The 72089-nt window shown below is 34.4% G+C and overlaps 5 protein-coding genes across 6 annotated transcripts; 3 read left to right on the top strand and 2 right to left on the bottom strand.

Moving 5' to 3' along the window:
• Positions 1–12621: 12621 nt before the first annotated feature.
• Positions 12622–19887, top strand: LOC110712885 (lycopene epsilon cyclase, chloroplastic-like). 2 transcript variants are annotated; one of them, XM_021891340.1, is made up of 12 exons: positions 12622–13151; positions 13566–13737; positions 13940–14075; positions 14185–14295; positions 14370–14472; positions 14725–14868; positions 14945–15052; positions 16880–16976; positions 17122–17250; positions 17753–17885; positions 19031–19256; positions 19427–19887. In XM_021891340.1, exons 1-11 carry the CDS (start codon positions 12798–12800, stop codon positions 19194–19196), a joined length of 1653 nt encoding a protein of 550 aa, XP_021747032.1. In that variant the 5' UTR covers positions 12622–12797; the 3' UTR covers positions 19197–19256; positions 19427–19887. The 2 variants fall into 2 exon arrangements, with proteins under 2 accessions (XP_021747032.1, XP_021747031.1); XM_021891339.1 differs by having other exon boundaries at positions 19340–19887.
• A 98-nt stretch (positions 19888–19985) lies between these two features.
• On the bottom strand, positions 19986–22178 carry LOC110712969 (BTB/POZ domain-containing protein At5g17580-like). Its single transcript, XM_021891428.1, has 3 exons — positions 22141–22178; positions 21886–21946; positions 19986–21794 (listed from the first exon to the last, which is right to left on the bottom strand). Exons 1-3 carry the CDS (start codon positions 22176–22178, stop codon positions 20253–20255), a joined length of 1641 nt encoding a protein of 546 aa, XP_021747120.1. The 3' UTR covers positions 19986–20252.
• Positions 22179–33823: 11645 nt separating this feature from the next.
• On the top strand, positions 33824–38700 carry LOC110712958 (U-box domain-containing protein 34-like). Its single transcript, XM_021891418.1, has 9 exons — positions 33824–34161; positions 35053–35174; positions 35293–35414; positions 35586–35707; positions 35814–36076; positions 36201–36302; positions 36461–36889; positions 37122–37871; positions 38182–38700. Exons 1-9 carry the CDS (start codon positions 34005–34007, stop codon positions 38374–38376), a joined length of 2262 nt encoding a protein of 753 aa, XP_021747110.1. The 5' UTR covers positions 33824–34004; the 3' UTR covers positions 38377–38700.
• Positions 38701–39132: 432 nt separating this feature from the next.
• Positions 39133–52855, bottom strand: LOC110712900. Its single transcript, XM_021891360.1, has 4 exons — positions 52668–52855; positions 52451–52501; positions 40282–40638; positions 39133–40169 (listed from the first exon to the last, which is right to left on the bottom strand). Exons 3-4 carry the CDS (start codon positions 40636–40638, stop codon positions 39456–39458), a joined length of 1071 nt encoding a protein of 356 aa, XP_021747052.1. The 5' UTR covers positions 52451–52501; positions 52668–52855; the 3' UTR covers positions 39133–39455.
• A 6638-nt stretch (positions 52856–59493) lies between these two features.
• LOC110712968 (protein ALP1-like) lies at positions 59494–61005 on the top strand. Its single transcript, XM_021891427.1, has 2 exons — positions 59494–59676; positions 59824–61005. The coding sequence occupies exons 1-2, from the start codon at positions 59494–59496 to the stop codon at positions 61003–61005; spliced, it is 1365 nt and encodes a 454-aa protein (XP_021747119.1).
• The last annotated feature ends 11084 nt before the right edge of the window (positions 61006–72089 follow it).

The raw sequence follows: 72089 nt of genomic DNA, 5'->3' as shown, positions 1-72089 counted from the left end.
TACAGAGAATGGTTGCTCATCAACAATAACCATTTTAGCCGCCAATGCAAGTCTACATGAATTTTGATCAAATCCCCAATTAGAGACTACTGTAGTATCGGATGGAGAAGCTCTAAAAACATAAATGAGTTTTTGCTTCTTGTCTATATTAGCAGGGAACTTTGGACATGAATTAAGGTGCTTTTTTAGTGATGAAGTGCCATTATTAGTATTACCTGTTAAAAGTTTCTCACAATACTTGCATTTGACTTGAACAATTTTATTTGTTTCCGAATCTCTAATGTCCCAATAATGGTTCCATAGCTCCGACTTCCTTTTGTCACCAACCTTTGGTTATTTGTTTGTTGCATTTCCATTTCCACCGACATCACTTTCATTATCCATAGGGCCTCGTTCAGATTCAGATTCGCTCATTACTAGTTTGAAAAATTATAGTTAGTAACAAAACTATACAATTTTAGTAAGGTTTCCACTAGTATGAATATTCAGATTCCAAAACCTTACTCTGGCCGACAATAACTATTATAATTATAACAAGCCATAAAGTATAATTCATAAATTAGAAAATAAAATGTAGGAAAATTGTATTAGTGGACATGAAAAGTTGAAAACACTTGACTAAACCTACGCACAAAGAAAATTCGTATATACTAGGCAAAATTTCTCAACTCAAATCACAAACACATTCATCTAATCTCGTATACTATAATAATTATAAAAAAAATTTATCTTAAATTTGTTCATTTAATCTCATATACTAAGAAAAATCGTATGATATTCACCTCAAATCATCAACAACAAATTTTGTTACAAATTACAACAAACATTATTAAACGGACAAAGGTGAACAACTAAATATAAAAAAAAAAAAAAAAAATCAATTTCATATGAACATTTTCGCACAAAGATTAGATGAACAAATTTAAACGAAAATAACTTGATAAACATAAAAAAATTCAAGTAAAACGAACATAATTAAACAAAAATTACCACGAATTCGCTTAGATAACCATGGAAGAGTGTATGACGCCGATGAACAAAGATTAAACTTGAGATTTTGAGATATCTAAGGATTAAATTTTGAAATTTGAAAGAGCTAGAGAGAGGAGAGAGTGTGAAATGAAGTGATGGTCGCTGAGAAATGAACTAGGGTTTTTCCTCATATTGGACTTTTTAATAAATGGGCCAAATTTATCTAGATTCTGGGTAAATGGGTATAAAAAATCCAGTACTAGTAACCGGGTACCCGTTATTGTTGGATCCAGTACCGGGTACCCGGTATCGGAATTTGTTTAACCGGGTACCCAGTGGGTACTGGGTCCAAAAAAATTTAACCCGGAATTGGAACCGGTTGCTATCGGTTCCTAAATATTGGAACCGGAACCGGTGGTACCGGGTCCTAACCGGTTCCAGTTCCAGTTCCAAGACCGGGTACTTGGAATTTGTGCTCACTCCTAGTAATGATGACCTTGCAATACCCCTAACATTCCAACACACAACATGAGATTCAGTGGGGATAGGGACACATGGGGAGTTGACAAGATATTTGTCTCTCTGACCCTGAAAAGGTGTGAGGTGAACTTTATGATATCCAGGGATGAAATGGGCATTTGTGTCAAAGGACACGACTATATGAAGAATATGATGAAAACTGGGTACTTTTAGCACCTGGAAGCCATCGATGTATGTGCCCATGCAGAGCGTGAGGGGAACATGGTCAAGCTCCCAAATAAGGTCATCAATGTTAATGAATGGCTTCAGATCAATTAAATGCAAGGCTGGCTGGAGGGACAGGGGTTGAAAATTATCAAGATATGTTCCAAGGCACCAACTCAAGAATATGTGAAACTCTCACTTAAAGGGGTATGTATCATACACATGTGGTAGATGGGCTTGTTTAGGATCACCTTAAGAGTCTACTTCTTTCATCACAATATTATTAATCTGGCCTAGACTAGGGCTATCAGGGTTAAGTATGAGGAATACTAAAGTGTCGGGAGTTAGAGATGTTAGAGATTCGGTGGATGGGTCTCTAAAAAAATACTCGAACCGAGTAAAATCCATCTTGGGGGTTAGTCCTTATGGGGGAGTGAAATACATGAGAGCCAAACAACCGGCTTGAGTTCGTGCCCTTCGCGGCATTTTCGAAGTAACTTAAAATGCCTTCAAAACTGATTTTTGGAGGGAAGATGGAAGGGAGGTGTGGAGGATTTTGTAAGGTGGAATTCGGTATTTATACTACTAATAGGTACTAACCCCAACAATTATGGGAGACGTGGGTATACTTGAGCCGTTAAAGTTTGGAATAAAATCTCATGACAGACATTCTCAATTATTCCCAAACAATTTACTACATTAAGAGCTCACACGTGCAACATGTGTGTGTTGTTGAAATATCAATAAAAAAAACAATAATTAACAATGATAATTTCTATTATTTACTCATTATGTAATAATAAATACTAGTAATTACATTAAGTCATTAATATGACACAATATGATGGCCGTCAAAATTGGTAATTCTAAGAGGGATTAATGGTATTCCAAATGCGCATTATAATGGAGGTGTGTTGCTTAACAACTAACTAACTTAAAGAAGATTATAACACAACCAATCCCGAATCTACTTGCAAGACACACCTCCTACGTAATTAATAACAGAAGATACTGGAATTTTTATAGAAATGGTATTATGTTGAACAACCTCGTTCCCTATTCGCAAAGGAATTCGTACTAACTATGATTTGTATTATACTAACTATCGTACAAGGGGAAGTTGCTAGTGAAATCACTTTTAAGGGATAGACGTTGCAACGAACTATAATAATTTAAAAAGGGCTTCAGGATACTCGTTACTATAAATTCTAAAAATATAATGTAATCATTAGTTTTTGCTATGGGATAGTAATTACTACAATCACCCCCAATCTCGCAATGACTTCCTATTTCCAACACAAAACCCTAGTAACAAGGGCTTCAAAGAGTATTAAAACTCTTGTTATATGTATTGTGAATCGGATTCTAATTAATATATTTTATCCCAATCATGATTAAAATGACTAAACTCTCAATGTGCAACATGTTGTAGTTTTCTAAACAACGAAATACGTTTTGGCATGTCAACTATAGTAACTATTAATGATCACATGTGACATTGGTGTGGTATTATAACCAAACCAAACTTCGTTGGAAAAAGTGATTTAATGTACTCATATTCATCAAAATGTGCGTTATTTTGTTTTCATACTCATAAACGTTACAATATATTGGCGATCGTTGGAATTTAGGAATTCCCTATTCACAAGACCCAAGACAAATGATTCTTCGACCCGTAGATAAAGGTGGAGACCCATGTTTGAAAACCAATACTACTTTGTTGTTCATCATTAAAGACAAATTAAAGACAAAATAGTAGGTGTAGTTACTTGACTTACTTTTTAGTTGATGCTATGAGATAGTACTTACTTTAATCACACCCAAACTCTAAATAACTCCCATTTTCAAAGACGAAACAATATCAAGATACTCTATTAAAAAGGGTTCAAAAAGTATTAAATCAATTATTTTATATATTTATGGAATCGGATTCTAGTACCTACGATTTTTTCCCGACCATGATTAAAATGACTTAACTCTCAATGTGCAACATGTTGAAGTTTTCTAAACAACGAAATACGTATTGGCATATCAACTATAGTAACTATTAATGATCACATGTGACATTGAACATCATTACAATTAGTGATTAAATGTACTCTTAAACATCCAAATGTGCCGTAATTTGATTTAATACTAATACACCTACAACATATTGGCGCTCATTGGATTTTTCATATTACCCTATTCACTGAATTCTTTATCAAAGTCAAAGGGTTGACTAAAGATTCTTCGACCCTTAAACTTTGGCGGAGCCCCATGTTTAAAAACCAATAATATTTGGATGTTGATCCAATAAGACAAATGAGTACGTGTGGCCTTGTGGGCACATCAACCATTTTAAAAAATTAAATAAACACAATTATTTAATTCCTCGCCATACACAGCCTTTTCCCTACAAATTCTTCCAACTCATCTACCCGACCATTTCGATGGACCAAATTCATACAATCCACCTAGTCGTTTGGTCAGCCCAATTTAATTTGTGGCCCAGTAAAGTAATATATCTATAACCATACACATTGTACTACACATTATGGCCCAATGTACACAATTACATTTTAAATTTTTGAGCCAATATCTAAGCACCTTCTCACAACCTATATCAGACGACCCTTGCATTCATCTCATTCACTTATCACAATAACGGATTCCTGGAACGATCAGACATCATGGCACAGCCTTCCGCTTCCTAGAAACATAACAACCAGTACTTCGCCTTCTATCCCTACGCGTGGGCACCAAACTCAACATGTCCTGCATCATAACAACACCAGTTCATAACTAAAAAAATAATACCTCACAATGCCCCCGCATAATCATACTACAATATGTTTTAACTTATACAATTCGTTGGGAGGAGGGCCTTCAGTGTCCCTTGCTTGGCATGAGTGACGTTCCCCGTACGCCAAATCTACGAGCAACAATGTGTAGACACCTACTTTTGGCCTCTTATCCCGAAAGGAAGTGCGATGATGTTACAAAAATCCGTTCTTCATGCTAGATCAAAGTTGAAGTGTTTATGGACTATGAAGAGAATTATGAAGTAAGTTGAAACCCATATTTGAGACCAAGTTATCTTAGATCCTTTTCCGATTAATAATTAGTCCTAAAACATGTTCATACATTTTTAAAATTGATTAATAACGGACCCAAATGCGTCAAATGCAATGATTGGATCCAATGGAACCTACATTGTTGAAAAACCGAGAAAAACAGGTAAACCAACCATCAAATTCCCATGCAAGGCCTATAAAGATGTATATCCCTTTCAAAGAACTTTCCAACGGTATATTACAAGCCCAATTCCGAGCCAAAACGAAGAAGTTATGATCAAAACACTAAACCGGGCCCTAAAACCGACACCCTTTCAATCCAACGGCCATAAATTTTGATCCATAACATATTTTAATCTAATTCCAACGGCATTGGAAATTAGACATTCAGAGCTTTCCAATGATATCTCACACGCCTTAATCCGACTCGACAATCAAAAGTTATGGAAGTTTTAAAAGCGAGTTTTCGTATAAGGCAAACCGCAAACCAGCGCAACTCAATCAGTTGCGCGCGACTCATTGAGATGCGCGCGGAACCCAGCGCAACTCAGAGAGTTGCGCGCACCACCTGATGGCGCGGCTCTAAAACCCTAAAACTAGATCCTTACGCCTATAAATAGGGTTCTTCGTTCAGCATTACGGGGACCGGAAAAATCAGAAATTAAAACCCTAGTATTCTCAAAACCCTAATCTCTCAACTTCTCTTACTATCATACTACTTTTTCTTCTCTCTTCCCAAATACTTTCCAACCCTAATTGAGTCCATTGAAGTCCTTGGAGGTACAAAGAAGAAAGAAAGTCCATAAATACATTAAACAAAGATTTAACATAAAAGAAGAACGGTTAATTTCCTGAGCACTTAGATAAATCATTTTTCCTTTATTGTTTAAATAACTTTAATTGAATAAATAGTGTTGTTTGATCACTTTAAAAAAACTTTTAACTAATTAATTCACATAGTACTCTTTCGTTAATCAAGACTAGAATTTGAATAATTAATTGTTGTTTTATCACTTAAGACAAGGCGAATATTGTTTATTTATTGTTCTTTTCACGAATATTGATTAAACAAAGAATAACGACTTTTGAAATGTAATTCCTACGTGATTAATGCTTGTAAATAAAATCAACTAACTTAATCTTTAGGTATCACATTGCATATATTGTTTGGTAATGAAATTGTGAAAAAGGAAGAGCTAGTAGAGGCCGTATTTGGGCTAGAATAGCGATTCCTCCCTAAAAGGAACGTTATTTTAGTACCCTCGCTCCCGAACTCATTTCTGGTTTATGTAGACCAATTTGGGCATGGGTAAACTTATGATTCGTGCTAATTAGTCCATGAACTCCACATGGAAGAAAGGCATGAACGAGGTTTATGAGTTTTCCTAAAACTCATTGGCGACTCCTACTTATTTCTTACAAAAAAGCGTGATGAGAGTATCATTTCTAATTCAAGGTCTCCCAAACAGTCAGGAATTCAAATCCTAATACACCCTAACAAGTGTAAAGTCCTAGGATTTTAAAGGGTCATGGGCATTTAAGGAGAGGACCCCTTACGATGGGAACACCCTCCTTACACAATGTGTAGTTAATATTAGACCAGTTTATGTGCCAAATTAAATGTCCATAGTAAAAATCATTTAATACACAAGGAAGCCTACCAAATCCTTACCCCCAACTTCCCGTAGTCACAAATACTAAGTCTATCATCCTTAGCCGCCTCCGTAATGAGTTTCATGCTCCACACTTGAACTCTAGGATACAAACCCCAATTCACCGGTTCCCTGTCAAGTCGATCCAAGTAGTAAATCTACAACAACACAACCAGTGTCATTGAAGTACTTACACAATTAGTGAGAACATAACATTTGGTAACAATCATACCACTGCAAAAAATGCACAGCCACCGCATCCATTAGCAAACCCACTTGAATAAAACCTCCTTGCAAAATTGGCTACACTCTCCATCAGTTTCTCAAGGACTAACTTACACCAATCATACTCGGCACGGTCCATTGCACAGCTAAGGGTAGGAAGCAGATCAGATGCCGGTCTCGGTGATTGCGTAAGACATAAAACCATTTGCAACGCAACAAGCAGAAATAGCGACTTGAATTCTTCTTCTTCACGAGGTTCAAAATTACATTCCAATCACTCAAGGAGCTCAGTTGTGACAGGTATCCCTACAGAGGTATAAACACAACCAAACCTTCTACATGATTTCGTAAGCCACGTACGCCCATATTTGAACAACATTTTTTCCACTTTAGAACAAATTTCAGGAGTCATTGTTTTATTTGAAGGCACACACCTTAACCCATTTGGAAGCCCAAAAATCCACCGCACTTGATTCTTTGAAAACCAAAACACACCACCATTCATACCAAAAAAACTTTTATTAATGGGGTCAATCCTAGTCATTAACCAGTACGCAAGCTGCTTGGGTAAGTGCATGTCAAATGCAAAATGTAGAAGTCTCCCAAATCCCATGTCAGTCACCCAACTCTTCCTTTGATCATCGAATTTTTGGCATATTCGCCCAAAAGTCTCTATTCTACAACTCATTTTGGGGGGCTGCAAGGGATTACAACTATTATTTAAACAACCAGCTCAAAATATAATGGCAACTACTAATATTACACTAGGACCACAACAACTAATCAATAGTAACATATTCTGGTCATGATTCTACGAAAAGAAGACTCACCCAACCACACAACAATGCATGTTGCTTTAGAACTTCACCCCTAGCCTTCACTTTACCGCCTTCGCTTATGCAATCATCCTATTAGCATTATAATATACAATGATCAATAAGGAGGCACAAAACAATCAATGACACAATTCTTTCCCCAATCAATACCAACACCATATACATATTCATTATTAACAGCTACTTTTGCGTACAAGTGATAACCCAACTACACTGAGATAAACAAGAAACTTCTCTTAGATACCAACTATTAACACTTGATTTACTTCAACTGTCAGAATGGTTAATTTACCTTGAACAATGCAGGGTGTAACGCAATTAGTGTGCGGGAACTTACTCCACCGGGAGCCTGCACTTCTCAGACTATTAGTACATGCTTTCATAAATTATTTTCTAATTGTCAACTCAGTAATAACTTAGTCAATTACCTCACAGTTGCTTGATTTGCACAAACGCTGATCTTCAACCCCGCCCTGCCCAAGTATTTTCACACTACGCAAATTATTCTCCATTTATAAATCAACAATTTGCATTTTTTTAGACTAAAAACATAACTACATTACCTCCACATTGCTCAAATTTCTGACTCCAAGCATATCTCCCTCCATACACTCTATTTTCCTGTTACCATACGGGATTGGCAGTGGCGGATCTTGAAACTTTTTTTTTTGGGGGCCAATAATTTCTAGCATAAGTATACATTTAAAACAAGAATATAATAACATAAGCATACGAAAATTATTTAAAAATTTAATAAGAGATTATATTTTAAATACTTATTAGGTAAATATTAATAGAGAAATAAAGAACGACATACCGAAGGCAAAACGTGTTCTATGTTTTTTAATGAGTAACTTTGATAACGTTTTGTCACCTAAAATTATCAATTTGTTTGTTAGCGCTCAAACTAATCAATACGTAGTATAACATTAAAAATTTAATTGCAAAAACTAAAAAAATTGAAATTCAAAAATTTTAAAACAAAAAATGGAAAAGGTTGTCGAGTATTAAGAGCATAATACTCCAGTACCTGATTTAGTGAATTTGTTCTTGGAAGTATTAAGTATTAATTGAATTAATACATTGAAATTTGAAAAAAAGTAGAGGAGAATTTTAAGGGTTTGGGTTGTGAGATTTGTGACTAACTGACTATTGTTAATACTACTTTTTACTTTTTAAGGATTTGAGATTTTTTTCTTACTCCGTAGTTTCTTAGGCGAAATTAAGCAATCAGGCTCTTTTATTTTATTTTTTTATATTTATTTATAATTGGGCCTTTAATTTTTTTTTTTAAAAAAGTATCAGGGGCCAAGCCCACTGTAGCCTCTACAAAGATCCGCCCCTGGGGATTGGGGTCATGTTTATAATTTTAAAAAAAATCATAACAAATCTGTACATAATTCTAACATTTACTACCTACATCAACATCATCGGAAACTGCCAGAAACATACTTTTCCTAAATCAAACTCACATAAGCAAAGTATCGAATCCAATAAATCACACATTCTCTTACAATTTAGGTTACAAAATAACATATTACTTCAACACAATTGATTTGCCCACATAAAACAATGCCAAAATATTATGTGAGGTTACTGAATTACCACAATTGTTACTGACGATAAACAATGTCAAAACTAAAGATTCGGATTACATGGAGAACCAATTTCAGGTACACCTATGTCGATTATCCTTTGCAAAATTATCCTTCACCGCTTTCCGTTTCTTTAGGACAATACACTATGCCCTCTTCCCCAATTTCCTAGAACTTTCAGCCTCTTCATTTCAAATTGCCCCCAAATTTTATACCCTAACGACTAACGACGTCTTCTCCTCCGTTAATTCAACAACGTGGTTGACCTTCTTAATTATACGGTTATACCGACACCTTTACACACCATACAACATATGTGGCTCAAGTTTTTTTCCCATGGCATTTTTTCCTAGTCACCATTCATAGTATTACCAAAATACCCACGCATTAGTAATGGAAATGACCACCATACCCCTTTTGCTTTGTGAATTACGTTTATCAAATATATAAACTTGAATTTTGCCATATTTTATTATTATTAATCATATTATTATTTAATATTAATTATTATTATTAAATATTAATTATTATTAAAATTAGTAATTTTTTTGAAATATTAATTATTATAAAAATTATTAATTTAATATTAAATAATAATATTAATATTTAATTTAATATAAATTATTATTTATTTATTTAATATTAGTTGTAATTATTATTAAACATCAATGATTTTTATTTTTAAATATTAATTATTATTAATTTGATATTAATTATTATTTTATTAAATATTAATTATTATTTGTACGATTATTAATTAAATTTTAATTATTATTATTATTATTATTATTATCATTATAAATTAATTATTATTTTTTAAATAAAGCCCAATAGATTTTAGAGTAGTACAAAATAGCATAATAGAATTCAGCAGAGCAGGAGTAGGACCTAAGAGCAAGTTTAGCCCCAAGTCTTAAGACTTTTCCCATTTTTCTTCAAAAATCTCAAGCAAGTCTCAAGTTGAGTCTTAAAATTTCAAGACTCAACTTAAGACTTGAGATTGGGACCCACTACTCCCACATCACTTTTATTTATATTATCCCTTATTTTTTTTCTTACACTTTTCTACATATAATATGTCAAATATTTAAGTATTAGGGCTAAAGTGATAAATATGTGTAAATCTTAGGGCCTGTTCTCATACGTTTATTTTCAGTTCAGTTCAGTTCAGTTCAGCTCCAATCAGTTCAGTTCAGTTCAGTTTAATTTATGTCTAATGATATTGCTAATGATTTCATTCTTTTACAATCAGTTCAGTACAGTTCAGTTCAGCTCCAATCAGTTCAGTTCAGTTCAGTTCAGTTTATGTCTAATGATATTGCTAATGATTTCATTCTTTTACGCTCTTATTACAACGACGACAATAATAATAATAATAATAATAATAATAATAATAACATTTAATAATAATAATAACATTTAATAATAATAATAATAATATTTAATAGTAATAATAATAATAATAATAATAATATTTAATAGTAATAATAATAATAATAATATTTAATAGTAATAATAATAATAATAATAATAATAATAACATTTAATAATAATAATAATAATAATAATAATAATAACATTTAATAATAATAATAATAATAATAATAATAATAATAATAATATTGATACAATTCATTGTTCCTATTTATTATTATACACATATGTATAATAATAAATAATCAAAGATCACTAATCCGTAGTTAAAAATCAATAATTAATAAGTTCAGTTCAGCTCAGCTCAGCTCAGTTCAGTTCAGTTCAGTTCAGTTCAGTTCAGCTCAGTTCAATTCAGTTTAGCTGAGTTCAGTTTATGAGAACAGACCCTTAGTGAGTTTTAACAAGAATTTGATAACATCATTTTCAATGGGGACCACAAAAAATGATCTCACATCGCTCTAACGATTAGATCCACGATATAAGTTGCAATGTGTCAATTGGGGTTACATGAGGATATATGGTCAGCATAGTGTTGAATACGAGCTTGAGTTTTCTAAGGTTAAGGATGCTTTACGGAGGTTGTACGAGGCTTATGCATCCAGTCATTCTTCATCAAGCAATGTTATTCCCACTGCTAATGCTTCCAATGCTAATGAAGCTTCCGATGATTTTATGATGGTAAACAACTTTATGAGTTTCTGTCTTTCTGATGCATTTACCTTTATTGCAAGTGAAAACATATCCTGATTTAATAATCTGATTTTTTATAATCTGATTTTTTATAATCAGATTTTATTATATCTGATTTATTATATTATAATCTGTGATTTATTGTATTATGATCTGATTTTTATTTTCTGATTTTTTGTGTCATGGCGTCATGCTACTCATATAATTTGATTTATTGTATTATAATCTGATTTTCTTATAATCTGATTTATTATATTATAATCTGATTTTATTGTATGATAATCTGATTTTTATTTTTTGATTTTTTGTGACATGCTACTCATGTAATCTAATCTTGGTATATAGGATTTTGATAGTTTTTCTATGGAGCAATCAAATGTGGCAATCAAATCTGAAGTTGATATGTATTATGAGGAGCCACTTATCCCCCGAGGCACCAACCTTGATATTTTGTCTTATTGGAGAACTTGCTCGGTCCGGTATCCTATATTAGCTAAAATTGCTAGGGATGTTCTTGCTGTCCCCGTATCAACTGTGGCCTCCGAATCAGCTTTTAGTACTGGAAGTCGAGTGCTTGATTGTTATAGAAGTGCTTTAAAATCAGAAACAGTGGAGGCTATAATTTGCTTAAGGGATTGGGATTTTGGGGAAGGTAAAAAATGAGTTAGAACTATTATATTACTTGTAAATTATCTTTTATTTTAGTACATGTGTTGATTTTAAATTGCTATCTTTTCTTGTAGATAATATGGATCCTCAAATGGCAATGCTATGTGGATCCGTTATGAAGCTTAAGGTGGGGGACAACGATGACGCACCACAAACCTCGCCGGAACTATCAGAATTTGATGAGAATGCTTCTTCGAATATTGTTTGAGTTACAAGGACTAAAGTTTATTAAAAGACATTTTTTTCTTTTTAATTATGGTTTGTAATTTGTTAAGACTATTTTGGTGTGTTAGTGACTTAGTGTGTAATAGTTAATTAGGCATTTTAGACTATTGAAAACATTGGGTAAAAAATTCAGGTTTTGTTAACTGTTTGAAAACACAAAATTTGGCTAAAAATCAGTTTATTCAGCTAAAAAAAAAATTAAAACAATTACCAAAAGTCAGGTCAAATCAGGTTGTTTTCGGGTTGACCTGAACCCGAAAATATCAGGTTCGGGTTGGGATTTTCAACCCGAAAACTTAAATGGATCAGGTTCAGGTTGGGGATTCCTTGACCCGAAACACGAAAACCCGAACACGAACCCGACCTGACCTGATCTGTTTGCCACCCCTACTCTAACCCAACAAGTCGTAAATTGTAACCTGTGAATTTACGGTAAAATAAAAAGATTAGTATCCTACATATCCGGAAGATTTTACTCTATTCTTGTGCGAATGAATCATAACTTTCCACGTAGCACTTGGAAATCAGACAGTTGGTTGCTCAAATCCCCCGCCCTATCCAAAATGTCAGAAACAACCATGCCCATGGCATCCACTACACCACACAATCTCCCACACATCCTCCCATTCAAAAAACGAGGAGAGAGAAAATCCACCAAAACCTTCCACATTCTTCCATGGCAAAACCTCAATCATCACCTCCATTATTGAACTCACATTAATCCTTTCATCTTCAATCTTCAGAGTTTCTGCAAAAATGGAGTATTATTGTCTCGGAGCTTCCAAGTTCGCAACAATGGTGGTTTCTCCACCATTGAACTACGATTGTTTGAGGTATAAGATGATTAAACAACGCCGAAGTTTCCAGACGTTTTGCTTGTGGAGAACGAATTGTGCGAATGTTGTAGATTGTACGAGTAGTCGTAGTAGTAGTAGTAGGAGGAGTGGAAATAGTGTTTTGAGGAGTGCGAATAGTGAGAGTAGTTGTGTTGTTGCGCCTGAAGATTTTGCGAATGAAGAAGATTTCATCAAAGCTGGTGGTTCTGAGCTTTTGTATGTTCAAATGCAGCAGACTAAAGTTATGGAAACTCAATCCAAAATTTCTGATAAGGTTCAGCATTTTGATTTTTTATTTTTGTTTTTAATGCAATTAATTTTGATTTTGAAGTTGAAATCTTACTTATAATTGTATTCATGTTGTATATTAGTTGATTAAATGATGAATGTCAATATGTTATGAATATTGGTTGATACAATCAAATGGATTTTTGTTGTAATTTTTTGCATTTTGTTGCCAATTATCAGATTTTGGTGATCGAAAAATCGAGTAGTTTGTTGCATTGTTTGAATGTTGAACTTTGGTGACTCTGTTATTACACAAATGCGGTGGTTTTTGAAATTTAGGTCGTGTATTCTTTCAAAAGATTGATAAATCTTGCTGCTGTATGTTGTTTCGAGATGTTAAATCGTACTCAGAAGTCGAAAATACGTTATCTCAAACTCGTTTGTGTTCATTTATTTGCAGTTGCCTCAAATTTCAGACGCGAATGAGTTGCTGGATATGGTGGTTATTGGTTGTGGTCCAGCTGGTCTAGCATTGGCAGCAGAATCAGCTAAACTAGGATTAAAAGTTGGTCTTGTTGGTCCTGATCTTCCTTTTACGAATAATTACGGTGTTTGGGAAGATGAATTTCGAGGTACTTCTGTCTTCTTCATCAATATACTAATTCAATTTGTTCATCTGAGCTGTAAAATTTAGAAAGGAAGCCAAATTAGTGATGATGTCTTTCTTTTATGTGTGTGTGTTTGCTTTAATTTGTTTGTTCCTTTTTCCTAATTTAGTTTTGCTAGAAATGTCACTTTCAAGTTTGAATGTGTAATCAATTTATCATATTTCAGCATTGGGACTTGGAGGCTGTATCGAGCAGGTTTGGCGTGATACCATTGTCTATATTGATAATGATGATCCCTTATACATTGGTCGATCTTATGGAAGAGTCAGCCGGCATTTACTTCATCAGGAGCTGGTGCAAAGGTAAAAGCTGCATTTTGTCATTTTGTTATCTGCTTGTTGGTCTTGAGATTTCTCTGCCTGATTTTATTTGCCAGCTTTATGTAGTTATGTAATTTATTAATTTTCTTAGGTGTTTGGAGTCAGGTGTCTCTTATCTGAATGCAAAAGTCGAAAGGATTATGGAAGGACCTGGTGGACATAGTCTTGTTGCTTGTGAACGCAATATCACTATTCCTTGCAGGTGCATATCTTTCTCCTCTTGTTTACTGGAATGAAAATGTAATGTTCGTACTTACTGACACGTTATGTTTTTAGGCTTGTAACGGTTGCTTCTGGAGCAGCTTCAGGGAAACTTCTGGAGTATGAAGTGGGTGGTCCAAGGGTTTGTGTACAAACAGCTTATGGTGTAGAGGTGGAGGTATGTTGTATGTAGCTTGAGATATTGTATTGAACACAAGTTTTTTTGGGCAGATATTATCTTTAGTAATGCATGTGTGATACTCTTGTGAATTATTCTCTTCACTCATTTCAAAATTGTTTTGGAAAAAAAAATTAATCATTCAAACTCGAGATTTCAAGTCAAATGATGACACACATGCTTAATTTGGATTTTGAATAGCTCTCTAGTTCATAGTATCCAACTTCATAAATTAATTCCTTGCGATTGTAGGTGGAAAATAGTCCTTATGATCCCAATTTGATGGTGTTTATGGACTATAGAGACTACACTAAACAGAGCTTTCAGTCGCTGGAGGCAAAATATCCAACATTCTTGTATGCAATGCCATTGTCGCCAACTAGGATCTTCTTTGAGGTTAGCCTTCTATTTTCAATGTGTGTATTGTATTTTCCCTCTCTCTTATAGCTGTCTCAAGACTTAATAAATGCAGGAGACTTGCTTGGCTTCAGCAGATGCAATGCCCTTTGATCTGCTCAAGAAAAAGCTTATGACAAGATTACAAACTATGGGTGTTCGTATCATTAAAACATACGAAGAGGTATTTTCACTGTTGATGGTTACATATTACTACTAATTTTCTTTTTATTGGTTTGATTAGTCAAATAATTCCCATCCAAATGGCTAAACAGCAAAAGAAAAGAAGGGAAATGACAAAAAATAAAAACATTGACTGCAACCTATAGGAGAAAGTATTGATATCCCTGTGAGCTTAAGCTTTTGTTTGAGTTGGTCCATTAACATGGTATCAGAGCTTAGGTTTTGATCCAACTCTAGCTTCTGCAATTTAATTTAATTTTCTATTACAATGGCTAAAAAGTAAACATGTACTTTTGATCTATTGTCAACCCCCCCTCCCCCCGGAATAGTTGCAGAGAAAAATGGGAGAATGAGTAAATTTCACTTCAATGGGAGGCTAACAGCTATTTGTGAATAAACTATAAAGATCTAGTATTTAGCAAGATTGCTGCAAAGACTAGTGTTTGTGTAGAATATTTCCTGCCCCTTTTTTTATTTTTTAGAATTTGCTTATATTTTTTATATTAAGATTATAACATGAAAGTAGCTTACTGTAACTAGCCATCACCTTTACCTACCTCACTGATCTTTTCTTAAATCAATTAAGTGTAAATATATTGATCGGTACTTGAACAGACTAAGAATCTAAGATGATGAATTGATGACAAGAGCAGAAATTTGCTGAAAAAGATTGGCTAAATGAAAACTACAGAAGAAAGTGATAAGCACAAGCAATTGAGAGGCTTGTTCTTTCCAAGAGTAACGAATCTAAGGAAAACTCTCAAACATTGTTCTCCATGGTTTCTCCCCACTGATCTTTTCTTCATATAGCACTTCTAAGTCTAATAACTGACTAAATTCTCCAAGCTTATTGTGACTACTAATTTTGCTACCTACATTCTCTCCCTCCCCTAGGCTAGTTTACAGTAAACTTAGAGAAAAGTATAGAATCATACCAATTTTCTACAGTATTTTGTTAAGGATACCATGAAACATCCAAGCAGACAATATGTACCAAGAAGATACATGTATTCCCAAACATAATTGGACTTGTCCTTGTACTGGAAACTTTGATTCTGCATTGAGTAATGAGAGAATTAAGATGGGGATTTCCTGTTGTGCCCCTTTTGGTACTGATAATTTCTAATGGAGTGGACTGATGATGTATGCTGGAAAGATCTACAACTTGCCTTACAACATGACTAGACGATGACAACAACACCTACAATAGCACCTTGATTATCTAGAGTTTAGGTAGTACATCTTGTCTTCCTTTTTACACACATGGTGGTCATCAATCTAAATGGTTTACTTGGTGTGCAATGTAAGTGATTGTTTATAGGGGTTATGTCCAGAATCATGGTTCATATGAAGACTTTTTGCCTTTATGTGGTCTTTTTTTTCCTGTGAAACATGGAAAATGTTGTGAATTTTTAGATATTGCCATTCCCTTGGTTAGAGAAAAATAAAGAAAATTCACAAGAAGGGTCCTCCATCCTTAACTTTTGTTGATTTATGATTAATTTTGAAGATTTAAAACAGCCAACAAGGTTAAAGCACATTGACCTCTCCTCCTCGGCTCCTCTACTGTGGCAAGATGTTTCTCTAAATAAAGGCTCTAACAGAGTAAGAGACATCCAGTTAATAAGCAGACTCTAATAATAACACCGTTACATCTGAGTGCTTGAACCCTGCAGCTCTTTTTTCACATTAGTGTATGTAATACTTTTACTAAAATCTCCTAGTAATATTTTTTGAGGGTAATGGAAAATTCTATCATCATTGTGAACCATTTAACTTGTTAGATGCACTCATGTTACTGTTGTAATAGTCATTCTATATGATGCAGGAGTGGTCTTATATACCTGTTGGCGGGTCCTTACCAAATACAGAACAAAGAAACCTTGCATTTGGTGCTGCTGCGAGCATGGTCCATCCAGCCACAGGTAAGACACAAGCTGGATTTCTATTATCTTATAGATTTATGTAATATTGTTGTGTCATCTTATAAGCTATAAAGGTTTATGAAATTCATATGCACTGAAAGTCTGAAGTGATGTATCCTCCATCTTTATTGGCTTTGTCATACAGGGTATTCAGTTGTGAGATCTTTGTCAGAGGCTCCGAATTATGCTTCTGCAATTGCAAACTTGATCAAGAATGATCTCTCAAAAAATGCAATTTTGCGTCAGAGGAATGCGGAGAATATCTCAATGCAAGGTTTGTACATTCCAATTTTTTTATATGCATTAAAATTAAATGTTTAATCCTTCTGTATTGATGAACCGATTCGTTTAAAAGCCTAGATCAGATAATAAAAAAAATCGATGCAGGATTCATAAACAATATACTTCGTAGAAATATAATTGGTTATAATTTTTCTTTTGCAATCATTGCACATGGTCATGATTTGGCTTGATGCTTTAAAGTGTCTCAATTCAGGACAATGTATGACATGCCTTTAATGAACATTGCTAAATGTTCTATGAAGGTCATAATATTTGTTAAATGTTGTGTACAAGAAGTAATATTTACATCTTGTCCGCTTTTAATCTTAAGAAATTTGAAGCTGCCTTCATTTTTTGACTGTAAAGAAAAATGAAGCACAAAATGGGGAGATTTTGTTTCTACTTTTGCTTTTTTCAATGATAAATTAGTAGCTTGTTGGAATTAGCTACTGGTAAACCCAAATTTTGCTGTTAACTTTTTTCTGTTGGTGCAGCCTGGAATACTCTTTGGCCTCAAGAAAGGAAACGTCAAAGATCGTTCTTCCTTTTTGGACTATCACTTATAGTTCAGCTTGATACTGAGGGTATCAGGACATTCTTCCAAACCTTTTTCCGAGTGCCAAAATGGTAATAGATGCATATCATGCAATCCCTATTCATTTCTTGTTGCATTTGGCATTCACAGTCCATATTGTTTGCATTTTGATTATCTCGTTTGGATAACTCTGTTTATACCATACACCAATTAGAGTCATAATCATTTAACAGAGATTGATGCTAAACCAGCAAAAAACTAAAAGTTACTGGTTATAGATAATTATTTTCATTTGATTGTTAATCAAGAGACAATGTGATGGTTCAGCCACGAAATCTTTTATGTTTGTTGTTAAAAGACCACTGTGATGCTTGAGGCCTAGGAATATGTTTTATACTCTATCACGCCTCCTCACACAAGAGCCTGTTGGGCTTGAAATGTGGATGTAGCATAGACCATCATCATACCCAAACTTGATATTCCACTTGAAAGTGAGGGGTGGATGAGATTTGAACCCGTGACCTTTGTGTCATGCTGGCTCCGATACAATGTTAGAGGATCTATTCAACCAAAAGCTTAAGTTGGTTGAGTCCCATGAACATGTTTTATACTCTATTATTTGTATTGTTTGAAATTCTTGTTTATTTCATCTAGCTGACCACAACTATGAAGTCATTAAATAGATAGGAAGTATTGTCAATGTTTTCATCAATACGAGAACTCATTTATAATCACATTAAGTTAATAATGTAACTCTACTTAAATTAGGTTATCTTGGGAGTTTAGGTGTGTGACTCACTGCTTAGTGTTTCATAATATGAGGAATCAAGCAGTATGTAAATGGACACACAGATAATTGGTGGAGATGATACCGAAATGCAAGTATATTTGATTACACTGCAGTCCTGCATGACATAATTGAATTCAGCAATCAATGACTACAGCTGCAGAATACTTATCTTGGCAAGCTATAAGTATTAAACATTTAATCAAATAATCGTGTAGATGACATGTGCATCACCATGAAACATAGTCCTGACTCCTAAATGTCATTAGGAATTATCTCAGAGCATAGAAAGAGTTGGGCCTTTCTGTCTGTTTGTCTGCGGGTTTACATTTACCTAAATGTTTCAAGTATTTTTAATCATACTACCCAATTGCATAATTTTTCTCGACCTTTTCTTAAACCACCATTTTTATGTATATTTTGAGGCAGATTTTCGTGTTTCCTTTGCAGGATGTGGGAGGGATTCCTTGGTTCTAATCTCTCTTCAGCTGATCTCATTTTGTTTGCCTTTTACATGTTCTTTATTGCTCCGAATGATTTGAGAATGGGTCTTATAAGGCATCTACTGTCCGATCCTACAGGAGCCACAATGATAAGAACTTACATGACACTATGACAGTAATACAGTAAAATGTTCTTGGTGTAAAAAAGTTACAATGAATAAAAGGTTTTGAAGGTATGTGTCCAAACTTGTTCCTGGTTTAAAATTCATCTTCTAAGTGATCTTTGTTAAAGACCAACTGTTCTACAATTCCGCAGGCTCCTCAGACCTGTGTTGTGTTCTCCTTGTAACTCAATCTTGTTACTGATCTTCATTAAAGACCAACTTTTCTACAATTTCTACAGGCTCCTTGGATTTTTGTTGCGCCCTCTGTTCTACAATTCCACAGGCTCCTCGGACTTGTGTTGCGCCCTCCATGTAACTTGTTGATATCTGTGGGGAGTAGATGCTTTTCCTAGATGATTGTTCATGTATATATGGTAGTGGTTTTAACAATTACCTACAAATAATTCGCCATTGGGTGATTGGGGCATCATCGACAGATCTGATCTGGCAGGGAGAAGAGAAAGCTACTTGTTTGTCACAGATAGCTGCCTATTCTGTTAAGAGCCATTTGGAAGCTTCTTTGTTATAAGGGGGGCTAAAAGTTAATTTTTGGCCTTATTTTTGTAATCATAATATACATTGCATGAATCATCATTCCTTTAAATATGATATGTAAAGCAAGTAAAATCACTAGAAATCGAAATGTCTAAAGGTAGTTTTTCCCCTCATATACTATATTGACTTGGCTGTGTCTGGTAAATGGTTTTGATGTTTTGTTAAAATTAATATTTTCAATTACATATTACTATTACAAAAGTTTAGAAAAAGTATAGATTTTGAAACCATAAAGAGATACAAATCTAATATGAATGTGTTTTTTCTTATATGAATCAAATACTACTTGTTTCAAAAAAAAAAAAAAAAGAATAATCTACTCATGAAATATTATAAATAAATACATGAGAAAATAAAAAAACTGATAAAGTTTAATAAAGCTACTACTCACAAAATCAATACATGAAAATGGCATTATCCAAATACATTCAAACATTCATTAAACTCATTGAAAAACAGGCCTAAAAAGTCAGTTAAACTACAGTATTTAATTAAACTAAACAAAATACTTCAAGAGTGCTCCTTTTTGTTCTTCTTTGTGGTTTGGCAGCTACAATCATGTAAAATTTCATAATCATTACTTCCCATACAACCAAACTTCCTCTTCATTCCCTTCCACAAACCCACCTTCTTCTTACTCTTCTTCCCACAACAATTCTTTTCATGACACCCTTGAATCTCTTCCTTTTCATCATCCAACTCTTGATCCTCCTCCACTACTCTAATCTCTTCGCTTCCTCGTTGTTGTCCGTGTTTTACACTACTAATGCTAGGGTACTCCACAACAGCTTTGCTGATGTTATCTTTTAGTTGCAACTGCGACACAAACAATACTTGCACCACCACTCTTAAGGGCAACTTTTGATTTAAGGCCGCGTGCTGACAAGCCTCTGATGACATCTTCTGAAAATCCAATACCCTGCATATTTCCTCCTTTTCTGATTCAATTAACTCTCTGTGCATATCCAAGTAAAGGTCCACTGCCTTGTATATACCATCCGAGCAACGGTAGTCCCCTACATTGGATGTCGAACTTGCCATCTGTGCCAGTTCTGTGAAGCTCCTGACATCTGTTTCCCTCTCTTTTGCTACCTGTACTAAGTAGTTTTCCATGAGTTCTGCCACTGTAACTAGTCCTGCAGGGTTAGCCTCAGTGAAATTGGCGTAGTATGCCTTCAGTATCTGCCTTAGGCTCTCAACATCGAGGTCTAGTTTAAGGAGATCCTCAGCTGTGGAGCGGTATAGCTCCTTACCAATTCGATTTTCTAAGGAAGCTATGCATTCTGCACTCGCGCCATGGAAGACTGCAGAGGTGTACATCTCAAACAGGAGGGTGTAAGGGTACAGAGGATATTTGTTATTACAGGTAAAAGTACTAGCTGGCAATAGTCTCTCAATGGCTTCAATGGTTTCGACATCAGCTGCATGTTTCTTGAGGTACTGGTGTAGGGATCCAATGATGTTCTCTTGTCGGACCTGGCCTTGTATCATCCCCTTGATGATTGGCTCATACATTTTCACCGGCAATGAGGCTAGATCTTCAGATGATGTATCTAAATGCTCTGCACCAGCAAAGAGCTTCCTCCTTGTTGCATTTTTATAATACAAGTGTTTGCTGCTACTGCTGTCGCGCTCAACCATGATGGGTTGTCCAAGGAGAGCAGGGTCAGATAATGCACAGTCTGTGAGAGCCTCAATGCAGAGCTTCAAAAGACCATTGTCTGCAGCCTGCTGGAATGCACACCCTGATGCTCGAAGAGACTTTATAGTCTGATCCCAACTAGGAATGATTTCATCTTCTAAGAATATGATGGCATTGTGGAGTAAGTTATTCGGGCTGTGATTTTCAGTCATCTCGAGGTAGTTAGAAAGGCAGATGAGAGGGATTACGTTGTCAGTTGTCATCTTGACTTCCAATCCTTGGCAAAATCTTGCTATGAGTTCTAAGGCTTCGCGTTCTAATGGTATTTCTTTGATGAAAGCAGAGAGATTTTCCGAAGGGTTGTTTCTTAGTAAGGAGGCTATTGTAGCTGATCTATTAGCCAAGAGTCCCTAGATTGTCCAAAATGAATCAAATGAGTAAATTTAAAATTTCAGTAAAGAAGGTACATAATTCAGAAGATTTTGCTAAAAGAATACTTACTTGGTCTAATTTTATAGGGGCATCACATATTGAGTTGCAACTATTTGTGTGTTTGGGACACCTGAAAAAAGAGCATTAGTTAGCTAGGAGAAAATTGGTTAATTTAATCTTATGGTAGATACTACCTCCTTTACAGGTTAAATGCAACGATTAGACATTTTCCCTCTCTGGTTTATGTCAAATCGTTACACATAACCTGTAACGGAGGTAGTATATGGCGTGGGTTCGGTAGTGAAAGGAAAGTCATTATATTACCAAGATGATGATAAATCTTTACTTCTCGCCGGGACCATATTGTTAGCAATGTACCCTTTGTTAATGCAATTTGAGTTATCTATGGTTAAAGAAGTCTTAAATTAGTACCTGTTAAACAGAAAAGAAAAAAAGAAAAAAAAAACAGAAAAAACAATTAGTGTCTGCAATAACTTGTAGTTTTCAAAAAAAAATGAATTGATCGGAACTATTTAGGTGAAATAAATCAAGGCCCTGTTAATGCTGAACACAAACATTTACTACATATGCTTATTATCTTTGTTTCTACTGGTATTAAGAAAGAGTAATTAAGATATTTCGCAACAAAATGTGCTACAATTCAAGAACAACTACTCGAATCAGTACTATCAACTCGAGTTTTATCAGAATCAATAATACAGTTATACACTGTCACATATAATCATTAATTTACAACTTCATAGTTGCTTGACACATAATCATTTTCTCATCATAAGACGAGTATGTCGATGTACACATAGAAAATATAAAGGTGATTGCAGCCATAATAAAAACCAAACTCGTGTATGTCAATTAACTTAGTTGGTTACAATATCAAGACTAGTATTGAAGCCTGTCTATATTAACACTCTTTAAAGCTCCTCTATACACCATAAAAACAGAATTTTGGCAAATACAAAAACAGAAACTGAATTATATGTACTGAAAATAGAAAAATAAATCATCAAAACATTACCTTGTTGTTTGAAGGTTGAACTGTATTATGTTACCTTAAGCAGTTTAAGGAATTAAATTAAGTAGAAAGAAGCAAGTAGTTGAGTAAATATGCTAGGTTGAAAAATTAAAATTTGAAAATTAGCGAGATATTTGGTAATATGCTGCTTAGTCAGTCTCAAGTAACTTCTTTTTACCGTTTTTTTTTTAAACTTTCCGCAAAACTTTCCTATAGTTTTGGGTGCTGTGACCAAGCCAAACTTACATAGCTTTTATGCACCAAATAGTGTTAGTTTGGGTTTAAAGCATGCATAATATAATCATGTTACAAATTAGGAAGTCAATGCTGGTCTTGGTGTGTGGAACTCATGCCTTGTATTTTGGTAATGTTTTTGTCATTTGTCATATATGAGAGGAATGTCGGACTTAAGTAAAGATGACATTGGAGAATGCCGGAGGGTTGAGCGATTGACTAAGCCTTAACAATGTATTTTCATGTCAAATGGTTCCCAAAACAAAGAAAACGTCGCCAAAGAAAGCTTATTACTTACTAGGATTAGTTTGTGTTGGGTTAAGCCATTTTGGACACGTGTTGTGTCATTTTTTATTTTTTAGTGAAATGCTAAATACCGACGTTCAAATTTATCGCCACCGCCATCATTTCGAGCAAACTGACAATTTTGCCCTTACTAAACCCAAACCTATCTTTGACCCTTATTTTTTTTCTCTCTCCTCAAACACCAACCACTCACCTTTTTTACCACACAACCTCCACAACCACATATATGGAGTTTACCGGGAAGCAATTGGCGGCAAGCTCAGGCAACGGCGGTGGCGCGATCTCAGGCGGTGGAGGCTGCGCAGACTTAGACATCGGCAGTGACAACGGCTACGACGGAATGGGTGGAAAGGAGGTAAGTAGTTTCCGATTAGTTTTTTTTTTTTTTTTTTTTTTTTTTTTTATATATATATTATATGAAATAAGTGGGTGGTAACCGGAGGTGAAAACCGATTGCCAACACCAGTAACCGGCGACCAAATCCGGTTGACCGTAGCCGGTAATCAGTTTTCACCTCCGATTACTGATGGTGGGCAACCGGTTTTCACCTCAGGTTACCAACCACACCATTTTAAATTTTTTATAAGAAAATTGAGCAAATTTTGAATTAGGCTCCGATTACCGTCCATGGTAACCGGTTTTAGCCTCTGGGTACCGTGGACGGTAACCGGGTTTGACCTCCGGTTGACCATGGTAATCGGAGCCCAAAATCAGTTAAAGTCCACGGTAACCGGAGGTCAAAACCGGTTACCGTGGAGCTCCGATTAATCCTTAATTCTTTTTTCATCAAGCCACCTCGATCTCTATCCATTTCTCGTCGACTTTTGCCGTCGTTGTGGATGTGTAGTGTAGAAGCTGGTGGTTGATATGGTTGTGGTTGATGGACTAATGTTAGAGAATGAAAATGGGAAGAAAAAAATTAGTAAGGGCAAGATTGTCAATTTGCTTAAAATGATGGCGGTAGTGAATGTCAAAATAATAACCAAACACTTCGTAATTTCTGAAGGCAGAGTGGGGCCATTTTAAGCCCAACCTCAATATTGGACGATCATGGTGCTAAGTTCGGCTGCAACACCGATTTTGATCTATCCACTAAATGTGGGTCAAATTCCAAAACACTAGCCTGGTATGAATAACCCGATTAACCACTGCATCTGTTACGTAATAATTACAACACTTTACTTTTATATCCGTTTCATACTAATTTCGTATGAAATATTTGATAAAGTCTCATCATTATTTTACACCTACTAAACCTTACTTTTACAAATATTTTATTATTTCTCTTTCCTATCAACCCCACTTACATTACTTTTATATTATTTCCATCTCCTATAAACTATACTTAGGAAAAATTGAAAAGAATAATCCCACCTTTGCTTTATTTGCTCAAAACAAGCCAACCTTTACGTATTCTGGGAACGGGCCAACCTTTACCCCCTATTTTATCAAAACAAGCCTTTGACCGACTTTTTAGTAACCTGTTTTAGAAGGTGATCACTTGCCACATGTCACCTTCTAATTGGTTGTTAGCTTAAATAATTAAAAAAAAACCCAAAAAAAAGAAAAAAAATTTTAAAAAAGAACCACCTCCTTCCTCCTGACTCAGCCCCCACCACCACCATAGCTACCCCCTTTCCCGCCAGCCGACCCATCACCAACAATCAACGAAGCCGCACAACCATCGAGCCTTGACCAGTTGACCACAACCAGCAGCCCCACATCCACCACCGCTTCCAGCAGCCGCCCATCACCACGCAACCTCCTTCCGCTAACAACAGCAAGCCACCAACCCACCACCAGCAATCATTAAAGCCATACTGAATAACTCATCCAACTTACCCTAAGGACCGAAATCACCCCCACCCCTTCCTTGCTGTGCAAAACCCACCTCGAAGCAAGCAATTTTAATTCTGGAATTTGGCCATGGCGAAGCGATCTAATTACCCAGCCAAAGTTTTTACCAAATCTCTCCATTTTTTCTTTTGGAAATCAAATTGAGTCTTTCTTTAAACTTTCAGACACCTTCAACTTCAATTACTTTAGAAATCAAATTGACAATTGTGGTTACTTTGGAAATCAACTTCAACTTCGATTACTTTGGAAATCAAATTGAGTCTGATTTTGGGGTTGGGTGGGGTAGAGCTCTGGTCGACGCAGTGGATTTTGGGGCGGGATAAATTACATTTAATGGGTTGTGGGTTGTGGGGAGGATGGTGGTGGTCACTGGTTAGTGGTGGGGCAGTGATTGTGGGTGTGGGAGTCAGTTTGGTTCAGTAGTGGAGGTGGTGTTAGGAAGTGATGTGGTGGTTACGGTGAATGGTGCTGGTGATTATGGTGGTGAAGATGATTAAAGAAAAAAAAATTAAAAAAAAAAAAGTTAACCTGCTCATCAGGTAACCTGTAAAAGGGACCAAAATAAGGGGTAAAGGTTGGCCCGTTCCCAGAATATGCAAAAGTTGGCTTGTTTTGAGTAGATAGTGAAAAGGCGGGATTATTCTTTTCAGTTTTTCCTACTTTATATTACTATAAAAATTTATATTTTGGTCTGAGCTAACTTCCTTTCAACTACAACAGTTTTTGATTAATTCCCATTCTCTTGTCGGCCTCAGTAACTTCCTGAGCTAGCTCATTAATCAAGGCTCTCCAAGCCCTAGTGGACAAGCCCTGAAATTTTCCTCAGATTTTGTGCATGGCCTAATGTTGCCATTATCACGAAACATAGAAAATATAATCAATTAACACAAATTAGGAGAATTCTGATGTGTCTGTTTTATATAGTATTTTATCCCCGTCCCTTGGTCATAATTAGTAGTGTTTTTGGCTCTTTAGAGCCACTTTTATTACTAATTGGTGTTTTCTAGTGTTTTCGTAGATTTGGTTGACTTTTGCAGGGATTTATGCTTTTGGAGTATTTTTCCGAGTTATTTTGGAGCAATCACGAGCATTGGAGAAATACAACCATCTTTGAAGCCCAAGGTCGGTTAGAGTCATCGAGCCGGTGATTAAGGGCTCGGTAATTGGGATCCCGAGGTACTTGGACCGAGTATTCAAGACCCGAAGAGGAAATCCGGATTGGGCCGAGAAATCAAGCCCAATCGAAGTCCGAGCCTCAAAGTGAAGCAAGGGCCCGATCGGGCAAGGTCTAGCACAATCGGGCGCGACATGCTTAGTGTTGTGCGTAGCTGATAGCGCGCCCGATCGTGCGAACGTCTAGCACGATCGGGCGATGCTGCTGAGAAGAAGCGCAAAGAAAAAGGCGGGCCCGATCAGGCGACCCTTCACCCGATCGGGCGAGTGTTTTCTCAAGACCTGATTAGTTTAGTTTTAATTTTTGTTTTAGAAAACGTTTAAGTACGAGATTTGTACGTAATTTTTGATGATCTTCTTTCTTAGACTTTCTCTCTCTACTTAGGATTTTTCTCTCTCTTAACTTTTCTCTGAACTCTTGTTCTTAATTATTTCCATTAATACAGATTAGTTTGGTAACTATTTCTCTTCTCTTAATCTCAGTTGTTTATTTTACTCCTTTCATCATGATTTGTGTTTATTGCTTTGATTAGTTTAGTTTTTATTATGTGTGAGTAGTTTTTTTTATAGGGTTTATGGGGATCCATGAATAATATGAAGGGGTAATTTATTGTTGTTGATTGTCAATGCTAGATTAATTTCCTATTGATTGATTTAACGCTCTGTGACTAGATTAGGCCTGATCTTTTATGCATGAGTTTGACAATATTGATTCGAGATTCGACAGATGAGAATTGATGTTTAGGTCTAGTTTCAATAGGCAGATTAATTTATAAATGGTTAGGTCGAGATTCGAAAGATGAAATTGGAATATTATTTATTGGTGAACCTATACCCTAGATCCTTTTATATATTATTTTCTCCCTATTCTTGATCTCCATAGTTTATTATTCAAATTTACATAATTGGTTACCTAATAATCTTTTTTTTTTTTTTTTTTTTTTTTTTGGTGTTTAGAGAGCCACAAGGGCGGGGGTGAGAATCGATCCCAAGATCTCCTGGAATCGGGAGGGAAGCTCTAACCACTTGAACTATTGGTTACCTAATAATTTAGATCATATTAGTTAATTAGGAATATAAAGATCTGTTTCTCTGTGGATTCGACCATACTTCCCTATCTACATTAGTTAGAGGATTTAGGTATTATTTTTGATTTGGGGATACGACTTTACCCTGTCAAATTCCACACAAGGGATAGCTTAGTTTGGAAAAAAAAAAAAAAAGAAGATATATTGTTTTTTAAATGTAACATCTAGTTAATCGCTACTTTACCAAATATTCATACATTAATTATCTATATTTATAGCTAACAACTTATTGACAGCTAATAGTTATTTGCGCAACTAACAACTACTACCACACTTAACAGCTACATACCTCCGATCCATAATTATATTTTGTTGAACACACTCTTAACAATTATAAAAAGTTGGAATGAATTTATTATATGTTTATAACTATAAATTTTAATTTTACCACTTTGATTTTAGTTAGTTTTGTTTTACCATCTTTTAGGGGTCTTTTTATAAAGTTTTTACCATCTTTTGCTTTCTACAAGTTTTATGTTTACCACTACATAGTGGATTTTGGTCAATTTTTCATCCGTCCAAGTAAGGTCTATCGACTTGAAGATATTTACTATTCTTCCTGTAAAAAAAAATAAAATAAAATAAAATAAAATTGCAAGCTCTAAAAATGATCCAAATTTTACAATTTTATTTTATACTACTACCTCCGTTACATATTACTCTCTATTTACAACGATTAGACATTTTTCCTCTCTACTTTATGTCAAATCGTTGCAAATAATATGTAACGGAGGTAGTATATAGCAAAATACGGAGTAGCAAATTAACAATACGCTGTAATATAATATTAAAGGCAGTACACAAGTTTGACAATGACAATTTTTTTTCATACCCTCTTGTAGTAATCTTGCGACTATGTGCGCAAAAAATACCATAAGTTAAATTTGTTTCCTTTAAGAATAAAAAACATTATTTTGTGACTACATCATGATCACATTCATGAATGTAGAAGATAATTCTTTTTCAAGGATATTTTTCCAGCTATATATTGCTAGTTACGAGCTATAATCTTTGATTTTTAGTAATCTTCTTGCTTCCACCAATTGTATCTGTCTGACAGAATGGAGACATTCAGATTAATGGAAGTAGTAAACCTAATTGACTTGGTCAAACCATATAAATATTCAAATTATTAATGTATTGTTTTAAAAATAAAAATAATAATTTTATGTTTGGTGCAACGATTCTATGCAGTTGACATTACGTCATTACCAGTATATTAATCATTGCCATCATATTAACTACAACATTAATTCTTATTTGAGTCTTTTCTATTAACAAAAATGATTCTTATATGAAATTTCTTGCAAAAATGTAGATTTAGTTGGGGGAGTAAAGGCCTAAAAAATATTGTTTACTTGTAGTCAAAAGCACACTACAACAAAAATAATACTACCTCCGATTTTTTTTTTTTTTTTTTTTTTTTTTTTGCAAATTTAGAATATTTTGTATCTTTCAAATAATACCCCAAAGTTGCAACTAAAAAAAATCGGAGGTTGTAAAAATTTTGATTATTGGTCCTAGGTTTGTTTTCCACACTATTGAAAAGTGAGTTTAGAGAAGTTTAGTTTAATAAGCGATAAAAATTCTTTAGATATGTTAAGTTCATACGAAGTAGTAAATAAGTTTAATTTTCCATAGCAAGGTCTATTCAATTTAAGCTCGCAACTATAATAAGTTCATTTATAATCTAATAAATTCAGTAGTGTTGGTAAGTCAGGGTCAACAGTACAAGTTCAAATAGGTAAAGAATAGAGGTGAATAAACACTAAATGTAGTCTTAAAAGGGTTGTGATTTAAGAAGGTAAACCTATTACTTCCTCCGTTCTGTTTTTTTATTGCACCATAAAGGGTTTCACGCTTGCCAATGAATTTCCTTGGCTATTAATTAATATCTTTAATTATACTTTTGTAAAAATTATAAAAAAAAAATTGATATTTGAATAGTAGATTTCGAGACAAATGTAACTGGATCCCACATGACTATGTTTTTCTTAATGGATAAATCACAAAAGATGGTCAAAGAAGATTAAGAAATAGTGTAAAAGTCCTTATGGTACAATAAAAGAAAAACGGAGGAAGCATATATAAAGAACACTAAATGTAGATTACATCCTAATATAAGGTTAGTTCTATGAAGTGTAGACTCGAGCTATATATGTTATCTTCACCTTATTTGAAATAACGTGATATGTATAGGCGTTGTAGCTGAAGATGTAAAGGCATTTATATGTGTCAATCTCATATGCGGTAAGCAAAATAAATAAAATCAAACTAAATGATTACTAGACCCAAAAATGTGTTAAAAAAATATGGTAGCTTTCGAGGATAATCTCCACAGCATATTCCCCGCATTCTTCATCATGCTCGATTCGGGATTCTATGAAGCCTGCAGCCTAAATAAAATCTCAATTAATTATGAGTATTATACTATTAAATTATACTAATAATATACGTATATTCTTGGTTCATTGCATCAACCCATAATATCTTGGACCTACCTAATATTTATTTCTAAAGTTTTCTATATATTTCGAAGTTTAATGTTGAATCAATACTAGAACTTTTCAGGGGGAATAAACAAAATTGACATAATATAACTACATTATTAGGCACTTAATATTTTTTTTGGTAACATAAGGCACTTAAAATAAGTATGGTAGGACAATTTTATAAGTAATAATAAATTTATCGACTTGCATAATAAAATAATAATTTTATTTTCCACCTCAATACAATGCGGCGTAATAATCTCACATAAAGCCAAAAATTTTAACTAGCTACTCGTATTAACTTATTAAGTATTACATGAAATTTTCAAAAGTGAGATGGTTTCAAAATGTTGTCTTACGCTTAGGCATGCATATTTAATTTGCAAAATTATTACGGAGTACTAGAAAAGTTGGACTACGTAATTACAAGATTTATTAATGTCACATCTCAAAATCAATTGTCTATTAATGATACTTTGATTAAGTAGTTTATTGAAATCAACAAGGTGAATAATTTTTATCTCGATCATTACCTTACCCGAACTACTGTTGCATACTTACATGTAAATTTTTTGGGGATGCCCCAATTTCTCATAGTGAAAAATAAAATTTGTTTCTCACGTTACATTTTCGTAAATAAACCAACAACTTTATTCAATTGTAGAGCCTACAATAATGAAAAAGTTGTTGATTTATTCACAAATATGCCCCATGAGAAACAAATTCTGTTTCAGGGAATTTTCTAATTTTTTTAGGGTAATGCTATTATGTAGCCCTAAGGGCTACATATAAGCATTAAATACACTATTAGAAATTGTATAAAATTAGGAATTTATGACAAAACCACGCATAAATTAGTGTAATTAATGTTTATATTTTTATAATTTCTTAACTTTTTACGATTTTCAAGTGTAAATTTAATGCTTATATGTAATCCTAAGAATTATTATTATTATTATTATTATTATTATTATTATTATTATTATTATTATTATTATTATTATTATTATTATTATTATTATTATTATTATTATTATTATTATTATTATTATTATTATTATTATTATTATTATTATTATTATTATTATTATTACGGAGTATTATTATTTAGTGCAAAACACAATGCATGTTAATATCTAGAGCAATTCCTGCAGCATAGTTGGCAGAATCGCAGAACTGCAGAAGAGAGAGATCGAAAGAGGTCATTGGGGTTAGTATATTCTAATGGTATGTTTTTGTTTGATACAATAAAGATATTTAGTGCCATTGAAAAATTGTTGACACTATTAGACCATAGAGTAGTATGTATCATGTACATATCTAATTGTACTATTAGAAATCTATAACAATATATGCGCGTCATTAGACGGCTTAATAATACCATTAAAAGGTTTAACTTTGCCAATAAACTATCTAATGTTACTATATTTATACTAGTTAGCAAACTGCATATTATCCAAGGAAAGATTGAGAGTATAACTAAATAGTAAAAAATCATTTTACTAGTTATCTACTAAACTACTTTGGCCCTGTTTGGTAATTAGCTGGTAGCTTATTGTATTAGCTGGTTTGACTAGCTGTTTATAGTAGCTGGATTGGCTAGCTGGTTATGATTAACTGATTGTATAAAAATGTTTGGTAAATAGCTATTAATTGTTAGCTGTTTTAGTGTATTTAAGAAACAAAAAGCTAATTGTACAATAAGCTAATTTTAAAAAGCTCTTATAATGAGCTTTTTCTAAAAGAGCTTTTTGAGCCCAAAAATCTCTTTTAATAAGCTATGTTCCAAACACCCAAATTAGCTTTTTTAATTGGTCAAACATCTAATTGGACAAAATAAGCTAAAAGCTCTTTAAAAAGCTTTTTACCAAACACACCCTTTCTCATAATCAATCAATATATATAAATAACATAATACTAAAATTAGTCAAGTGTAAAAAACATAAACTTTAATGCTAAACTACTTTCTCATAATCAAAAGTCAAACTAGTTTGACTTTTATTTTACTTACAACAATTTGACTTTTACACTATTGATATGTGTCATTTTGACTACTTTTGATTAAATAGTCAAGTGAGTTTTTGCTAAATAAAATTATTTTTTGTAAGTTTTTATTAAATTAAAACCGCGTTGTATTAATTTATTAGAAAACCGTGCGTGACACGAGAATTAAGCTAAATACTATTTTCTTTACATCATACTTTTGCAAATATTGTAAAAATCAGGGATGTATTATGCACTAACGGTGTATTTTATTCACTTGATGATTTTCACTTATTTAAACTTATATTTGAACTTATCCGATTGTAACTAAACTTATCTAAACTTAACTAGAACTTGTCTGAACTTATTTAAACTTATTTTAGTTGTAATTTGAACTTGGATAACCCTTATTAGAACTTATTTTTCCTAAACTAAACTTATATGAACTTATTTTTTGAACTAAACTTATCTTAACTGAACTTATTTGAACATATTAGACCTGAAATAACTGAATATAAGTTGAACATAACAGACTCTAAATAAGATACAAAAGGTATCCACTCGCATTGAATTGTACTGCCTTATCCTAGTGAAAAAAAAAGTTTTTTTTTTTTTTTTTTTTTTTTTTTTTTTTTTTTTTTAAATTTAGGGAAAAGTCAAGCTACTACATTAGAGTACACTATCACATAGGAGGAAATCTATGCAGGATGGTTATGCATTTACCTATACTTAAGGCTGAACACCGGTCCAGACCTGAACCGGATTGGACCTGGACCGATTTACGCGGATTGGCAATGGACCTTGATCTGCCGGTCCGGTCCGGTCCAAATCGGACTGTTTCATGTCCAGGGTATTTTATGTATAGTGGGGTACTAGGGTGAGCACCAAACCGGATTGGACCATGTTACCTGGACCGGCAATGGACCTGAATATGCTAGTCCGATTCAGGTTCGATTTCCGACTCTAGATATTTTATGTACACCCCTACCTATACTTGTTCAATACCAAGCAACGTTATATTTTCAAATGTTTTTATAGCATAATGAAAAAGTGCATGAAAAACATTAACATAACAAAAAGGATTAGTTAATATCAATTTTGAATAAAATAATAATATTTCTATCATATCAAAGGTATAAATTAAGCATTATATAGCTTTTATTCAAAATTATAAATTATAAAACCCGTTCAATCCAAGATTGGTTTTTAAGGAGTTTTGAACCGAATTGGATCGAAGATCTATCCTTTTCATTTTTTTTAATTTCTCGACCCAGAGACTAGACCGAAATTATTAGTTAGGTTTAAGGTGGTGATTTGGTTTGATTAGATCTGTATCGATTTTTATTTATTTATCATTATTTTGTAAGACCCACAAATTTTAGGTTAATTGGAAACTCAAAAGAGCACTTCCTTTCCCTATTCCCTTTAGACAGACAACCCTTGCCATAACTTACTAAAAGAAGAAGAGCTAAGGGGAAAAAAAAAAGTCAACTTATTTTCTCATAGGGTTCCATCCATCCATTACCTTAAAATTCTTTTGAAGTTAGATATTTAGAAGTCAACTACATTTTATGTGAAATTGATACATTTTATTAAACTTAAGATGCGATTCTCTACATTTTTTAAATCGGTTAACATAAATTATTGCAAGTCTTCCTTCCCTAATTAAAACTGTTTTTCAAGCACTAATATATAAAGGAAATAATCATAAGACCAATTAGACCATTTATAAATATATAATTAAACCCCCCCAAATTAAAGCATTTACACATCCTTGAGCCAAAAATCCCAAATCTTAATATTATTTGTGAGATATCATAATTCATAAATGTCCATTTCATAAAAGTCAAACGACCCCTATTGCATTATTACGTGCCCCTCTCTTCATTCCCTCATTTCGTCTCTAAACAAAACTTGTTCATTATTGCATTTTTTGTTAATAAATAACAAAAGAGTGAACTCTTAAAAGGGTCACCAAATATATATAGCAGCCATTCTTGTTAGGCAAAGAGATAAGCACCGATGACCACCATCGCGGTGGCTGTAGACATCGGTGGTAACGGTGGAGGCAATGGAAGCAAACGCGCCGTTAAATGGGCCGTCGAAAATCTCTTGTCTCAAGCTGATCACTTTGTTCTAGTTCATGTCATGCCTACCATCACACACATCCCAACTCCATGTAATGCCTCTCTCCCTCTTATGAAAATATGTAATCAACATATTTTTATTTATTTTATCTTAATCTACCATTATTATTTAGAATGAAAAAAAAAAGGAAAGGATTTATGTGGTTGATGGGTTTACGTCAACGTGATCCAAACTAATTTTTGTACCAAAATTTAAACAATTTTTTTTAGCTATGCATCAAATTTTGTAGATCATTTGGGGATTTCAATACAAAACCAAAATATCGTTAAATTCCTTTTTATATTGACTATTTCTTGTCATTTGTTGCAATTCTCAAACTTGGCTTTTGAAGTTTTGATATCATGATATGTAAAACTAAATATTGTAATTTGCATATTTGTAATCGGTGCATCTTCATACTTTCTACTCATAGCTTTTTATATGTATGAAAAGTTGGTTGACGATGGTTTTTTTTTCCAAAATAATGTTTTTTCCTCTTTGGGATGTTTTGACTATTTTTTTTTTTTTTTTTTTTGGGTGAATTTCTTTCTCCCCGCATCACATACATTGACATGTTGTACTTAATAGGGGGCATTGTTGTAATTGACATTATCGTTTTATTTACTACATCAAGTTAGATTACAAAAAACCCCACGAGACTCATGAGATAAGGGAAAATGAATGGGTGAATGCGAGTTCAAATTTTAGAGAAAAAGTAAAGATAAAAACTTATTACTTGTATGAAATTGTGGTAAATAAGAAACAAAAAAAAGCTCAAAAGAAAAATGCCGCTAATAAAAAGGGACAGACAGAGTACTCTAAAATTCTAGAAAAGCTATGGGTTGATTGGATTCTTCATTCTTGTACAATACATTTGGAAATACTTGAAAAAATATAGAAGTATTTCTTAATCTCTTGCTGATTATTTTACCTCATATTTCAGCCGGAAATAGTATCCCAATCACTGAGTTAGACACAAAAGTTGTGGCAAAATATATGGAGGATGTTAGAGAAAAATCTCAAGCAGTCTTCCTACAATACAGAAGACTTTATAAACCAGGCGAGGTAGTGTTTCCTAGCTTAGTCTCCTTCCGATGTCTGTATTATTTCCAAACAAAGAAAGTAGATAATACTGTCAAACTCATATCCATTAGCATAACACTGTCAAATTCATATCTTTCAGATGCAGTTTGAGACTTTGCTGATAGAGTATGACAATATTGCTGCTGGACTTGTCGACTATATAATGAAGGCGAATGTCAGAAGCTTAGTTCTGGGATCTGAATCATTGAATCGCTTTTGGAGGTAAACGTGGCTTTAGAATCATTTAGTGATCTTAGCTCATATCACTCAGGTCCAGAGTCATAGCATTTCGATGCAATTTTGCTGTCAGCAACATCTGAGTTACATTGTGCATTAAAATGCTCTTTTCTGTATGTTCATGAAGCTAACAGTTTCGAACATTTTGATTGTCAGGAGAATAAAAGGCCATGGAATACCACAACTTGTGCTAAAAAATGCACCTGATACCTGTGATATATTTGTTGTATCAAAACGAAGAGTGAAGACTAAAGTTGCTAGTTCAATGACCACAAACGGTATATGTTTACTTCTTTTTTTACGAAAATGCTCGGGTAATCTTGTTGCATCTGTTAGACTGTTATCCTTCAGACGTAAATTTAACTGAAATCAGACTGTCAACAGATACTGGTGGCAATAAATTACCTATAGTGGTGACGACAGGGCAGACACCTCTACACTCTTCCTCTTCAGTTGAGCCTAGTACAGGATACTCGCAATCAGAATCTAGTCAATCAATCTCTTCAACAGATGTACGTCGAGGGGCTAACAGTAATGATATCAATGCTCGAAGCAATACTAGTCATAGCTCCACGACTTCTGCCTACACGGATGCTTCCTCAGTAGGACAAATGTCCACTTCTGATACTCTTGTGTCTTATGAGCAGGTGTGTTTTTGTTGTGATTCTTCTCAGGATAGTTGTTACTCGTCTTTCTTCTACAGTCTTTATGTTCACCAGATTGTTCTGCACTTCTCTCATATAGTATATTTTTACTGTCAATTTGTTGCAGTTTGACTTGCATAATGATGTAGAGCAATTGCGATTAGAGTTACAAACTACACTGGCTTTGTATAATCGAGCTTGTGAAGATCTAGTCCATGCTCAAAAGAAGGTAGGAGTCTGATTTTTGACACAGTAGTTACATATATACTTCTTCCATCGCATATTTAACTTGTCACTTCTAAATTGCACTGAGACTAAGCCGTGTTTAAAAGAAGTAGTCTTAGAACTGCACTCATCAGGGGATATTGATTGTGCTAAAATTTGCAGGTACGAATTCTTTCCTCAGAATGTGCTGTGGAAGCAGAGAAGATAAATGCTGCTACAGAACGAGAAGAAACTATGAAGAAAATTGCTGAGCAAGAAAAAATGAAGCTATTGCGAGCTGAAAAAGATGCTCAAGCAGCTAAAAATTTGCTAGCCAAAGAATCTTATGAAAGGCAGATAGCAGAACTCAATGCTTTGAAAGAATTCAAAGAAAGACAAAAAATTGTTGAGGCGCTCATTTCAAATGAAAGGAGATTAAGAAGGTACACACCAGATGAAATTAGAGTGGCTACAGAAGACTTTTCGGAGGAAAAGATAATTGGTGAAGGCGGATATGGTAAAGTTTACAGAGGTACTCTTGATCACACACCGGTTGCAATAAAGGTGCTTGAGCGTGATGCAACTGACAAGAAGGAAGAGTTTCTCAGAGAGGTACGTCTCCACTTTTGTTTCGCCCCATATTACAGAAGACGAGAGAAAATAACCCCCTTATAAGCTTCTTTTGGGTTTGTATAAGGTGAAATTTTCCACCTTCGTAGATTGCACAGACCCGTTTTCATATCTTCTCAAAAACTCTAAAATTTCGAATGTGTTTGCATAAACTCCTTTCTATATACTGGTTGCCTCTACAAAGTCTCATGATGTTCTGAATAATCTTCTGCAGATCAGAATCTTGAGCCAACTATGCCATCCAAACATTGTGTTACTACTTGGAGTATGTTCTGAAATGGGCTGCCTTGTGTACGAGTACATGGAAAATGGAAGTTTAGAAGAGCTTATATTCCGCCAAAAAGGAAAAGCACCTCTTCCTTGGTTTGCTAGATTCCGAATAGCCTTTGAAATTGCTTGTGGCCTTGCATTCTTACATCGCAGAAAACCAGAACCCATTGTGCACCGTGATCTGAAACCAGGGAATATCCTGTTAGGAAGAAACTATGTGACTAAAATCAGTGATGTTGGGTTAGCCAAACTTGTATCTGATAACATTCCAGATTCAGTTACAATGTTTGGTAACTCCTTGCTTGCCGGAACTTTATACTATATCGATCCAGAATATCAAAGAACTGGTACTGTCAGACCAAAATCAGACCTGTATTCTTTTGGGATAATACTTCTTCAGTTATTAACAGCTCGAAGTCCAAATGGTCTTTTATTGGTCATGGAGAACGCGATTGCTAGTGGTTCCTTGCCGTATATATTAGATGATTCCATCAAGGACTGGCCACTTGCAGAGGTAGAGGAGCTGACTAAGCTTGCATTAGAATGTTGTAAGCTCAGATGCAGAGATAGACCAGACCTTGAAACAGTTGTTCTTCCGGTTCTGAGGAAACTTGCTGATGTTGCTGATGCCAGTATGAAAGTCGAACGAAACAGCATTTTTGCACCCAGTCACTACTTCTGCCCTATTCTTCATGTAAGTTTTATTTTCCGAATTTCCTTTTTATTTTCTGGTTGATATAAAAGCCTTGATTATTGCTAGATACTCAGCAGAACTTTGTTAGAAAACTCTGACTGAAAGCACACTTTAGTGGGGCGTCCCTTCTCAGATACCCCTAACTATAAAATGGCCTGAGACAGTAGTCTTCTGTATTCTCAACAGCATCCATTGACAGGAGCAACGAGCTGATAACTAATAGAGCAACTTTTTCAAGCTCAAGCACTTTAACAAAACAGCTATATACTTCGTATTAGATCATCATTGAGCCTTCTATGTCATGTTGCAGGAAATTATGGATGATCCACATGTTGCAGCAGACGGATTTACATATGAGCGTAGAGCAATAGAAGCATGGCTCGAAAGACATGACATTTCTCCTGTGACTAAGCAAAAAATGACTCATTTTAATCTTACTCCCAACATGACCTTGCTTACCGCCATACAAGAGTGGAAATCTCGTTTAGCTTCTACACATCCCTGACGAAGAAGGTGAACCCATCAAAGACTGTATAGCTTCACAGATTTTAATTTTATTCTTTTGGTTTCCTTTTCTATCATCAACTTTTTTTAACTTTCATCCTCATTTATACACATACCTTAATGTATATATGAGTAGCTGGTTGAACCGCAATAGTAGTTGAATCACATAATTCGGAGAAAAATCTCCATGTCCAGCTGCTCTTCTTACAGAACTTTTAATGAGTGTATATACTCTGTACATTTACAAGTATTGAACGAGTTTGAAGCAATCACTTGACTTATGCTTCGATTTTATTTCATAACACTAAGTCCTTGCACTATGAAAAGAAAGCATTTGTAGAGAGTAGCTAGTTAAATCTAACTTCAACAGTTGCATTATTTTATCTTAATTACAAACAGTTTAAGAATTCAGACTATCATAAACTGTGAGTAGAGTTTATTTTTACCTGACCACTAATAAATGCGTTTTAATGGTGTTGAATCATCTAAATATATACTAGGAAACCGTCCCTCAGATGAAATTTTTTTAAAAAAATATGGCGCTTTCCTTTCAACCCCCTAGTACAAGGCGTGATTGCATTAGTTGTATAGTTAACCAATTTGATCCATTTATAATTTAATAAACTAAGTTTGATAAACATAGCTAATATAATTATAATTTCTCTAGTGTAAAATGACATAAAAATAAATGCACAAACGACCAAGTCCGAAAATTCATTGTCATCTCGGTGCCTACTTCATTGCTCTTCAAACATGATTGAACACAATATAGTAGGCATGAAATTAACCTGTATTAGAATCTTAAGAGAACAATTTACAATGCTTGACAACCAAACTATACTATATACTCGCAACAATCATAAATTTCCTTGTATTCACTACTGATAGTCATCTTCTAGATCTGATTTACAATCTATAATTTGGACTAGCTAATTGTAAGCAAAACTATCACAGCTCTTAAGAGAGCGGCAAACAATGAATCTATGATTTCAATATTCATGAATCAGTTTCACAATTGACTATACTATCTATATATAAGAAAAGAACTAATTATTAAGTCAAATAAAATTGGTAGGATTTTTATTTATTCCTACGCTCCTCGTACAAGAACTTTATCCATTGAAGTCTTGAGTAGTCATCCGGTATGCCATGAAGAATTGTCCTCTTTTGAGGATCCTCAATCAAGGTGCATGCAAAACAGAATTCAGGGCTACCAGGGACTAAGCCAGGCATAGACACTATCTTTGCTAGAGATTCAACAAGGGTATGAGAAGAATCAACCAACTTCCGTGCTTCAAGACTCATTAACTCCATAACTTTAATATTCCTATCAGTAACAGCTTTCCCCATAGAATCAAGCTTCTCCATCAGCATTTTAGCACCTACTGCTGTGGCAAGTTCAGTCCTACAGCTCTTAAGACTTTCTGAAGCACCATTCTCAAAAGCTCTTTTGCTTCCGCTTCCCTGTCCTCTACATTGAAGGGGAGTTGGAGAAGGAATTGGGGTATGGTCATTATGAGGTTCTTGTTGTTCCATATCATCTAGGCTGCAGTTAAAAGCAGTATTCTCACTTATTTCATCATCACAGTTGTATGGTGCATCACCGACATTCAAACTTGGGGGTGAAGGGATAGGAACTGCTTCCGTTTCACATTGAACACCTTGGGAACAATCGATGACCGGAGTATGACTATACAATCCTTGATCAACTGAAACTCCAAATAGTTGTTCCATCTTGTTTTCAAGTTCAGGTTCAATCCCTTCATCTTTAAATGCTCTGAAATGCATATTTTCCTATAAGAAAGGTTAATGGAATCAAACATTTTTTCTAGGAGCTCAATTCAACTTATTTCACTAATTTTCTAAAATAGAAGTAATGAAATTAAATAAAAGTAAAAGAACTAACCTCAATCTTTTTCTTCCACCAATCCTCACTAGCAGTTATAGTTCCTTTTTCATGATCCCAGTCCAAACCCATTTCTTCTCCTTTCAATGCTTTCCAAAGGCTCCATCTACTTCTCATCCAATCCCACTTGTTTTTAAGTTTGTTTCTATCGTAGGCTAAGTTTATCCTTTTTCGAAACTCTACCTCGAGTGTTTTCCATGGCATTCTTCGACACATCATAGCACCATGTTTTCCCTTTCCTCTTTCAGCATATTTGATACACAAATCACAAAATAAGTGTAAATTGTCTTTGGACCAATTAGCCCGACTCAAATCTTTGCCCCCAACTTCATTGTCTCTTTTCTTCTTCGGTGCCATCTAAGTTTAGATAAGATACAAACTCATTGAATATGTCCTCTCTTAAAAAAAAACAAAAATCACATATAATCTATCACACGGTCACATAACTTTTTTTTATCGTTATAAGTTACTAGGTTTGAAAAATCAGATGAGAAAAGTTACTACAACAACAATAGAAGTGAGGAAAGCTCCAATATACTACAAGAATGCAATTATGAAGCAAAAACACTTAGCAAACATGAATAACAAAACCTAGATATTTGGTGGAATCCATTCATGCCTTTTATTAAAAAAGACACATCATTCTAATCAAGTATTACCCTTATGGGCGTATGGTTTTGGTAGGTGGCAAAAATGGTTTTAAATGTGAGTATGAAAGAAAGTATCATATCAATGTTCTTGGTAATGCAACCTCATAAAATGTCATTAACACCCAATACCACTTCCCAAGTGGTATTAAATAGTACTGAAAATTCATGATGAAAAATATTATGGGTTAAGTACCATTAACATGGGCATCAGCATAGGATTACATCTACATACAAAATCATTATCTTTACCACGTACTAAAAAATGCATAAAACAACAAATCAAGCTACTTTACATATTGGTTGAACAAAAATTGGGACTTTCTAACCAACAATACGTGAATATCAATAAGGGATGGAAAAAGTGACATATTCTCTCCGTTCTAAAATAAATGCATTACTTGGGATTGCGGAGAGTTTTGGAAGAGTTTATTCGTATTAATATTATATTGTATAATTGTAAAGTGGAGCTTATTTATTTTAATAAAAAGACAATGATGACTATGAAAGAGAGAATGTGAGAGAGTGTTAATTATTTTATAAAGTAATTTAAGTGAACACCTTGAGAAAGAATTTATACAATCTTTTAAGTTGGGATTATGGAAAGAGAGAGAAATAATTGAAAAAACATGGTTGAAGACTTGAAGTTACCCAAATTAGTAGTAATACATGTATTTTGGAATAGACAAATAAAGCAAGTAATGCATCTATTTTGGAAAATCGGGAGTATTACCTAATAAAACACAATAAATTTATGGCCTGTTTGGTATGGAGCATTTCATTTGAAATGCTGGAATTGGATCAAACACCTTGTTTGGGTAATCCAAAAAATTTAGAATTGGAATTGGCCCAATTCCAACCCACTTAAACTTAAGTTTATTTTTCATAATTTGAAATCCATCATAAAAGTCTGTCATTTGAAATCCAAAAAAGTAACGACAATGCATCTTTCTCTCTCCTTGTGCTTTCTCTCTCTTCTCATGAGCTTTCTCTCTCTTCTCGTTCGCTCTCATTGCTCGTTTGCTAGGAATTTGTGCGAAACCACATCTCTCTACAAGGGTTGTTCAATTTGTTTAGCTTGAATTTGTTGTGTTATTGGTTAATTTCTGAGAAATTTAGGTTTTATTTTCTATAATCTTAGGTTTAATTGTGTTGGATCTTGTTGGTAATTCTCTGATTTTCCTTCAGATTTTATTTTTTTCCTTTGAATTGGCCTAACTTTCCTCCAAATTGGCCCAATTTTCTTTCTATAATGTATTTTGTTTCCAATTGATTTTCAAAGTTATATGCATGCTTTGATTGATCTGTAAATTTTTTATCTAATGATGATTTGCTATGTTTATTTCATTCTTGATAGTTTCTAAATTTGTGTAAATTATCTTTAAACCCTAAAATCCTGAATCAATTGTTGAAATCAATTGTTCACTGCAAAGAAAGGAGCAATTTGTTCTAGACATGTTGCTGCTAGTAAGCTAATAGTGTAATTTCCAAGGAGTCTGAATTCCAAAGGACAAGACAAAGTGTTGTGAATAGGTTCGTAAAACAATGGATTCGATGAGTTCAATATGATAAAAAGATGTATCGAATTAGCAGAGTTAGTCTAAATTTTATATGTAATGATGAATTGATGATGATTAGTAGATTTGTTCAAGTGTGAGTGAACTTGAATTACAACTTTGATGTGAGTATGTTGTATTTTTGTGGTGATTTTATTAGCAGAATTTGCCTTTGTTTGAAATTCTGGATTTGAAATACATTGTATTACCAAACATCTTATTAGCATTTGAAATTCCAAATTCATAATTTCCCAAACAAATGACTTGGAATTAAATTCTAGCAATTGAAATTCTGGAATTGAATTTCACTATTTGAAATGAAATAAGAGTATTCAAACGCAACCTTACATAATTTCAACCAAGGAGCATCCATGCACTTTTAACTTTATTTATTCCTTCTTTTTTTTTTTTCATTTACATAGATGCTTCTAATCAATACTTGATTCCAGGACTAACTAGAAACAAAGGATGAAGCCACTGCTTACACCTAGCTCCTAATTTCCTCGCAGGATATTAATAAAAGTCCAAACACTCCCAAACTACTGTAAATTCTAAAGTATAATACCAAAGCCTAGACTTAGCCTGAAGTAGTACATCCACCTCAGTGCACACTATATATATATAGCACACCTGCTATAAAAGTTGGAGATGTCCTACAATCATGTATCCATTACTCATAATATAGATTTTTACTCGATTGTTTGGGGTAATTATAAAATTCAGCTAATACCAATTAAAATATTGGTCTTACTTCTAAATACGGAGTAATAATTGAACGTATAGACACACAAGGTATTTGATCAAATCAAGATAGACTATGGGTTTGGGACCATTACAGCCACACTTCTATAATGGATAGTTGAGCTAGGCTTGAACTTGGGTATGTGATTTGTTTTATAAAGGTCATTATCAAAACAATCAAAATCCTGCTTAATGGGATAAATCATTAAAACCACAAGAAAACCCTATCCCTTAAACCATGCCATGGTCGGGCATCTCTTTGAGTGAGGGTGAGGAGAATGTTTCTCTTCAAACATTCGATCTAACAATATTGAAGTGATCTGATGTAGTGAGTAAAAAAATCACACTTGGGGTTCTTGTCTCCATCATTATGCATAGACTTCTATTATGATTCTAGAATCCCATATCTTTAATATCAAATCCCAACAATAAAAGCATAATTTTAGTAGCCTAGGCATTGACTATTTGATCACTATATGCATAACAGCTTAACAATTTATTTAGCAATAAAACTTAATGAACTATTTCAACAAACAAGCATTAAAAGTTTAATCTTCTACTCAAAATTGCAACTTGGCAAGTATGTTTTACGTCACACACGTGTCAATATTTTACTAATCAATAAGAAGATACTCTGAGTTCTTGTAAGAAAATTTCAATTGTAGGCACAAGGAAAATAGAGGTATTAAGATTATGCTCTCCTCACCTTATTTTCACTTAATTCAAGTCTCTTTAAGTTTAGATAAGATATAATAAGATAAGTGCTAATAATTTCAGCATAAAATAAGGGCTAATAACTTAAAATAAGATAATTCTTCCTCCTTTCCCCTAATATTGCCAATTCTATTCGAGGATGTTCTGCAAATATTACAACCAGAATTTGAAAAGACACACCTAGGCGTTAGGGGTTATGCGTCTTTTTAGGTCTAGGCGAGGTGGTTTTAATGATGCACAGCTAAGTCGCACAGGCGTACTAAGGCAGACCCTAGAGGCACGCAGATATTTTTTCAAAAAAAAAAAAAAAATTGTTTATTACACGCTAGTGAGGCACTCCTTAGGTGCATGGAACTCTGAAATGCCTTGGTACGCCTTTAGCCTTTTTCCTCATCACATTGGTCAATGTCTTTGTTTCTATCTCTCTCCTCATCTTAATGTCCATACACACCTCCCTTGTTGCAATATTAGGGGGGCAGGCGAAGGTAAAAGGGTTGATAAGTTCAAATAAGCAAAGATCATGCAAGGGCTAATATGTTCCAATAAGGTCTAATAATGTGCAAAAAGAGAATAATACGGTAGAAGATAAGACAAGGGCTAATAAGTTCTAACAAGGTTAATAAGTTTAGATAAGAGCTAAAAAGTTCTATGAGTAATAAGATATGTTCAAGGCCACTAAGATAAGATATGATAAGTGAATTTCAGGTGATAGAACACCACCTAAGGCAATATTAGAAGAAACCAAAACTAAGATGGTGAGCTTAAATAATTGAATACACTCAATTTCAATTAATTTTGTCCTAACTAAAAAAAGAAAATCACAACAATCTAGGGTCATGTCATCTACAAACTAGAAATGACTTTGCAACTATTGATTAAAAAAAATCAAGACTATGGAATTTGATAGAAAACTAACAACTTGATTCAAATAATCCAAATCCTACTCCGCATTTTCTTTTTCTGCCATTCTTTTTTATGTTAAACCAGTGTTTTTGTAGTTTCATAAGAAAGCCTGATTACAACAATCTTTTCTAAACTTACATCTGATATTGGAGACAGAAGTACACAGTGCGAAAACACTTGCGTTCAAACAAAGTTACAAAACATAGAGGAAACAACAACAACAAAAACAAGGGAAGGAAACAGGAAAAAAAACTAAGAAAAACCTCACATACAGAGCTATCAATTAAGTCAAGGTACATTCCTTATCTACAACAATAATTTTCTCAAACAAACCTTAAAAAAAGATTTAAATCCCAAGATAATGAAGCCAACCTTAAAATATTACTTGACATAGTGTTGTGCCAATGCACCATATGTTGGAGGATTAAATCATGCTTTGACATAAAATACAACTTTTTATGATTAACATAACCAAGTCTTAAATGCCATAGAGAAGAATTGTCATTAACAAAATACACACTATCTTTAAAAGCATTACAAATACGTAATTCAGACATAGCATCACACAAATATCCAAGTCCTACAAATTGACCACCTTTAGACAAAATAAACTTATTAGACTCAAACACCATTTTCAAATCATTAACGATTCAAGAAAGCACCAAGACACTAGATTTCTCCTAAGTTCGGAAACATACAACACATCTCTTAAAATAAGAGATTTGTCCGAAATAAAAACTAGCTCAACTTGTCCCTTGCCTAGCACCTTAGCGATACGGTCATTGGCCATATGAAGGTCTTGAACAATGATTTATCTTTGCATACATGCCTTGATAATCCTGAATCGATATACCACGGACAATCAGCCTGTACACAATTAATTTCAAAAAATCATACACACATAATCCTTAAATGAAATTTGTGCAATTCCCACCTTGTTTTTCTTGGGATTGGCTAGCATCGCCTTTCCCATTGAGTCTTTTTATTGTTTAATTTTTTCTTCCAAATTGTACAATCCTTCTTAAAATGATCAACTTTTCCACAGACCAACAAGCATGTGATTTTTAACCATCACCACTTACTTTAGGCTTTTTGCCCCTTTTTTTTTTTGTTTGAGTCATATCCCCTCTTTCTCTCATTGGACTTACCATCCTCCACCATGTTTCCTTCTTGTATTTGGATTTCTTCTGAAATCCGAATGTGGGAATTTAATCCCTTAAGATTAATATCATATTTTCTATGCTTTAAGGCATTCCTATTGTCTTTCTAAGAGGAAGACAATTTGCCTATTATACAATATACTATAAAGGTCTCATCAGATTACTTTCATGTTTCCTAAAATTCCCTAAGATCCTTTGAACCTCGTGATATTGTTCCATGACCGGCTAACAGGGAATTTCTTGCTAGATGCATTCTCGACCTATATATTTAGACTCTTAATAATCCCAAAACATTTTAGCGAAATCATGAAACAAATAATATCAAACAACTCATTTGACATACAATTAAAGATGTACCCAAGACAAATGTAGTCATAATTCTCCCACTTGTTTCTTTTCCTGATAGCCTCCAATGTCTCATTTTCCTTCTCCATTGACTCCGTGCCACTACAAGTGATGTCAACAGAGAATGAATCTTTTTCTGCCATCTTCGAAAATCTTATCCTTCAAACTTGTCCACCTTTTGAAAGTTTGAAGTCAATTCTTTTATGTTCAAAGAAGACAAGTTCGACTGAAGGAGTAGATTTTTGAAGATGGCAAAAAATGATGCATTTTCTATTGACACCACTTGGAGTGGCATATGTTCTCACATTCCCAAAGCCAACAGAAGAGGAAAATGAGACATTGGAGGCTATTAGGAAAAGGAACAAGTAAGAGAACGATGACTACATTTGTCGTGGGCACATCCTTTATTATATGTCAAATGAGTTGTTTGATATTTATTTGTTCCATAATTCCGCTAAAATGCTTTGGGATGACTTAAAGTCTGAATATATGGACGAGGATACATAAAAAAGAATTCCTTGTAAGTAAATTTAACAATTTTAAGTTTGTTGATAGTAGGCCGATCATGGAACAATATCATGAAATTCAAAGGATTATAGGGAGTCTTACGCAACATGAAATTAATCTTAATGAGACATTTATAGTATCTTCTATAATAGACAAAATTACCTTCCTCTTCAAAAGACTTTAGGCCTGCCTTAAAACATTGAAAAGATGATTTTAATCTTAAGGAATTAAGTTCCCACATTCGAATTGAAGAAGAAATCCGAAATCAAGAAGGACAAAAGAAGGTAAATCCTAGTTCTACCACCGTTTACATGGTGGTGGACGGTAAGTCAAATGAGAGGAAGAAGGGATATGACTCAAACAAACAAAAGGGCAAATAACCTAAAGTAAGTGGTAATGGTAAAAAAATCACATGCTAGATGAATTTGTGGAAAACCCAGTCATTTTAAGAATAATTGTACAATATGGAAGAAGAAATTAAGCAATAAAAAGACCCAAGGTAGAAAAGGTGAAGCTAGCCAATCTCAAGACAATCAAGGTAACTCTTGTGCACAAAATATATTTAAATTATTTATGGATTATGTGTGTATGATTTCTTAAATCAACTGTGCAAAGGTTGATTGTTCGTGGTACATCGATTCATGAGTATCGAGACATGTATGCAAAGATAGATAATTGTTCAAGGCCTTCTTGGAGGTTGATGGTGGAGAGATTCTCTATATGGGCAATTACTATACCGCTAAGGTGCTAGGCAAGGGACAAGTTGAGCTAGTTTTTAGTTTGGGTAAATCCCTTATTTTAAGAGATGTGTTGTATGCTCCCGATCTTAGGAGACATCTAGTGTCCGGTGCTATCTTGAATCGTTTAGAATTTAAAATGGTGCTTGAGTTGAATAAGTTTATTTTGTCTAAAAGTGGTCAATTTGTAGGACTTAGATATTTGTGTGATGCTACGTTTAAATTAAGTATTTGTAATGCTTTTAAAGATAGTATCATTTGTAGGACTTGGATATTTGTGTGATGCTATATTTAAATTAAGTATTTGCAATGCTTTTAAAGATAGTGTGTAAGTTGTTAATGACAATTCTTTTCTATAGCATTTAAGACTTGGTCATGTTAATTATAAAAAGTTGTATTTTATGTCAAATCATGATTTAATTCTCATATGTAATCCAAGGATAGAAAAGTGCAAGACATGCATGTTAACAAAAATCACAGGGAAACCATTTCCTAATGTTGTTGAGAAAAATACCTCATTACTTAATTAAGTGCATAGTGACTTATATGATTTTCACAACACACCTTCTTTAGGGAATAAGAAACATTTGGTAACATTTACTGATGATTTTTCAAGGTTTTGTTATGTTTATTTATTATTCTCTAAAAATGAAGCCTTTGATAAATTTAATATTTACAAAAATGAAGTAAAATTGCAAACTAATGGAAAGATAAAAAGATTAAGAACCGATAAAGGAGGTGAATACTATGATCCAAGTTATTCCGATTAATAGGTTTAGTACATGAAACTACCACGGCATAAACATCACAACAAAATGGTGTAGTTAAAAGGAAGAATAGGACTTTAGAAGAAATGGTTAATTCCATGCTTTCTTGTCGGGTTTAAGGTTGGGGTAAAGTCGTTTTCACGGCTTGTTATGTATTAAATCGTGTTTCAATGAAAGGGAATAATGTTACCCCATATGAGCTATAGTAAAAAAGAAAAAAAGGAAACCAAACTAAGTTATCTCAAAGTTTGGGATTATAAAGCAATTTTAAAAGTGTCAAAACCTAAACATAAAAAGTTGGATGAAAGAGGAGTGAAATGCATTTTTATAGGATATGGAGAACATTGCAAATGCTATAGGTTATATGTAATAGAACAAAAAGACTATTAGTCAATCCATATCACCATAGAGTCTAGGAATACATTGATTGAAGAAAATACTTCAATTCCTAGACCAAAGAATGTTACTACAAATGCCGAAACTCAAAGAATTTAATCAAATTGTAATTTATCAAGAGGTAGATGACCAAACTCATTTAGAGGAGGCATTTACATCATCATAACAACCTAGGAGAAGTAAAAGGGCAAGGAAAGAAAAATCATTTGGCTCGAATTTTCATGTGTACTTGGTTAAAGGATCAAGGGACGAAGATTCAACGCAACATCCATACATTTTTAATGTGAAAGATGATCTTATAACCTATGAAGAGGCTATGAAGTATCAGGATGCTCCATTTTAGAAGGAAGCAATTAATGATGAGATGAAATCCATCATGGGAAACAATACTTATGTGTTAATAAATGAATCTTTAAAAAGAAATCGAGGATTGATGAAAATGTTGAAAAGTTCAAAGTCCGGTTAATGGCACAAGGATTTTACGCCAAATCTTGGTAACGATTATTTTGATACATATGCACCACTTGCTAGAATCACAACTATTAGATTGTTGATTGCTCTTATGGCAATTAAGAATCCTGTGAACCACCAAATGGATGTCAAGACAGCGTTCTCGAATAGAGATTTTGAGGAAGACATTTATATGCGACAACATGAAGGGTTTGTTGTGAAAGGCCAAGAGCAAAAAGTTTGCAAGTTAATTAAATCACTGTATAGGCGAAAACAAGCAATTAAGGGCTTGTTTGGCATCATTTTTGGTTTACAGTTTCCTGTTTTTTTGAAAACCAAAAAACAGAAAACCACAGCAATGCCAAACGAACCCTAAGTAATGGAATCAAAATTTTGATGAGGTAGTGGTGTCTAATGGTTTTAAGTTGAACATTTCAAACAAATGTGTGTATAGCAAATTCGATGACAACGCTCCGGTTGTAAAATTTTGTCTACATGTAGATGACATGTTATCTTTAGAATGGGTTTTTCATAAGTTGAAATGACAAAATCCTTCCTTAGTTTTCATTTTTCCATGAAAGAAATTAATCTTATCACAATCTCATTGCATTGAGAAAGTGCTAAAGAAATTCAATATTAGTGAATTCAACCTTTCTTTATTCAACACCTATAAATCCTAGCATAAAGTTGATATTTATTTAAGGTAATGCGTTTTCACAACTGAAATATAGACTTATATAATGTTTGATGTATGACATGACAAGTATTAAGCCGGATATCGCTTATGCGGTTGGTGCACCCGTAATCCTAGTATGCTACATTGGCAAGCGGTTCGTTCTTTGTTGAACTACTTAAAGAAAACCATGGATTATGGTTTGTGCTATAGTGGGTATCCTTTGGTTGTTCGAGGATATTCGAATGCAAGATCACTCACTTGTGGATGGGTATTCCTTTATGGGAAAGGTGTCATTTCATGGGCACCTAAAAAGTAAACTTGCATTGCGGACTCCAAAAGGACATCGGAGTTCACAGCTTAACATTCCGCTAATAAAGAAGCAAAATAGTTAAGGGATTTAATGCATTACAAAAGCCAATATCGCCAATTGTGATATATAGCGATAATAATGCTACTTTGGCTAAGGCATATAGCTAAGTGTATAATGTTAAATCAAGACACATTGGAGTGCAGCATAGTTACATCTAAGGACTTATCGAGAATAGTGTGATCACTATTGACTATGTTCGAACAAACTTTAATCCGGCCGATTGTTTTACTGATGGCTAGAGATATGAAAAATAAGATGACAATCAATTTGGGATTGGAGCCCTAAATAATTATCAATGAGGGAGTATTAACTTAACACCCAATAAGAATGTGGGTCTTAAGTTCAATAAGATTGACTTTCTTATTTGGTAATTGGGAACTTGTTTAATCATGCAAAGTAAAGTTCTAATATTTTGAGATGAAAAGAAGTTGTTTTTAACATAATATATTTCCTAGTATAGTGCTTTGTCACATGAGCATTTTTTTAAAGTCTACCTATATAAGTAAGAAGTTTAGCCGCTTTAAGAAGTTATTGGGGCATAGTTTTGAAGTACTTACGAAAAGATAGGGACACATGGCTTAATGTGTCAAGTATATATGTAATCAAGTAATTGATCTTGGGTGTGTAATATCTTTAAGAGTTCAATATGTATTGCTTTTTGTTCAAAAGTTGATGCTAAATGGATATGGATTCTTGAAATGTATATTGCCCTAAGTGGGAGTTCAAGTCTTTGTACACTTTCATTTATGCATAAGACTGTTTGTTATGATGATGACGTTTGCAATGAGTCTAGTTTAATACTCTAAATTGGGGAGGATTGTTGAATAATTTAGAGTATTGTATGCAGAGTTCATGTTGATTGACTAATTTACTTAGGCTATGGTATTGTAATTTAATTAATTAAGTAGAGTGAAAGAACCTCGGTTTAGAGAATAGAAGATTTGTCTGGTTTAGGGTGCTCACCCGACTGGGTGCGAGGCTGCATTTACAAATGTCGGGCAACCGTCCCGCGGTCGGGCTCACAAGAACATTGAAGGAAAAGCTAGGCACTCACCCGGTCTGGCAACCATCGCCCGCCGAGCACGAGGACGAGTTTGGGGAATATCATTTCCTCACATGGTAGGGCCACTACTCGTCAACCAGATTTGCCAGTTGGGCGCGGGTCTAGATTGGGCTGACAGTTTTATTCATGTTGTTTAGTGTTTTTTGCTCTTGATATAAATATGTTATTCACATATGATGAACACACATTCAAGGAAAATCAATTTTTATTCTCTTATGAAAACCTTTGCACTTCCAATTATCATCATCATAATTTACCCAAAGTTTGATTATATTAGATCATAAACATACTACACACTTTTGTAATTGTCTTCATTATATCTCCTAGTAATTTCGTGATACCTAGTGTGTAAATTAGAGTTGAAATATTATTTTGGAAAATTGATTTTTTTCACGCCTCAAATGTTGAATTTGTCCATTTTCATTCCATTTTTAGTAACCAGTCAATCAATTCCCCAACACCACCCAAGGACCTAACCAAACACTAAGATATGACAATAACTCACCATAGCACCTTCACATAGAAAGCAATAGTCAAACCAACCTTAATGACATACTAAGTACTTCGTAAATAACCTTAATGATATACTTTAAGTAATTCAAAGAACTGGGGGATTCGTAGCTAACCAACCTTAATGACATATGAAATTTTTTGTATTTTACTTTTGCACTAGTAAACAATGCAACATCAAATCGAAAGGTCCAAGGGATTCACAACTAACCAATCGAATGACTGCAAATCTTATAACTTACTCCTAGTACCAACAAAGCATCAAATAAATAAGCTCATGTAAGACATTCTTAAACTTACCCCAAATTGCTTAGACTAAGACACTTCCCTTTAATTTCGATTTCCTTGAAGCCACGTTCAAGCCTATTTTACCACATTATCCACCCACTAATTCACTAAACATGTAAAGCATAGTTATAATGACAGAACAATTTTTGAATAATTACACCAATTACCAAGTAAATTCAATAAACCTCCAAGAGGGTAATACTTCTAATTATAATCACAAAAGTTTGATCATTTCCACAACCCATTACACATTAATATCATGAGAATTATAAAAAAATGGAAAATAATATATAAAAAATAAAAATTTAATTTAATTAACAATTGGACTATAAAACTGACCTGCTTGGCCCTTTTTCATGCAATTTTTTCCTGGGGAGGAACCAATTTTACCTAATAATAAAGAGAGAAAGGATGATTTATTGCTATTAGAAACAGAGGTTGCCGGAAATTTTCGAAAAAAAATAACGAAAATTACAGGAAAAAGAAAAAAAAAACCGAACAAAAATTTGAAATTGAAGAAACAGAAATTAGAAAAGAAAAAATCAGATCAACTAACCTATAGTTGATGAATTCAAAATTTGTAGCGATTTTGTAATGTCGAATTTGCAGTTTGGTCGATGATGTGATTTGGCAAAACCGCAGAAAGAGAGAAAATGGAGAATTTCTGAATTTGGGATTTGCCTACTTTGACTCTGTAAGTTCGTAGGTGGTTTATTTTCTAACTTAGTTTTGAGAATATCTTTTTTTTTTTTTTTTTTTTTTTTTTTTTGTGACAAATAGAACAAAGAAAGAAAAACAAAAACAGGACCAAAACCAAAACCAACTAAAAGGACCATAAAAGAAAATGCCGACGACGAGCTTGTCCAGCAAATAGCATCTTTCTAGCCTGCATCTTCGTGGAACTCTTTCTCATTTAGAAAGCTTATCTTTCCGCAAGCCAATGAGCTGGAGCAACCCAAGAGCGACTGGAGCACTAGGGAGCGAAACCAAAGAGCGGCGAACCAACAAAGCATAAGCCGACTTAGTCGTAAACTGCCCGTCCCTCCTAAATTTCCAATACACAAAATCATCCATCGGACTTTGTGGACGATTCAGGGACAGAATACGATTGGCTGTAACATCATCAAACAGCCGATGAATCCTCAAGGGATCCCACGCGTTAGAACGCGGATTAATGATATAAGAAACATGAGTCGGAAGATCCGACTCATCCAAACCAGCTTTAAACTGTACCAACCCCCCGGGAACCCAGGAGTCCTCCAACAAACGAACACGAGAGCCGGAACCCACCTTCCAAGCTAGGCCCGAAATCAAAGTCGAAACCCCGCAAGCCATACTCCTACAACCCCAAGACGGGTGACGCAACCTCTCCGCAGACAAAGAAAAAAGACTAGGATATTTAGCCGAAATAACCTTGGAGGGCAAAAGCTGAGGATGCTGCCTGTTGAGACGCCAGCATTGCCGAGCCAGAAGAGCTGAGTTGAAGATTTCCAAACTACGGAGACCCAGACCCCCCAGGCCTTTAGGAAGATGTAAGAGAGAAGCCAAGCGAAAAGCCATACCCTTAGAATTGGGAGAAGATTTCCACCAAAATCTAGCAAGCATATTATCAATACACCTTGTGATTGTGGACGGGATATGGAAAACTGAAAGGATGTGGTTAAAAGACGCAACTAAAACCAAATTAATAACCACTAGTTTAGCCGCAGCTGAAAGCCGAAGACTCAAAAAAGCCGACAACCTCTGAGAAATCTTGTCCACAAGGAACCCGAAAGCAGAAACCCTATTCCGGCCAAAATCAACAGGAGTACCTAAATAAGAATCCAACTATTCAACCTGATGAAGTCTCAAACTCCTTGCCAAAAAGTCTCTATAATCTGAAGGAGTATTCGGGCTAAATTTAACATATGATTTTTGCAGACTTATCATTTGGCCTGATTTATCACAAAAATCCTTGAGAATCTGCATTAAATTATCACAAGCCCAAGGGTTCACCTCAAAGAAGAGAAGGGAGTCATCAGCAAAAAAACAAATGAGAAATTGAAGGAGCTCCTCTCGAAACACGAATTCCCCAGAAAAGAGACTGAGCTTCCGCCCGTCGTAACATTCCAGACAACACCTTCATACATAACACAAACAAATAAGGGGACAAAGGATCACCCTGTCTAAGACCACACTGGGGGCGAAAAACCGAAGAGGGTTCACCATTGATCAGGATCTGATATGAAACCGTTGAAACACACTATCTTACTAAATGAATCCAATAGGGAGGAAAACCAAACCCATGTAAGACCTGAAAGAGGAACTCCCAATTAACCCTGTCATAGGCCTTATTCATATCTAATTTTAAAGCTGCAAAAAAACGTTTCCTAGCCCTAGAAGAATTCATAAAAGAAAGAACTTCGTGAGCAATGAGACTACTATCAGACGTCTGTCGGCCCAGAATAAAGGCATGCTGAAAATCCGAAACCAAGGTCGGAAGGACTTGTCTCAGACGAATAGTAAGACACTTCGAAATGCACTTGTATAGAACATTACATAACCCAATAGGACGAAACTGAGAGACCTGTTCTGGCCTATCCACTTTCGGTAGCAGAACCAAAAAAGTACGATTCCACTCCTTCAACAAGTAACCATGTGCAAAGAAAAATTGAACCGCTGCTAGAATATCCTTGTTAATATGCCATATTAATTTATAGGGCAAGATATGGGGGCAAGATTGTCAATTTATATGCTTGAATAAGGGTATAGATGTCAAGAAAAAGTTTGGCAGATATCAATTTCCCCTTCTAACTTAACGAAAACCCTTAAAATAAAGGGTGAAACAAAGGGTATGGTTAACCTTAAAGGGTAGGAATTTGTTTTCATCTTCAATATCTCCAATATAACTGACCATTGAAGGTTTCAATTTTAAAAGTGATGGGAGTGATAAACTGATATGGGGATGTTTGATTGTTTGCGAATGGAGGATGAGGGAAGTTGAAGTTGAGTATATTTTATTTTTATTTAATCACTTTTAATTTTGGAAGTGGTGTTAATTTTCTTCCCAAAAAAAAAAAAGTGATAATTCGGATCCTTGATTGGTATCAAGTTGGCCCACAATTGGGTTAAAAGTTTAAAACGAGACAATTTGGTCTTATGTGTCAAGTTATTATCAGCTTAAGTTGGTTATATTCCTACTTACATAATTAAGTTTGGTTGTTTAGGTCAAATTATACTGCGTATTTAGTTTGAATTAAAAATAAGTCGAGTTAAATTGGTTCATGCATTGTAAGGTGTAACAAATAACAAGTCATGTTGTAACTTCAAGCTTGTAACAAATTGGGTGAAATTGGATCAATTAGTAGCCACGACAAATCATCAATTATTTCTTGTATTGAATTAGTGTTAAGTTAGTTAATATTGGTGAGTCATTTATAAGTCGAGTATATTGCATGTCGAGTTGTCTTTGGGTAGGTTGTAGATCAAGTATGGGTCTTAGATATCAAGTCAAATCGAGTTTAAGTTAATTTAGGTTAGGTTAAATTAGGGTTTGTTTGGCATCACTGTGGTTTTCTGTTTTTTGGTTTTTGGTTTTTTCAAAATCATGTGATATATGTCATATAATGAATTGAAAATTAGTCAAATTTATTAAACTCATGGTAATTTTGAAAACTGACAATAAAAAACTAGAAACACCTTTTTCTTGTTTCCTGTTTTCTGGTTTTTTGTTTTCAAAATAACTGAAAACAAAAAACGATGTCAAACCAACTATAATGGTTGGAGAAATAAAATCATTAAATCCAATGTGACTCGTTTCATTCTCAAAGTTTTGACGATACATTTGGTAAGTAGTCTTAAATTGCATTTAATGATAAATTGCGTAAAATTGCAAGAAAAAATGATCATTACTAAGGCTGGCAAAAGCTTACCCTGTTGGGTTTTGAAAAGTCCGACTTTCCGCGGAACAAAACCCGACCCCAAGACTCGCTCATAATTAATATAACTAAAAGACATAAATAACAAGATAAAGTGAAAAGACAATATTACCCTTAATGCGTGCTTCTCTTGCTCCAACGAGCTCTTACTTTGAAAGCCGAGTCTCGCAAGCTCATAGACCTTCAATGATAGTCCACCCGCAACAACGACCTGAACGGTTTCTAACTCGGAGTTTAGCCGAGTTTGGACCAAAAACAACTACTCAAGTTTATGTGAACTTAAAGGTTTTCTCACTATTATGGAGATGCCTTTTTGAGTTCCAACTCAAGTGAAATTCATAAATCCCAGTACATGGGTATTTATAAAGAATTCTCACAAAACATTACATTCTCCCATCAATGTGGGGGAGTTGGTAAAAATCATTTTTCATTTTATTGTTAATTCAAAAACAAAAGAAAATTAGTAAAGCAATAATTAATCAACAAGTGGCAACAAGGAAGGAGAGGGTAGGTGAGGACCACAAGGGGGATCAAAGCCTTAATCCCCAAGCTTCCCCAAAACCGCCTCACACACTCCCCTCACCCGGACCCTATTACACGACACCACGTGGCACCCAGCCTTGGGCACCAAGGCATGCCCAGCTGGCGGCCTTGTGCTCGGCTGGACCTGCACTTTTGCTTATGTGTGCGAGTTGCTCAATGCCTCGGCCCAACAAACCACGCACAGTTGCGGGCTGCTAGCCGTGGCTTCTTGTGCACCTACTGCTAGCAATGATAGCACGCTAGCGCTCCTAGCTGTTGCGCGCGCTAGCATGCTTGCTAGCATTGGCATGCTTGCTAGCATTGGCATGCTTGCTAGCATTGGCATGCTAGCATGCCACGCAACACACCAGCCAGCACTACTAGTAGGCTCGGCTTGGTGCGGCGCGCATGCTAGCTGCCATGCTAACACCACTTTCCCATGCTAGCACCACTTGCCCCTAGCACTCGGTTTGCTCAGGGCATTCCAATGCTAGGGGTATTTTGATAATTGTTGATTAATTAATTGATTTTTACCGTCTTATCTTTTATTAATTCGACTCGACTAGTGACCCTCGGTCTCGACGCTCCTAGCTCGATTTCCGACATCTATGCTCATAATACTCGAGCGACTTATTAATTCTTTTCGAATTAATTCGCCGTTTCGGATCATTAGTTGCTTGGGTGTGACCCGAAGGGTTCAGTCAAGATTCAATTGTAATATTAATTATACATTAATATTACAGATCGGAAACGACTTCTAATTAGGCATTCCGATCACTTGACATCACTGAATAATTAGCTTTCTAATAATTATGAACCTTGGAATAATAAACTTGTTTGAAGAACACCATTCCTATCAATCTCCCACTTGTCCTTCCGGACAAGTGCGCCTTTTGTGTATAGCTTATTTCCTATGTTACTTAATGTCTCTTCATGAACTATAAGGTAAGATTATTCGTCATCCTTATTAAGTCCAGAAGTGTTTCTCGAAATCCGAGTTTGATTGTCAATAGGCAGATGAGTGAAGATGTGTAGATGTCGATCTAGAAATTAAAGGGGCCTCCGAAGCTCCAACACTTTATGTGAAGTGCTGTGAAGGGCAATTTGGCAGTAAAGGAGAGGTTACGCCAACTTCATATCGTGAATGAGAGCTTGTGTCAAATTTGTGCTACGTTGGAAGGGTCTGGGCGCCGGCGCGGGGGATTTCAGGCGGAGACGGAGGTGGGTGGTTCTGGGAAAGTCAGGATGGTGGTGCAAACGATGGTTGTGGGTGGGGCTGGGTTTTTGTTTGATTATTAAAGTTTTTTTTTAATTTTTAATTTTTTTTAAAAAATTTCAACCATACATGTGATGACACGTGTTACCGTAACTTGTTATAACAGGTTGGTGTTCGGTTGGGACCATTTTGATTTTTGAGCAAATGAACCTCACAATTCAGATTATTTAAAAATAATCCAAAATTGAAATTATTTGAACGAATCGGCAAAAGTTGAGATTATTTTTATCAATTTTTCCTAAAAAAATTTGCTTTTATAATTTAATTTTCACATGTTTCAAGAATTATTCAAATTTAAAAGTGGAAGAACAAAAAAAAAGGTTATTTATCTTTCTTTTGAAAAACAATATCACATAAGATTACAACAAAATCATACCAATAATTAAAAGATATAACAAAATCATACATTTGTATTTTAGAGATATTTGGATTTATCTTACAAGAATTCTCCTTTAGAATTTCCCATTATTCTTTTTTTTTTTCCTTTCCTTTTTCATAAAGCTACTCATCCAAATAGTTCATGATATCACCTTTTCTTTTTTCATTTTATTTCCTTAATAATCTAATTTTCATTCTTCACTCCTCTCACTTTCCATTTTTGCTTTAGGAAGCTACATCCCCCTTTCCCCTATTTCCAAACGTTTTCTAAATCCTTAAGATATTTAATTATCTCCAAAATCATAATTAAATAGATAAACTCATAACCGCGTACTGCACGTGTCTGTAATTTAGTATCCTTACTGATTTTTCTAATCAGTAAAATTACATCATTCTAATCCTGATTTATTCCCTTATTTGTTTAACCAATAGTACTTTATCATTAATAACAACAGGATTTCTCATGTGATTGTTTCATATATTAACCCATTTTAGCACTAATTACTTAATTAGATTTTGTTTTTATTGTCAAAGTCATTCATTTTACTTTGACTAATCTTTGTAAGATAACTAATTAAGAGTTAATTCTATTTACTTAATTCTCACTTATTTCAAGTGTGATGAGTTCGTTTTGAAAAAATAAATTTTGATAAGGATTAATCAATTACAAATTACAACTAAAATAAATTTTCAGAAAATCAGATAGGTTTAGATAAGATAGGATAAATTTAATTAGATACGTAAAATCGGGTGAATAAAGCACACACAAATACATACAAGTACTCCGTATTAACTTAAGCATCACCTCTTTTTTTTAATGTTCTTTTTACATTATTAGGAGTATCATTTATACATTGTACATACTAAGACATATTAATAAACAAACACATATTTAAAGATGATAGATTAAGAGTAAAGAGAGTACTTTCAACGTAATGACATCTATAAATGTACAAGGAACTGATTGTCAACCCGGTCCACATAAAAACCGAGTAATTAAAAAATGAAAATGAACAATAAAAAGAAAGGAATCAAGATATGGTCATACATGAGTCACAATCGGAGACACTGGAATCTTCCTTCAACGCATTCACACTTCTTCACACGCTTCCCTTTCATTTTTGTTGCATATAAATTCCCCTCATTTTCTCTCTCCTTCAATTCAACTCTATCTTTCTCCGTTCACATTTCTTTGCGCTCTTAATTTCCATCTTTCTCCATTTCATTCAAATAAATTCAACTCTTCTTTACTTTAATTTATATAATCAATCTCATCAATTTTATATCGCATGGAAATTTCTTCATTCCCTTTCGACGATTTATCTCAGTTTTACCCAACACCTTATCCTAAAATTGCAGCTAATTCTCCCGTTGATTCTTCTCCGTTGAAAAAACAGAGATCTGAAAGCGAGAGTGTCGATTTTTTCTTAAACAATACGGATACGGGTACGATTAAGGATATCCTCGCCTCCGTTCTTATGTTCGGAGACGAGGATGATCAGAACCATTCCCATTCTCAACCCGGGTTCGGAATATAAATGGTTTCCGAAAATTACCATTTTACCCTTACTAATGAAAATCAAATTCAAAACCAAAACCAAAATCAAATTCAAATTTAGTCGACTGAAGCAGCAGTAACAGGAGTAGTTGCTACTGCTGCTCAGCCGAAGCGAGGATTGGAACGCTCTCACAATGCGGGTCAATCCTCGGCACCAGCACCAGGACCGGCGGTGAACCGAAGAATGTGGGTGAAGGATCGATCGAAGGACTGGTGGGATAAATGTAGTCACCCGGATTATCCAGACGAGGAATTCAAGAAGTCGTTTCGAATGAGTAAGGCTACGTTCAACATGTTATGTGAAGAACTCGACCCTCTTATTAACAAAAAAGATACAATGCTACGAGCTGCGATCCCGGTTCGTCACCGGGTCGCGGTCTGTATTTGGAGACTCGCAACAGGCGAACCGCTTCGAGAAGTATCGAAGTGGTTCGGCCTGGGAATATCCACATGCCACAAACTCGTACTCGAAGTTTGTACCGCCATAAGAAATACGCTAATGGCGCGTTTTCTTCAATGGCCTGACGACACTAAATTGGACGCCATCAAAGAGGAGTTCAAGTCAAAAACCGGAATCTCGAATGTGGGTGGTGCTATCTACACCACCCACATTCCGGTTATAGCACCAAAGGCCAACGTTGGTGTGTACTTTAACAAGCGCCACACCGAACATAACCAAAAGATGAGTTACACCGTAACACTACAAGGAATGGTGGATCCTAGAGGGATATTCACCGATGTTTGTATCGGGTGGCCGGGGTCATTCTCCGATGAACACGTGCTAGAGAAATCGGCCTTGTTCAAGCGGGCGAGTCGCGGCTTGATGAAGGATATGTGGATGGTGGGGAACTCAAGCTATCCGTTAATGGATTGGATGTTGGTACCGTATAGTCACCAAAACTTAACTTGGGCACAACATGCTTTTAACGAGAAAGTTGGGGAAATTCAAAAAGTGGCAAAAAACTCATTTTATAGACTAAAGGAGAGGTGGGGTTGTTTGCAAAAAAGGACCGAAGTTAAGTTACAAGAGTTGCCTATTGTACTAGGTGCTTGTTGTGTTCTTCATAATATTTGTGAGATGCGGAAGGATGAGATTGTGGATGATCCCGGGAACTCGTTCGAGCTTTTCGACGACGAGGTGTTGCCGGAGAATGTTGCGAAGTCGTCTACGGCGGTCCAAGCTAGAGATCAAATTGCTCATCATTTGTTGCACCATGGCCTTGGTGGCAACACTTTTCTATAGCTTTGTGTTAGAATCCAACTCCTTTTGATGTATTAGATTCCATTTAAGTGCTTTCCTAGAGTTTAGGTTATGTTTTCTTAGCTTGAGGTCCCATTATTGTGTTACTGTCAGATCAGTGTTCACTAGGGATTCTCCTTGTATGTCATTTAAAGCTCTTTAGAGGGCGAATGATTAATGAAATCTTAAAGCCTTCTACCAAGTGTTGTCTTGCTTTTATGCTTGTTTGTTGTTAGACCTTTATAGATATTGTGTCTTACTTGCATATTAGCTCCCCTCCAACCCAACTTGATGCGCTAAGGACTCGTGGTTCGGACCCGCTTGTGCCCGCTTTGAAGTACCGGCCGTCACAAGCCCCGACCACCCGCACTCCGTCGCCCAGATAGACGTGAGTGCTCCTGAGATTCTATTGCTCGCTTGTGTTGCTTTGTGCTCACAAGCCCCTCTTCCGCTCAAGGCTAGCGTTCTTGCCGCCAAAAGGCTAGAGCGCGCCGCACGTTTCGGGGTCCAAACTCCCGGACTGTGACACTTTGGCTAAAGTTTTTTCTTATATTTATGTCATTTATACAGTTATGTTAGAGAAATCAAAGGAATAGAAAATAGGAATGTAGGTGGGATATTGAAGTGATGTAATTGGGATTTGGGTGTATACAATGTATTAAATCGATTATGTTACATTACTTTATAAAAATTTACCATATTCAATTCACAGACATACTATGTTGTTTTATTGTTAATTTGCTAATTCATGTGTCTCATTAATTAAATCATCTGTCTCATTAATTTGATTATGTGTCTTAATTGCCTTAAAAAAAAGTGTCTTAATTACTTAAGCACCAAAACTTACCTTCAAAGTATACTACTGTTTACGTGGGCTAAGCTTGCTGGGCTTTTGAATTGCATATTACTTGAACACAAATTTGTAAGTGAATTGCATCAATTGATCAAATTTACTGATTTATGTGGCATTAAATAAAATATTATTGCCACACGCCCACATTACAGACTTTTACAGTACAATTATTCTACTATACTTCATACGAGTATCTAATATTGTTCCAGTTTCAAATAAAATACCCTAATTTGACTGGCACATTTGTTAAAGAAAAACTTTGACCAAAAATATTTTTACGGAGTAATTATTACTAAGTATAAATTACAAGAGTTTAAAATGTTGTCATTCGAAAACTAACTTATAAAGTTATAAAACAATAACGAAGGTCAAAGTAACGAAATGTGAATGGTACAATAGTCAAAGTAGAACATTTATAATGAAATGGAGTAGATCAATCTATATGTGTGTGTTGGGGGGGTTTGGGGGGGTCATATTAGAGTGTCCTACACTCCTACTAGTGTCGGTGTCTGACACGGTGTCCAATATGGACACGACAGTTGGATGAAGTGTCCATTTATCCTATGTGTCCTTGTATCCTATGCATCCTATGGTCATAATATAGATGATTTTCTTTCAATAATGCATTTCAATTCATTTATGATATAAAATGGCTCACATCTACGGTAAGTTAACATCCTTTAAATTTCTTTATCAAATGACAATTTTATAAATAAATCAATAATTTTTTCCTTAAAATTATGTTGAACAGTACGTTGCTATGTACTCCTTCTGTTTTTAAATATTTGCTCAATTTCTTCATGCACAGAGTTTTAGGATAAATTAGATAAAGTAATAAAATATGGAGGTAGTAACTAGTAGGGTAGTTGAAAAAATAAAAAATTGTAAAAAGCAAAAGTAGCGAGAAAATAGGTGGAGATAGAGTATTATGTTTGGTCCACTAAGTATGAGAAATTAATTAAATATTGTAATAGCTTTCCAAAAAAGGAAATAGAGCAGCTATTTAAAAACAGTCGGAAAAGAAAAGCGGAACAAGTATTTTAAAAACGAAGCAAGTAATTAAGAAGATGTTTATTATTTATGCACCCGAATTTTAACTTCTCTACACTTATCTTAATGATATTTCTTACCTTATCTTAATAATAATAATTTTATTTAGTCTTTTTTGAACTAACTCATTAGACCTTGTTAAGATTTCTTTTAATAGTGATTTGGACTTGACTGGCCCTTTTAATTCATATCATAACTTATTTCCTTAAATTTAGAACATATCTTGGCTTATAGACATTAAATAAGTGATACAGTCCATTTTATGTACGGTTGGCCACATCATGTGACCGGTTGTAAATGAACAAAGTAATTCCTATAACACTGACCCAATCACCCTTGTAACACTGATCAAGTAACCCTTGTACTATTGAAGAAGTAATCTATATAACACCGATCGAGTAATTTATATAATACTGACGAGTAACCCCTGTAATACAAAGGTGACGTAATAAAAGATGCTTGCATCACATGACAAACAAACACAACAAACTAATGAAAAGAACCGCGTACATACGATACACGACTTGGATAAATATAGCAAGATACAAGGCCAATAATGTTGCATAACATGTGTAATGTGTTAAAGACTTAGGGCTGTTCTCTTACGTTGAAATTCAGTTTAGTTCAGTTTAGTTCAGTTCAGCTCAGTTTAGTTCAGTTCAGCTGAGTTCAGTCAATGAAAACAGACCCTTAATGTTTATTATACCAATACTTGTTTTTTGCCACTATTAAAATTTCGGCTGTCAAACAAAACGGTCACCTGTTTACACCTACACCTTAACTTCCTCATATCCCAAATTCATTGTTTTTTGGGGTTTGAATTTTATTTATTTAGTCAAATAGTTTAATTAGTCAATATCCGTAGTACGTTTTTTTTTTAACGTCGTACTATTGCATTGCATAATTAATTATTGTCATTTATGGTTGATAATCACATGAAGTTTCTCTTAGTTTGGAGCCCACTTTTATGGTGTTATTGTTAATTTGTTATTCCTTCAAGAATTGCTTGCAAACAGTTTGACAGTTCGGGTTCGGTTCGGTTTGAAATCGGTTCGACATTAAATCAGGTCGGTTCGAAATTGGTTTAAGTGTCTTGCGGTTCGGTTCCAGTTCGGTTTAAATAGTGATCGGTTCGATTCGGTTTCGGTTTATTCTTGAGCGGTTTTAATTCAGTTCGGGTTGTAACCAGTCCGGGTAGTAAACGGTTCGGTGCAGGCAGGTTACAGTTTGTTAACGGTTCGGTGTAAACGGTTTTTATCCCGGTTCAAATAGTTTCGGGTTGGAAATGGTTTAGGGTGAAAAACAGTTCGGTTCTTTTTCGGTTCAGTTTAAAACTAGTTCGGTTCTTTTTTGGTTCAGTTTATAATTGATTCGGTGCTTTTTCGGTTCAGTTTATAACTGGTTCGGTTCTTTTTCGGTTCAGTTTATGGCAGGAGGATTTTTAGTGGCAGGAAGATATTTTATACTATGATAATAAATTTTCAATAAATATTAATTTGGCAGGAAGAATTTTTGTACTATGATAATTAAATTTCAATTAAAATACCTTTTAACTTGATTTTAATATTCTCTTTATAGTGAGCAGTTTGTAGCCGATTCGTTTATAAGCGGCCTGGTTCATAAACAATTCGGGTTGCAAGCGGTTCGGTTTATAAATAGTTCGGTTTATATACAGTTCGGTGCAAACGGTATGGGTCGCGAGTTGTTAACGGTTCGGTGTAAACGGTTTTTATCCCGATTCAAACGGTTTCGGGTTGAAAGCGGTTTCGGGTTAGAAACAGTTCGGTTCTTTTTCGGTTCGGTCTGATTTCAGTTCGATTTAAAACTGGTTCGGTTCTTATACGCTGTAACTAGGGGTGGGACTTTTCAAACCGAACCGTGAAACCGCCCGTTACCGAACCGAACCATCACGGACCGATCCGTTTATAAACCGATAAATATAAACCGAAAACCGAACTGAACCGTTCAATATCAAACCGAAACCGAATTGAACCGCTGAATGTCAACCCGTTACGGACCGTAAACCGATAACAAACCAAACTGCGCAAATCCGAACCGAAACGAAACCGAACCGAATGGTTTATAAACCCGTTAATGACCCGAACCGTTTATAAACCGAAACCGTTTAAACCGAAAAAAAACCGCTTAAACCGAACCATTTGTAACCCGCTACCCGTTTAAACCGACCCGTTTATGAACCGAAACCGTTTAAACCGCACGTATAAACCGAACCGTTATAATCCGCTAACCGTCTAAACTGAACTGCCATAACCCGTTAAGCCGTTAAAATCGAACTGTTTTCGAATCGTAACCTGTTTAAACTGATCCGATTACAAACTGCTTAATTCAAATTGAATTATTTACAACCTAAATGGCTAAATAGTAAATACAATTAATGTTAATAAATGTAGATCTAATCAAACGGCGTAGGATTATACAAAGGTTTATATCACCTAGATCTAGGCCAACGGCATTATTAATATCGTTTCAGATTACTTATTTATTTTAATTACAAGATATATCATTTGTATCATTTTCATTCCAGTAATAATGCTAGTCCACCTAAATTATCTTCATTGTTCCTTCATAAAGATATTCATGATCATCCAATAACACTCAAAGCCTCAAAGGTAACATAAGATTGGAGATGTATGAGATTGCGTTACACAAGTGGTATAAGCATTAGAATAAGGCGTACAATCATTCACATTATCACTTTATAAAACTTTCTTATACAAGTATTTTGTAAAGGGGAGGACTAAAATGTTTATAAAACACATTTTTTTAGCTTTTCTTAAATTAAACCAGATATTAAGTAAAAGAATTTTAATAAATACAGAGGCATCCCAAATCTGTAGCCACAATTATTTCATAACATTACCACAAATCCAGCAGATAAATAGCATTAAAATTAGAGTAATATCAACAAGCAATTAAAAAAAGTCACCATTTTCATTAATTAAAATTCACAATACATATACCAATACATAATGAAACTACTATCACTACTACCCAGATTAGATTTCAGATTTATCAACTGAAACATCATCAAGTTTAGGGTTGCAAAAAATGATACATGATAAGATGAAAGGAGGAGTGAGAATGTGAGTGATTTGGGAGCAGAATCTTGAAGCAGAATCTTGAAGCAGCAGCACAGCACCCAAGAGCAGAGGAAATAGCATCAACAAGCAGGAACCAGCACACGTAATAACAGATCAACAACTTTTCAGAAGCAAGGAATAATATAAGCAGAAGGGACTCAGCAGGAACTTATTTTTGTTTTTCAAAATTGCTCTCAGATTTACGTTTATCGTATCATCACTGAGCAATGGATGTTTTAACTTAAAACTTGAAAAATGCTGCCAGCAAGTACATATACATTGAAGTCTCAACATAAATGACAAGGGCAACGATGATTCAAGAAAAATTAAAACAGCAAGCATAAGAAACAGCAGCAACAAAACTTATCATAAATTCATAACACAAAAGGCAGCAACACAGCACCTCAAGCTGGCAGGAGGCAGGAACCAGCTCATGCAGGAAACAATATAGGCAATAACAACTCAGAGACAACAACCAAAAGGCAAAAGCACTACCAGCAGGCAGCAGCTCATAACAAGTTCAAGCAACTTCAAAATTATAGCTTTTGTTTTTTAAAATTGCTCTCAGATTTACATCACTGAGCAATGGTTGTTTTAACAAAAACTTGAGAAATGCTGCCAACAAGTACCAAAATACATTTAACTATTTAAGTCTCAACATAAATGACAAGGGCAACGATTTTAAAAGTCTTGAAAAATGCTGCCAGTAAGTCTGAAAATAAATGACAAGGGCAACGATTTTTCAAGATAAAATAAACCACAATGAGACACAAATACCAGTTATGCAGATGAAGCACTTTTGGCTTCAATATCTTTACCAATAAGGAGGACGTCTTCCTCAACATCCGCTTGATAACCACGACACCAATTTTGGGTGGTAACCAATGCCTCAACATTCTTTGGCAAAAGTTTACCCCTATATTTGTTCAAAATACGACCACCCAAACTAAAAGAAGATTCAGAGGCCACCGATGTAATAGGAATGGCCAAAACATCCCTTGCCATATTAGCTAAAATAGGAAGAGAAGAAGCTTGAGATTCCCAGTACTTGAGAACGTCAAAATGTTCCCCTTGAATTAATCGCGAACGAGGTCCATTCAAATATGCCTCAAGATCAGCCAGAGGGCATCTAGTTGAATCATCACATTCGTCATCAACCTCATGCAACTGAAACAGATTTTCTATTAAAAGTTAAATTATGACATTACAAATAAAAATAGAAGACTACCATTCATTTTAAGCATGCATGATTTCCCTGGTAAGTCATTTTTTTCAGTAAGGCATAAGGACCCACAATTGAATTTCAATGGATAAATTCATTCTTGAGTACAAAATATGCCAATTATTACAAGTATGCAATCGACAGTATGGTCAACCATCATTTTTTATGGAGTATGGACCAAAGCATGAAGCACAACTGCACAAGTATTCCAATAAATAAACAATGCATGTATTCCAACAATAATAATCACATAATCTGAACAACCCATCATCATTACTTTTAAATCGAGCATAATAAACAACAAAACAGCACAAATCTACCATTTTCCCGTAAAAAACAAAAATACAATCAACAACAGATTTTAGGCATATTTCGACTATATTCAAGCAAGAACAACAACAATAATCAAATACAAAAACAGAAAAACTGTATTAAAAAAAAAAACGAAAAGGAAAAAGTAATTACCTTTGACGGCTTGAAGGAGATTTGAAGATGGAGAACTGCCTCAACTGGAGACCAAAAGAAAAAATCAAGAATGTAGATTATCAGAACTTGAAATAAAAAAAAAAAAAAAAAACCGAAACGAAAACGAAAAAAATCGAAAAAATTAACAAAAAAATTACCTTGAGGTTTGACGGCTTGAAGGAGAGGAAGATTTGAAAAAAAAAAAAAACGAGAATGGAAAAGTCAGAAATCAGAACTTTAGATCCAAAACAAAAAATGAAACGAAAACAAAAACCCTAAATAAAAAAAGTAAAAAACCGAAACGAAAACGAAAAAAATCAAAACGAAAACAACAAAAATTAACAAAAAATTACCTTGAGGTTTGACGGCTTGAAGGAGAGGAAGATTTGAAAAAAAAAACGAGAATGGAAAAGTCAGAAATCAGAACTTAGATCCAAAACAAAAATGAAACGAAAACAAAAACCCTAAATAAACAAACCGAAACAAAAACGAAAAAAATCAAAACGAAAACAACAAAAATTAACAAAAAATTACCTTGAGTTTTGAACTTTTGACGGCTTGAAGCCTTCAAATTGAAGGAGAGGAAGATTTGAAAAAACAAAAAAACGAGAATGTAAAGCGAGAAATCAGAACTGTAGATCCAAAACACAAATGAAACGAAAACAAAAACCCTAATTAGGATTTTTAAAAGTTGAGAAGTTGAGATTCTTGAGAATTTCAGAACGAAAGAGTGAGAAACTGAGAAGTTAGAGAGATAAACTATGATAGATTGAGAATAGAAGAGTGACTGAGTGAGTAAAAGTGTAAAACGGCTGAATGGCTGATAGAGTGGGTTTTTTTTTCTAGGTTTAGGTTTTACTTGTTCAGTTGATCTAACCGTCCATATTCAATCTCAGCATCTAACCGTTCATTTTTTTTTTTGTAGATTCCAGAATATTCATCTAGATCTAACGGTCTAGATTTTTCTTTGTGCTATTCTAGGTCTTTTTGACCGTTTTTTTAATTATTTATTATTATTATTATTATTTTGAGGGATTATTATTATTATTGTTATTGTTAGTATAATTATTTGTTAATATTATTATTATTACTAGTTTACTACTACTATTATTATAATATTATTATAATTATTATTATTATTATTATTATTATTATTATTATTATTATTATTACTATTATTATTATTATTATTAGTTTATTACTTATAAGTTATAAATTGTAAGAAACGCAAATGTTTCAAAATTGAAATTGATTCAATACGACATAGTTAATGACTTAATGAGTTAATGCACATCAATATCTGACATCTCTATATGTATATTATATATATCTGTGAGTCTGTGACTGTATATCAGTATATATAATAAACTAATAATAACTTAATAAGTAATAATACTAATAACTAATAAAGTAATGAAAATCTAACCATTGTTTTTCATGGGCATTCAATCTAACCGTTGTATATTTGACTATTCGTACATTAGTATTGCATAATGATTTCATCACCACTTTAATTAGTGATTTCGTGATTTCGTCCATTTAACTTATTAAGTTGTTTGAGTTAGTAATCTAAATAAAGTAACAAACTAAATAACGAATCCATTTAATCTCGTGTAAGTTATAATTTATAAGAAATGCAATGTTTGAAAATGGAAATTGATTCAATACGATATTGTTAATGTATATGTAATTATAGATTAATTATTATGTATATCATATCATACGAATGTACGGTTGGTATCGTTATCATACTATCATAAGTATCATTGCCTCATTGAATTATTGGTATGTACTATAATCGATAAACATATTTACATATCTGATTATTAAAACTTAAAAGTTTAAAACACTTGTTGATCAATCTAATTGAATACTTGTACATTCTTAATTATCGATTTATCGTATTATAAGTATCAACTCATTAAATCATGGTCATGATTTCGTGATTTCGTCCATTTAACTTATTAAGTTGTTTGAGTTAGTAATCTAAATAAAGTAACAAACTAAATAACGAATCCATTTAATCTCGTGTAAGTTATAATTTATAAGAAATGCAATGTTTGGAAATGGAAGTTGATTCAATACGATATTGTTAATATATTTTATTATAGATTAATTATTATGTATATCATATCGTACGAATGTACGGTTGGTATCATTATCATACTATCATAAGTATCATTGCCTCATTGAATTATTGGTATGTACTACAATCGATAAACATATTTACATATCTGATTATTAAAACTTAAAAGTTTAAAACACTTGTTGATCAATCTAATTGAATACTTGTACATTCTTAATTATCGATTTATCGTATTATAAGTATCAACTCATTAAATCATGGTCATGACGCGATCTTTAAAAAAATCATGAATTCATGACCCAAATCGCTTATAAACCGAACCGACATGATCCAAACCGTTCATAAACCGAACCAATTGAACTGTGTAAACCCTCCACTAAACCGGCCCATTTCAAACTGAACCGACATGATTCGCACCGTTTATAAACCGAACCGATATTGACCCGGGTAAACCCGCCCCTAAACCGACCCATTTCAAACCAAACCGGCTTGATCCAAACCGTTTGTAAACTGAACTGACATTGACCCGGGTAAACCCGCCCCCTAAACCGACCCGTATCAAACCGAACCGACATAATCCGAATCGTTTATAAACCGACCCGTTTATGACCCAAACCGAATTTAAACCGCAAAGAAATAAACCGAAACCAAACCGAGTCGTGACTAACCCAAACCGAACCAAACCGACCCGCCAGCTAAACTAAACCGTTTCAATCCGAACCGCTCCAAACCAAAACCGACTCAAACCGAGGTCAAACCGAACCGCCAGGCCGAAGTCCCACCCCTAGCTGTAACGTTATTCAGATCGGTTCAGTTTCGGGTTCATTCACATACGGTTCGGGTAGGTTTTCGGTTTAAAAAAACGGTTTTTAATCGGTTCGGTTCTCATTTGAGTCGGTTTGTTTCGGACAATTAAACGGTTTCGGTTTGAAATTTGACAGCACTAGATACTGAGTAGGGGAAATTATTATTGTGTGCCATCTTTTATGATTGCTATGTTGAGTAGTTTATTGTGTGTGTACTTGACCACGAATATAATGACTTTTATGTAAGTATCATATTGTTCTCTGTTTTTCTTTTAAGTTTATACTTGTAGACTTGTAGTAGACTAAATGACATACTAGTAATAAATAGTACGAGTAATAAACAAACGGAAAAATTGTTAAAAATAATCCCAACTTTGCTCCATCCGCTCAAAATAATCTCAACTTTCGATTATTTTTTAATAATCCCAACTTTATACTTTATCCGCCCAAAATTTCAGGAACCTTTTGGGATCGAAGGCTGTTTAGCTCCATTGTCGAGAGGGTATTTCTTGGGGTGAAAAGACGATGATTGAAGGTGAAGATGACTTGAATAGAGAGATTGAGGGATTAAATGATTGTCAGGATGTTGTTGCTCTTTGTGATGAATTTCAATGGGAACTTCGAGCGGTTGACACATTGATCTCTTTAATGGCGGATGGTGGTTTAAGGTGAAGCGAAAGGGCTGACGGTTGATAGAGGGGTAGGGACAGGGTCGACTGTTTATAGTTGGGTCCAGCGTCGGCAAGGGGATGGGGTAGTGATGGTCGGAGATGAGGGCCTGGGAGGTGCTGGGGAGGGGATGATGGTGTTTTTATTAATTAATTAGGTAATAATAATAATAATAATAATAATTTTAATAATATTTTTTTATTATTTTTTACAAGCCACGACGTGGTGACATGTGTAAATTAAACCTGAAAAAGAAAAATCTTACCTGTTTAACAGGTTACCGGTAACTTGGGATTGTTTTAGGCGGATACACGGAGTAGTATAAAGTTGGGATTATTAAAAATAATCAGAAGTTAGAATTATTGAATTATTTTGAGCGGATGGAGCAAAGTTGAAATTATTCTTGTTAATTTTTCCTAAATAAACGGATGGTTATTTTAGTATCGACAACTTTAAGTAATGTGCGTGATGTTGAGATCATATCGTCAATTAGTTTTTGTTAAGTGATTCGGCTCAAATTTCAATAAGTATCTCTTCATCCCTTCTATTGTTTTTGTATGAATTCTTTCACCGAGATTAAGAAAATTGGAACATATGTGATTGAAGGTTGAAAATGAAAAGATTATTACTCCTTTTATTCCTATTTATTAGTTAGGGTTTGTATTTGACTTTATTAATAAGCTAAAATAATCTTCTGATTATATCCCTTTGTATAAAAACATAATATAGTCAAGTGGGGTCTTATTTAATTATTCTTAATGAGTACTATATTAATGGTCAGATACTTGTACACAAATTAATGGGTTAGTCAAGTATGACCAAACATTTCGTCAGA

This window comes from Chenopodium quinoa, unplaced genomic scaffold (assembly GCF_001683475.1).
Source record: "Chenopodium quinoa cultivar QQ74 unplaced genomic scaffold, ASM168347v1, whole genome shotgun sequence".
Taxonomy (NCBI): domain Eukaryota; kingdom Viridiplantae; phylum Streptophyta; class Magnoliopsida; order Caryophyllales; family Amaranthaceae; genus Chenopodium; species Chenopodium quinoa.
The sequence above is the reverse complement of the archived record's forward strand: the minus strand, read 5'-3'. Positions and strand labels throughout refer to the sequence as shown.

Bases quoted from the DNA above. Each gene is read 5' to 3' on its own strand.
- LOC110712968 (XM_021891427.1), top strand. From the start codon at position 59,494: ATGGAAATTTCTTCATTCCCTTTCGACGATTTATCTCAGTTTTACCCA. The intron at 59,677-59,823 runs GTTCTTATGTTC...ATTCAAATTTAG, and splicing joins TTAAGGATATCCTCGCCTCC to TCGACTGAAGCAGCAGTAAC.
- LOC110712900 (XM_021891360.1), bottom strand. From the start codon at position 40,638: ATGGCACCGAAGAAGAAAAGAGACAATGAAGTTGGGGGCAAAGATTTG. The intron at 40,170-40,281 runs GTTAGTTCTTTT...CCTTTCTTATAG, and splicing joins GGTGGAAGAAAAAGATTGAG to GAAAATATGCATTTCAGAGC.
- LOC110712958 (XM_021891418.1), top strand. From the start codon at position 34,005: ATGACCACCATCGCGGTGGCTGTAGACATCGGTGGTAACGGTGGAGGC. The intron at 35,415-35,585 runs GTAAACGTGGCT...TTTGATTGTCAG, and splicing joins TCATTGAATCGCTTTTGGAG to GAGAATAAAAGGCCATGGAA. The intron at 35,708-35,813 runs GTATATGTTTAC...GACTGTCAACAG, and splicing joins TAGTTCAATGACCACAAACG to ATACTGGTGGCAATAAATTA.
- LOC110712885 (XM_021891340.1), top strand. From the start codon at position 12,798: ATGGAGTATTATTGTCTCGGAGCTTCCAAGTTCGCAACAATGGTGGTT. The intron at 13,738-13,939 runs GTACTTCTGTCT...ATCATATTTCAG, and splicing joins TTGGGAAGATGAATTTCGAG to CATTGGGACTTGGAGGCTGT. The intron at 16,977-17,121 runs GTAAGACACAAG...TTTGTCATACAG, and splicing joins CATGGTCCATCCAGCCACAG to GGTATTCAGTTGTGAGATCT.
- LOC110712969 (XM_021891428.1), bottom strand. From the start codon at position 22,178: ATGGTCCCGGCGAGAAGTAAAGATTTATCATCATCTTG. The intron at 21,947-22,140 runs GTAATATAATGA...CTCTTTTTTCAG, and splicing joins AAAGATTTATCATCATCTTG to GTGTCCCAAACACACAAATA. The intron at 21,795-21,885 runs GTAAGTATTCTT...TGGACAATCTAG, and splicing joins CCCCTATAAAATTAGACCAA to GGACTCTTGGCTAATAGATC.